Below are 72,089 nucleotides of genomic sequence, written 5' to 3' on the forward strand. Positions count from 1 at the left end.
GAAATAAGCTCCGAAATTTTACCAGGATGATCTACACTTATCAAGGAACATTTGATATGAAGAAGTCGAAGGCCAATTCCGAAGTCACAATGGAGATTCAATTGAAGGAAGCTTCAGGAGCAGAAAACATGGCAATTTGGCCTAGAACCTTCTTTGAACGGATTTCTTGTGCATTTTTGGAAGGCCTATGATGCTGAAATTATCAAGGAGAGCCCTAGAAGAATCCTACAAGATTATGGCAAGATTAGTCCATTATATTATCCTTTGGATAATAGGCATCCCTATGCACCTTCTCCCCTTTGGTTGCCAAATTGACTTTGGTGACCCAAAACCACCCATACCACTCCATAACATCTTTTTCTCTCTATATTCTCTACACAATCCACTATTATCTTCTCCACAAAACCTCCATCACCACTATCATCTCCTCCACAAAACCTCTATCACCACTACCATCAATTCATAACCTCCATTACCACCACCACAACCTTCATCATCTTTTCCATCTACCCATTCCATTTCATAGACAAAAAGCTTCACCACTCCACCATTTCACCACTTGATCATCTCTACGTCTCATATTCCATCATCAACCTTTGAAGAAGAATGAGAGGAGTCTAGCATCACTTGAGGAATCATTATCACCATCACCATTTTCACCATGTCAATGCCTTCATGAGTTCATCTACACCATCCTCAACTTGATTATCACTAGTCTCTTCTCTATTCCTACTTTTTAGTTTGATGTTTATAAACATGTTGAAGCTTATGTATTTGATTATGAGTGAGTAGTTAGTTTGTTGGGGCTAGGGTTGACAGCCCTAGCCAAACTTGTAATGAATTGATGTTTAAGTCTAATTTGATGCATTTTCCATGATCATCTTCACATGCTAATTTAAGAAGTGAATGCTTGTATTTGAATCCAGCTGATTTGAATACTTTGCATTTGTCATTACATGAACAATGTTTAGAGAATAGCTAGCTTTGGACATTGAAAGCATGATAGCACACTAGGTGTGTATGTGAGAGTAGTGAGTTAAAATCACTTAGATCTAGGATTGGTTTGCTTACTTGATGATCTAAACTCAAATCTTTATGCATCTAGGAGCAAAGAATTGATACTTATCCGATAATATAACTTGTTCTTGGGTAGTTAGTTTCGCACTTATCCGGTGGAAATTGATAAAATAAAAGGAGTTTAGGCCTTAGTAATCTTATCCAGATGCTAAGAGGGTAATTGGATATTTGGGATTGCATTACTTATAGTTTGAACATCAATGCATGCAAGGGAGGCTATGGTGAACAACCTAAAGCTCTAACTTCCATCCATTTTATCACATCTAGTTTAACATAGCCTAGTTTACATTTCAAGTTTCATTTTGTGTTAATTTGATTTGAAACCATTTTCAAATCCAAAAATCAAACCACTACACCATCTTTCATATATTCATCATGAACTTTGGTTCACTTGTGAGCTCTTGTTTATGACTTGTACATTTGCATATTCATTTAGCATCCTCTAGGTTTTCCTTAGCTAGAGTGGGATTTTCCAATCCCTTGGGTACAATATCCCCTACTCATAATCCTTATACTATAACTTGGCCCTTATACTTGAGGGTGACTATTTGGCTAACACCATGACCGACTTGTCGTTCATCATTGCTTATGGTTCGGATTGATTGAGTGGTGGGGAACGACATAGGTCATGTACCGGAGAAGAAAGCAGGGGTCATGGGTGCCCAAAGAAGATTCTGGGTGCTTACGGCGGCGGCTCGTGGGTTACTTTCGGCCATCGCCCGACGACGGAGAGGCTGCTAGTGGATCGTCGGAGGTTGCTGAGCACAATGGTGGTGGAGATGATGCGGGGTTATGCCTGGATACCCACTGGTGGAGGAGAGAGAGAATCCCAGATCTAGTTTCTCTCTCCTCGAGTTCTCTCTGAATAGAAACCTAAAAGCTATAAAAATAGAAAGGAAAAAAAAACTTGATTCAGATGTTGGAAATTTTCCCTGGCCATCGTTGATTTGAACGGACTCGAGGTCAGAGATGTTGCTGATGGCGGACTTGGATCCAACGGTGGAAAGGCGGTCCATGACGTAGGAGAGGATGGGGAAGCTGGACGGGATCAGGTCCATTATTGTGTGCGTGGGGAGGATGGGAAGGTTGCGGTTAAGAAACACAGCGATGAATCGCTGAGGAAGATGGGAATTAGGCTGCTTGTCTGGAAAAGGGGAGGGAGATATATTGCAGGGGTAGCTTAGGAATTTTGCATGTGGAAAGGTCCCACAAATCTGACAGATCAGACGGCGTCCGGGCACGTCAGCACCTAAACAAAGGAAATTGACGGAATGATGAGGAAATGGATCGATTTGATAAAATTAGAGAGTGCGAGGACTTTTCTGATTAAATTAGAAGTGCAGAGACTGAACTAACGAACCCTTGAAAGTACAGGATAGTAAGCAGAATTTTTTCCTAAAATAAATTATGCATGCAGTACTTTCGAGCATATATTTATTTATGAGCTTTGATTTATGAGATTTATTTGTGATTTACGAGATTAGTATTAATTTTCTTTTCCGAGAGCTTTTATTAATTATCAAGTTATTTAAGTTATGGATTTATTGAGATTTGATTTTTGGACAGTGGTTGATTAAGAAAATAGTATGAGGATTACTGATTTTTCAAGTATATGAGTACGGTTGCATTATTGAGATATCTTTTCGGAAAGGAAATGAGTTTATGAGAAATTATGAGTATGATAGTGAAGTATTTGAGTATAAACGAGTTATCGAAATTTCATGAGTTTAATATTTTAAAGAGATTGAGTTCAGTTTATGAATTGAGGAGGTAAATATGATAGCGCATGCATGCATTACTTGGTCGGCAGTACCTTCCGATTCGTCATTTGGTCGGAAGACCCCTCCAGATAGCATGAGATAGTTAGTAGGCAATACCCTCTAACTATATGGTTAGTCGGTTGTACCTTCTAACCATCACCTCTTCTTCTGATCGGCAGTACTCTCCGATGTGTCCCTGGTCTGCAGTCCCCTCCAGGTGGCATGAGACGACTAGTTGGCAGTTCCCTCTAGTCATCGCCTATTTTCTTATATGATTTATTGAGATTTCAAGAGTTTTGAGACAGGATTTTTAAGGGATCTTGAGAAGGTTTTGAAAGGATTTTGATATGATTTATAGAGGATTTGATTTCAATTTGAGATTTCAATAAAAAGGAGGATTAAGAGTATTCCATGAGATCTTACTGCATGCTTAGTTTTTAAGATAATAAAAATTGGGAAAGCATTAAATCTTCTTTTATTTCCTTTGAAATAGTTATTTTTTCGTCCACTCACTCTAGTTAACGGTTTTCAATGCTTTTCGCTGGGCCCTTCGATTTTTCAACTGCCCAGATTTCAGATTGCTGAGGTAGTGCATTCAGGAATTCGAGGCTTAGGATCCACCGCTTAAGTTTTTTATTGTAGGTTATTACTTAACCTACTTATGTAATATATCGGCTTAATTTTTTAGAATTGCTCTGATTACTAAACTGTTAAGTATGTTTATAAGTGGTGTACTTGGAATGTATATATATAGAATGTAAAGTAGTTGGTGGGACGATGATTTAAGTTCTTTGTCCAAGTTTGTTTATTTGGGTAGTCCACTTTAAGGGGAAACTCAGCCAAATTTTTGATAAAATTTCTTCTAAGGTGGACCCCACATGGCCTGTTTCAGGTTTAAGAGTGAAATTCGGTTTGGGTCCTGTCACTTAGTCCCACAAACAAAGGGACTAGCTCTGACATTTATATTTAAATGTGACTACCATAACCTATATGATTATCACTAGTGTTGCGATATCCAACATTAAAACTTTGTCATTCTTTTCATTTTATTCATGATAGGTAACAAATAACAAGTGATTCAGATTGAGAGACCACAAGGACATAATTCAAATTAGTGTATAATTGAAAATATTTCATTTATTGTGTTATTGTTACTTTATCGTTTAAGATTTAGAATCAAATTTAACATCAATTTGATACTATATCTTTTTTATTTAATTTCTAGTGCTCAAACTCATCTCTCTTTAAATTATATTCATTTTCATCATAAATTATTTGATTTTATTTTATAATTTAAAAAGTAATATCATATTTAATTGTATAATACATTAGAATAGAAAAGCAATTGAAGATACGATAGAAAAATTATAGGGATTTTAACTTTCAAAGCCCTAAATAGAGAATTATTGGAGAAGTCGTTGAAGTTCTCTAATATGGTAATCCACTTGGCTATCTAAAATCGTTATTCACCTTAATTGTGTTTTGTTTTGTTTTTTTTCTTTTACACTCCCTCCTTTCAGATTGATTGCGGTATTCTCAAGGCTTTCTAGGCCCAATGACTAATCTGCTGGGGACCCGAACGGCCAATAAGGCATTGCAGCCTCTCCTCTGGCCACGTTATAATTCAGTAAATAACACTAAACCAACCCAGCGTTTGAACACAGAATGTGGAGGTTCCACATTTTGAACGTTCTTATGGGGGGACTAAAGTACATCCACTAAACCACTTGTCGTGGTTATATTCACCTTAGCTATTGCATTTCTTATATAGCATAACATTGATTGGTCCATCAATTTATTGGATTGTGACCTAGTGCATTCATTGAACCACTTAGCGTGGTTATATTCACCTTATCTATGTTGCGTGACATTAATTGGCCCATTCATTAATTGAATTTGGATTATGTCATAAAGTTGTTTTCTACCTTTCCTATCTAAAGTAATACGTATGAATTAACTAATCTACTGTTACATTAGATTTGAAAGTTTTTCCTTTTTCTTATAGATACCTCTTTATTAATTACCAAAACATGTTTTCTACGTAAGAGAATGAAAAGGAAAAAAATGAAAAATAAATATATTTTTTCTAAATATATATATTAGAAAATTCAAAACAGAGTTTAAAAAAAGTTATACAAGGAAATGAATTAAACGCAAATTTACCATGAATCCTCGAATTTTATAATAGCCACATGTTATTATCTAATAACAAGTTTAGGTGGGTTAGGTGAAAATCCGGATCCCTATTCATTGGTTGTATAGCAACTCCAACAGCTTCCTCATATTTTGTTTTTTTCTCTATTTTAGGGAAAAATTAGTCTCTTTAGCTCCAACAGATTCTCTATAACTATCCATATTTTAGGGATTGTGAAGAAAGAGAAAACAAAATTCTCTAAATTTACAGCAATCTCTAAAACTTTAAGGAACAATTATGGAGATTCTAGAGATTGCTGTAAAATAGGAAATTTGTTGGAGTTTGAGAAGAAAAATTGCTTAAAGTTTTTACTTTTGCTTCCCTATAATACAGAAATTATAGGGAAGCTGTTGGAGTTGCTATAAGGTTGTATGTGATTGACTATATGGTGAAGTTCAAAATTAGGGTAGATCACATTATAAATCTTTCATGTAAACTTGAAGTTATATTCTAATTTCATCTCGACCATTGAACCATAATTTGGCCACTTGATCCCTATTGGTTACCACAAACGACATAGATGATCCATTATCCTCGATTTGCTATTAATATCTTAGTAGTCTCGTGTTGGTTGATTATTTTGTTAATATTTTTTACTAAATAAGACAAAGATGATTAATCCCTTATTCGATATAGCTGTTAAGTTCGTTATGTTGCCTCTCAGTGGTTGGCTTCTTTGTTAATATTTGTTACCAAAAACGAGAAAGACAGTTCGTTAAGTTCGTAATGTTGTCGCGCGTAGGTTTCCCGCCCCTTGCATATTTATTACCAAAAGCGTAAAAGATAACGCATAGATTTTTTCCCTCCAAATAATGCTTGATACGCACGTCAAGTAATCGTGCTTAGGCCTAGCCTGGGCACTTATGGTGTTCGACATGCTTGACATGATTGCTTTTGTTATTGATCATATCTCGACAATCAGCCCAATCCTTTTATCTATCAAACGATTTCAGTGGAGAAGAACTCCAAAACATGCGTCGTATAGTTAAGGACAGAAGCTATCAATCACATGAACTGCAAGTTTTTTTACATCTACTGTATGGTTTGTGTAAGTATATTGGCCCATTGCCATTCAACAAATGATTTCCCATTACGACAAGGAAACCGGAGCTTCAAGAAAAGAGAAAGATTACAAGATCGGATCTTGAAGAAAAGATCAAGCCAAATCGAGTCACTGATCTTGAGTTTAATGTGTATTCATTCCATATCAGTTGGTATAAATTGATATGCATATCGGTTGTTTTGAGTCAATAATCTCTTTGCATTAAAGTGGTTTTTAACATGCATATCAATTTGAGATCTTGTTTAGGAAAATGTCGATTGCATATTCAAAAACTGTTTTAAACCTTTCCATGTTTATCTTAATTAATTATTAAGAAAAGATTTGATTGAGGGGGAGTTCTTCTCCCTTATAAAAAGGTTTCAAAACTAAAGTTTGAGTGGTTTTTTGACGGCATAAATTGTTTTCTATTGAACTACTTGGTTTGTTCAAATCGTTTTCTAAAAACCCTCTTTACTTGTTTCATGTGTGATATTGCATAATCATTCATACTCACTCTCAAGATCAGTGATTCATTTGAGAGAAAGGAAGGTTGAAGATTGATTGCCTAGAATGTTGAATTAAGAGTTAGAACAATTATAAATCAAGTTAGCATTTGTTGCTAAGTGATAGTGATTGTTATGAACAACACTACTTGTATATTGTAAACTCCTTTGATTAATATTGGATTGGTTTTCGTGTTGGCTACGTTAAAAGCCACGCAGTGAAGTTTCCTCAGTGGAGAGGTTTACACTGCGTTAGCAAATCTTCGTGTCGTGTATCGTATTTTCTTTGGTTAATTTCATTGAGATAAAATATTTTATCAATACCTGTTCCATCTAGTATTTTCACTTGGCATCAGAGCGGGTTCTAGAACTCTCTAGAGATCCCAGGAAAGATGGAACATTCACGTGATAGGGCTGCTGGGGGATCTATAAATAGTCCTCCATGGTTCGAAGGTGGATGTGAAAAATATACTCAATGGAAGATTTACATGAAGTCATACCTCTATGCTCAAGATGAACACGTGTGGAACATCGTAGAAAATGGCTGGAATGTACCTATGGCAAAAGCAAAAGAAGAAGGCTCTTCCACTGCCACTCCCAAACCAAGGAAGGACTGGACTGAGGAAGAAGTTCGTGACTTGCAAGCAGATTTCAAGGCTAAGAACAGCATCTTCACAGCCCTATCGGAGCGAAAAAAACTGAGGATAAGTCATTGTGATACTGCCAAGCAGGCATGGGATCTCCTACAGACTACCTACGAAGGAAATAAAAAGGTACGTGCACAGAAACTGCAAGCACTGATTTTTGAATTCGAAACCATGACCATGGCAGATGATGAAACCGTGGATGACTTCCATGGTAGAATTCTTAAGATTTCCGGTCAGTGTCGCAGTCTAGGAGCACCTTTTGATGAAGATAAAATAGTCAAAAAGATACTCAGGGCTCTGCCAGAAAAATTTCACTCAAAAGTCACTAGCATAGAGGACTCTTTTGATATAGATGATTATCCACTTGATGAGCTCATCGGAAATTTGAAAACCTATGAGATGAGGTTAAAACCTGAGAAGAAAAACAAGGGTGTAGCTTTCAAAGCTGTGAAAGAAATTGAAGAGGAAGAAGGATCGCTGGACCTAGCTCTACTGACAAAGGAATTCAAAAAATTTCTCAAAAGCAAGAACTCCTCTAAAAACGCAAATGCTCCCAGAAGGAATAACTATACTGGCAGTGGTAGCAATAATGACTACAATGGTAAGAGTGGAAGAGGAAGCTTCAAAGGAAATCCATCAGGAAAACCAAAGTGCTATGAATGTGGTGGTTTTGGTCATATATCTACTGACTGTGGAAATAGGAAGCTTGGAAACAGCAACAACAAGTCTCTCCTTTCAACTTGGAGTGATGATGAATCTCAAGAAATTGAAAATGTGGCCCTTGTATCATCACTGTTGCCTGATTCTGAAAGTGACGAGTATTTCTCTAATGATGATGAAACAAATGTCCGCTGCAAACAACTCTACAAAGCTTCAAAGGCTACTCTGATTAGAAACTTGAGCTTGGAAAAAGAAGTAGACTTCCTGAAAACTGAAAAAGAAAAGGTGGAGCATCTATTCGAATCCTCACAATTTGCATGGAAGTTGGAGAAAAGCAAATTCTTGAGTGAATCAGCAGATCCACAAAGTGACCAAGAGATACTGACGTGGAAGACTGAAAAGAATGAGTTTCTCAACAGGATCAAACTACTAGAGCTGGATGTTAAAGGACAAAGTGCCTTGAACTTGGAATTGTTGGCGAAAAATGAGTCTCTTCAACACGAGTTAAAATTAACTCAAGAAAGATACATCAAGTTCGATATCAGTTCCACTTCCATGTCCAAGTTGCTCGGATCAGGAAAAGCTCCTCATGATACATGTGGGCTAGGATACACTGGAGAAAATTCCAAAAGCACCAAGTTCGTACGAGCCTCAAAACCATCTGTAGAGCAGAAAGATGTCTCCATTGATGATCATGTCAATAATATAAAGGAAGGTAATTCAAACCAACACCTTCAGGTAAAACTTGACCAAGAATCCCCCACTGGTCAACCCAGGTACGCAAACCCTAGAACCTTTATTCCTACTTGTCATCACTGTGGTAAGATTGGCCATATCAGACCTAGATGTAATGAATGGTTTTCAAACTTAAAATTCTCTCAAGAAAAATGTACTGTTGAAACCTTACAGGTTGAGCTTAAAGAACAAAAGGAACTTATTAACAAATTAACTGAAATTGTTTCTAAGAAGAATCCTCAAGCTGAAAGAAGAAAAGATGTCTGGACCAGAAAAATTGAAAGCAAAAATCATAGGTCCCTTGTTAATGAAACTGATGATACATGTCTTTTTGTTTGTGCTAGCCAAACTCATCAACGCTCTCACATTGAGGCAACTTGTTTAGTAGCTTTAACTGCATTAGCAGACAAGCGACGAGATTTTTGGTATGTAGACAGTGGTTGCTCAAGACACATGACTGGAGACAAAACCTGGTTTACTTCATTTGAGGATGAAAATACCACTGGATCAGTCACGTTTGGAGATGGGAGGAAAGCTAACATTCTAGCTCGAGGTACAGTAAACACTCCAGGAATACCTAACCTTAAAAATGTGTTATTCGTTGAAGGATTAACTGCAAATCTGATTAGTGTCAGCCATTTGGCTGACGACTATGAAGATGTCTGGTTTAACAAACAGAGATGTTTGGTCCTAAATCAGAAAGGAGAAAGTATCATGGGAGGTAAGAGATCTGTCGATAACTGTTACCACATTCAAGCTAATGAATCTTCTAGTTTGCAGTCTTGTTTGTCTGTTAAATCCACAGAGGAAACCTTTGAAATTTGGCACAGAAAGATGGGACATGTCAACTATCAGGACTTGCTGAAATTATCTTCCAAACAATGTGTCCGAGGCTTGCCAAATTTAAAAGGTAAAACTGACAAGATGTGTGGAGACTGCAAGGTGGGAAGGCAAACTAAGGCACCTCACAGAGTGATAAATTCTGCAACAACCACACAAGTATTGGACCTATTACACATGGATCTCATGGGACCAGCTCAATCTGAAAGTCTTGGAGGTAAGAGCTACATACTAGTGGTTGTGGATGATTTCTCAAGATACATCTGGGTAAACTTCTTAAAAGACAAAACTGAAACGTTTGAGTCCTTTAAGAATTTGAGTCAAAAATTAATCATTGAGAAACAGTCATCTAATAACTGCTTGGTGAGAATAAGATCAGATAATGGAACTGAATTTAAAAATGCCTCTTTTTCTAACTACTGTCATGAGCTTGGTGTGTCACATGAGTTCTCAGCTCCAATCACTCCTCAACAAAATGGGATAGTGGAAAGGAAAAATAGGGTATTGCTAGACATGGCTCGAGTAATGCTACATGCTACAGGTTTAAGCACAAACTTTTGGGCTGAGGCGATTAGCACTGCTTGCTATACAATAAATAGAGTATTCCTCATACCAGGTACTGATCAAACTGCCTACGAGCTGTGGAAAGGTAAGAAGCCAAATGTTGGACACTTTCATGTGTTTGGCAGTCCTTGCTACATTCTACGAGATAGAGAGCACCTCGGTAAGTTTGATGCTAGAAGTGATGATGGGGTGTTCTTGGGGTATTCTCTGAACAGTAGAGCGTATAGGGTTTACAATAAAAGAACTCGTGTTGTGATGGAATCCATTAATGTTTCTATTGATGATCAATGTGTGAAACAGGACGTAACATTTGCAGATACCTCACCCTTCTCGGTCACACCATCACAGAATACTGAAACATCATCTGAGGAAGAGGAAGAGGAAATCCATGACAACATTTTTGAACCAGCTCCCACCCAAAGAAGAGGGTTCAAGCAAGTTCAAAAAGACCACTCCACTCAAGATATCATCGGCAATCTAACAGATGGTCCGATAACAAGGAGAAAGGCTGCAGTTCAGGTAAGTTCCTCCGAGGTAAGTGAAGAAAATGTATTACTGTGTTTTATTACCGAAAATTTGGTAAGCATGAACATTATATCTCATTTTGGTTTTGTGTCCATCGTTGAACCAAAAAATATTAAAGCAGCTTTGTTGGATGATAACTGGATTAGCGCTATGCAGGATGAACTGAATCAGTTTACTAGGAATGATGTATGGTACCTAGTACCACGACCTAGTAAGTGCAATGTTATAGGAACTAAGTGGATTTTCAGAAATAAAAGTGATGAAAAAGGAAACGTGATTAGGAATAAAGCCAGACTAGTTGCTCAGGGATATTCACAGGTTGAAGGACTTGACTTTGACGAGACATTTGCTCCTGTAGCTAGGTTGGAATCTGTTAGATTACTCCTATCCATTGCTTGTCATCTCCGGTTCAAATTGTTTCAAATGGATGTCAAAACTGCCTTTCTGAATGGATTTCTTCAAGAGGAAGTTTATGTAGAACAGCCCCCCGGTTTCCAAGATCCACACAACTTAGATCATGTCTACCGGCTCAAGAAAGCCTTGTATGGGCTAAAGCAGGCTCCTCGAGCCTGGTATGAGAGGCTATCCACTCATCTTGTGGGAAAAGGGTATACTAGAGGATCCATAGATAAAACATTGTTTGTGAAACGAACCAAAAATGACATTATCATTGCCCAAGTGTATGTTGATGACATTGTGTTTGGTTCCACCTCTAAATATCTTGTCAAAGAATTTCAATCTGTCATGGAAAGTGAATTTGAAATGAGCATGTGTGGTGAACTAACATTTTTTCTTGGATTGCAAGTAAAGCAGATAGACACAGGTTTGTTTCTCTCTCAATCAAAATACGCTGAGAACCTGATCAAGAAATTCGGTCTTGCTTCCAAGAAGACAGTGACCAATCCCATGAGTACAACTGCCAAGTTGAGCGAAGATCATGAAGGAAAATCAGTTGATCCTACTCTCTATCGAAGTATGATCGGGAGTTTGCTCTATCTCACTGCCAGCAGACCTGACATCTCTTACAGTGTGGGAGTGTGTGCTCGCTTTCAAGCTAACCCTAAAGATTCACACATGGAAGCTGTCAAAAGAATCATCAGATATATCTCGGGTACAATTGACTGTGGCATTTTCTATACCTTTGACACTAACGTAGAAATTGCAGGATATTCTGACGCTGACTGGGGAGGAAACTTAAAGGACAGAAAAAGCACTTCAGGGGGATGTTTCTTCATAGGCAACAATCTGGTTGCCTGGCACAGCAAGAAACAAAATTGCATCTCTCTTTCTACTGCAGAAGCTGAGTATGTTGCAGCTGGGAGTTGTTGCACGCAAATGCTTTGGATGAAGCAAATGCTTCATGATTATGGCATCCCTCAAGGTAAGTTGTCTATCTTTTGTGACAACACTAGTGCTATCAACATCACCAAGAATCCTGTTCAACACTCTCGAACAAAGCACATTGATCTTCGATATCATTTTATTAGGGATTTGGTTGAACAAAACATACTTGGGTTAAGCTTTGTACCCACTGAGAATCAACTTGCTGATTTGTTTACTAAGCCTCTTGACACTGCTAGGTTTGAGATGTTGAGAAATGCACTAGGGATATGTTCTAAACATTGATGCACAAGAATGACTGTCCACTATTGATTGAGAAAATTTTGATCCTAGTATCCCTTGACCACAATCACTAGTGAATTGTACATATTTTCAGCTATACTTTGTTGTCATGCCTTATTCTGGACAAATAAAATTGTGTACTCATGTTTAGTCACTGAATCACGTAACCTTACTATGCACCTTCACTTATAGCCTATGTGGGGGCATGCTTTGTGTTTCCTGTCAAAAGAGATTCGGTGAAGTAGAGGAACTGCTTAAAATGCTCAAATGATTCATTCCCTCTTCTCAAAGTAATCAGGTCCTAGTTGTGGTGAACTTTCTAGGGTTTGTAAGAAACGAGAATGGATAACTATATCCTATCTCTCCGAGTAATCAGGCCTTAGTTGTGGTGAACTTTCTAAGGTTTGCAAGAAACGAGTCGGTGAGTGATCTTTGCACGTAAAATAAAATATTGCTGACAACTACTCGAGACTCTCTCCATGGAGCATCCTTGTTATGTTTAGTACCCTAAGAACATCTGTTCTGGGAGTTGCTGAGAAGATTCTTGTTACATGAGTTCAAATTGTCACAAAATAAAAGCAATAAATGACTCAAATCAAATCCGTGCTTGGGAACAATGTTTCCTACTCCTTCTCAAGGAAATATCATGAGCTTGGTGTACATGGTTAGTTTTCCTACTTCACTCCTTCTCTCTGTCATTAAACTTATTTCTAAGCCCCACATACTGGTTATACTCACTTTTCTCACAGCGTTATTCCCTATGGTCTGAATATGAGTCCCAATTCTTTTTGTTGATAGAATACATCATGCTTCGTGCTCTGAACTAGGTTCCTTTCACTACGTGATTTGTGCTTTCTGTGATTGAACTATGCTATATTTTCTCTCTTCAATATGACAAATGCATTCATTGCCTTGATACTTAGCAAAGGAAACGATCATGTGATATAATTGCAGATTATGGGAATATTTTTGCCTCTTCGTTTCCTTTCCTTGCTTGCCCTCTGGCTGCTCTTAATTTCCATAATGATTATGCCTAAGTTGAGGGGGAGGCGTTCTCTGCATGCGTATATCTAGGAAAAATAAATTGTCATAACTTCTCTCTTCAATTGAGACGCTATCCCAATCGGTGTGTTCCTTGGTTTTCCCTAAACTTAACTCTTCAATATATATAGCCTCTCTTGTCTCCCTCGGATTTTATTCTTGGTTGTCTCTGTGTGCAGGTTCATTCACTACCTGGTTTCTCTCACCATGGTTCGCACAAAACAAACCACTCGACTTGGAGGACATCGCCGCCTGCCTCCTCCAGAAGAAGGCCGTCAGGCCGCTGTCAGAGCCGGGATTCTCCATCCTGGCATGCACCGTGTACGCAGTCGGAGTCCTCCTCCTCGCCCATCCTCTTCACATACATCTTCTGCTGCTCCTCCTCCTGTCTCTCTGGAGACTCTCCGTGACCAGATCTTGGTGACTGACTGGCGACTTGCTTGTCTCACGACGGACATGGACGACATGCATTCTCTTCTGGTTCATACTCGTCATGCTCTGACCACCCTCACACAGGAGATCCGGAACATGCAGCGCCACCCTCCCGGGTTTGACGCTCCCCGTCCTTCCAACGCCATGCAGGAGCCTGTTGCACCGGAGGAGAGCTCGGATTCCATTGATGAAGAGGAGTTTCTAGACAACGTCACCAGGCTTTGTGAGGAATTTGACGTGCCTTCCCATTCAAAGGGGGAGAAGTAACAACTCTTTTAATTTTTCTGCTATTTATGTTTTCTGCAGTTTAATTTCTATCAAACAATGTTTATTTTTTTCTTGTTGGGTTGTAAGTGCATAAGCACAGACTATTTGTTGTTGGATGCTTGCTATTATTAGATAATATTGTTTTGTTTTGGCAACTTGGATCTGGAAAAGGATGGAAACTGATTCCTTAATCCAAGTAGCACCCTTTGTTTAGTAATTAGTGTTTATCTGTGAAAACTAACATGCAGGACAAAAGGATGGAAAAATCATGTGTTGAATGGGAATGCCCAAAGGGGAGATTGTAAGTATATTGGCCAATTGCCATTCAACAAATGATTTCCCATTACGACAAGGAAACCGGAGCTTCAAGAAAAGAGAAAGATTACAAGATCGGATCTTGAAGAAAAGATCAAGCCAAATCGAGTCACTGATCTTGAGTTTAATGTGTATTCATTCCATATCAGTTGGTATAAATTGATATGCATATCGGTTGTTTTGAGTCAATAATCTCTTTGCATTAAAGTGGTTTTTAACATGCATATCAATTTGAGATCTTGTTTAGGAAAATGTCGATTGCATATTCAAAAACTGTTTTAAACCTTTCCATGTTTATCTTAATTAATTATTAAGAAAAGATTTGATTGAGGGGGAGTTCTTCTCCCTTATAAAAAGGTTTCAAAACTAAAGTTTGAGTGGTTTTTTGACGGCATAAATTGTTTTCTATTGAACTACTTGGTTTGTTCAAATCGTTTTCTAAAAACCCTCTTTACTTGTTTCATGTGTGATATTGCATAATCATTCATACTCACTCTCAAGATCAGTGATTCATTTGAGAGAAAGGAAGGTTGAAGATTGATTGCCTAGAATGTTGAATTAAGAGTTAGAACAATTATAAATCAAGTTAGCATTTGTTGCTAAGTGATAGTGATTGTTATGAACAACACTACTTGTATATTGTAAACTCCTTTGATTAATATTGGATTGGTTTTCGTGTTGGCTACGTTAAAAGCCACGCAGTGAAGTTTCCTCAGTGGAGAGGTTTACACTGCGTTAGCAAATCTTCGTGTCATGTATCGTATTTTCTTTGGTTAATTTCATTGAGATAAAATATTTTATCAATACCTGTTCCATCTAGTATTTTCAGTTTGACCTAACATGAACACGATCTGGTGTCCTTCGTGATGACCCGATTCAAGACATGGGACTCTATTTTATTCGTATCGGTCCGGTCCGGTCCAGCCCGGCCCATTATACAGGTGTATAAAAGCATTGTTACCCCAAATTCTATGCAGCCACACACATCTCCTTGAACCACCCACAGTCTTTGTGAAATTTCTCAACTTGCCCACCCCACCTTTTGTTTTACCCCAGCACCCCCAAGTTTGCTGATATTTGCCGTTTCCCTTTCCTCTCCGCCTCTCACCGTTGACCCCCTTCGCCTTTTAACGGTAACGACTTCCGATCCATACGCCCACAGTCACCCTCTTTCTCTGTTCTCAGGGTTTTCCTTAGGGTTTTGCTGTTTTTTTTTTTCTTCTTGATTTTCTTTTTGCTAGTGAAACACATTGTCTGGTTCTGAATTCTCATTTTTTCTTTCCCAAAATCGAAACTGAATCTCTATGAATTTGAGTCTCTCTCACAGGGTTTTTGCTGGAATCCGAAACCCTAATCTCTCTCCAAGTTGTCAATGCAAATTGTTCTTTGAGGTATGTGTTTTTTCTTGTGAATTCGTATAAATATTTGTTCTTTTTGGTGAATTTTATTTTGAAATGGAGGACCTGAATGATATTTTGATAAAGGATGTTGAACCATTCAAAGCTAATTGTGAGTGTAATTGTAGATAAAACCAGAAAATTTGAAAACTTGAGAAAATTTGAAACTTGACATTCTCAAGAATTCATGATATTCAGAGATTAATGTGGATTATCACTTTTATTTGTATTCTTAGCTGAGTTATTGATTGCTGCACATTAATGATGATGCTAGGAGAAGCAAAAATGAAATTAATATAAAAAGTAGTTGATGAATCAGTTAAACAATGTGTGATATTATTTCAATTTAGGCTCGATCTGTTATGTTGGGAAAATTGTTCTTGGAAAAACTTTGTATGGAGCTCTGATTTTTTAATTTTTTTTTAACGGATTTTAATCTCTGCTGTGACCATGATTGTAGCGATCTAAGGTCTCATTGAAAAGATGGCAGTTGGTTAACTCTTGGCTTAGTTTAGAACTTCCTGAATGCACTACTGAGGTGTGTTTTTTGCTTAGTACAATTTTTTCTTCTAGATCTTGGTGTCCTCGCCAAGAGAGGAATCATGTATATCAATGTTATAAAAATGAACTAGACATCCCGATGTGGGAGGCAACCATTTACCTCCCTACAAGTTCACCTTACCTTCTAGCGCAGGGGCTGTGCCTCTCCCAGAGACCATGGCTCTTTGACCTATATGGGCTTTGGTTGGTCCCAGATACCATCTCTAACAACCAGAGGCAAGCTGAAGTTGGCTTTTAGATTCCCTTGCCTTACTTGACACCCTATGTCGCCCTAACACATAACAGATGTGGAATTTGGAGCATCACAATTCTTATGTTCTTTTTTCTTTTCTTTTTTTCAAGGAAAAATTGTCATATTTTAGTCTTTATGTTCATTTGAAGCCTTGACTAAAATCCAATTTAGAAAATTTTCCTATATTTTTTCCTCAAAGAGTTTTTCATTTTCTGTTGAAATAAATGGAGTTTTTCCTAGATATCATCTCTTATACTTATATTCATGCTGATACTCTAAACTTTGGTTTATGCATGTTGCTGGTATAATAATTGGGGTCTTGATGGATTCCATTAAGTACTTCTCCAATATCAAGCAGATCATTTTTCAGAATAGTATGAATGATTGGCGTATGCTTTTATCACTGTACTTCCATTGTGAAGTTACTTTGTAATCAGAATGAATCATCTTGTTTGTAGGTACAATTTGAAAATAGTCAAAATACACTACCTTCTCCAATCGTCTGCTGAAAAATCAATAATGGAGATTGATAATCACGAGGAAAGCGATGGAAGCACACCTAGGACAAACGAAAATGATGTTTCTATTAGGCGAGTTGCACCTGATGAATCTGGTGAAGGTTTGCCTTTTGCTCCTATTAATTGGCCTAATCCTGGTGATACTTGGCGGTGGAAAGTGGGAAAGCGAGTTTCTGGATCTGGATACTTTCTCGATAGGTACCTCTATCTTCCAAAAAGTCTTTGCCATGGTGGTGGGAATCCAACGCGTAGGAAATATGGTTTTGCAAGCAAGCTTGCAGTTGAACGATACATCCAAACATCATTTCCTGGTACAAACCTCGATGCATTTTTTGAATCATTCTCCTGGAAGATCCCAGCCGAAATGTCACTGTTAGCAAATGGTCAGCCATGTCTTTTCTTTCTCAAGTTTTTTGCTTTTACATCTTTAGTTCTTATTCATAATTCTTTGGCATTTTTGTATAGATAAAGCAGTCACACCTCCTAGTCTGTCTTTGAAATGATCTATTAATAGATACCTTTGTTTTACTGTTCTTTCTTTTTGTTTTCTTTTGCTGGTGTGTTCTTGAACCTAGACACTTATCCTGTGTTCTTCAACATGACGAATCACAATGCTGTTACTTATGGCCTTATTTAGACAAGACACGTGTGTTTGACTATTTTTGTTTTATCGAGTATGAACTCCTGTAGAACATTCCTGTAGTAAAGAGGCTTATCTGTTGGTGTCAGTTTTGGAAAAACTAATGGGTATAGGTACTCAGGTTCTTCCTAATTCCTATAAGGTAGATCCTTGAGATTTTTATGCACTTACTGAGCATCACAGGATGCTTATGCACAGAAATTTCAACTGTCATAATGAATTGATAATCTTAAAAATGCATTTTTTTTCTCATAGAAAAAAAAAATTGTTCAAAAATTTAATAATCAGTTTATTTTGTTTTCCGATAGACATCTAGTATGGTTCTCTGTGTCATGATGATTATTGTACTTCTCATTTTCTTTGAGAGTCAACAGCCAACTGCATATCTAAAATGACCTTACATAATAGTTTGTTATTGGAATGGTTTTAGTCATCTAACTATGTTCTTTGTTTCTGTGGGTTTCTGTGGGGTATATACAGGTGCTGTAAAGCTGAAGCATGTTCCAGTTGTTCCACCAATTCCACCTTGTGCAGAGATTGAAGAGTCTGATTCTCAGTCTGACGCCTTGTGCTGTAAAGCCAGAAATAAGTTGTGCATTAGTTTGTTGGGAGAAGCAGAAAACCCACCTTTAGCATTCATGAAGTGTGATATTTGCTGCACTGAAGCTAAGTTCTGTCGAGATTGCTGCTGCATTCTTTGTTCGAAGACTGTAAACTTCTCCTATGGAGGCTATGATTACATCAGATGTGAAGCAATGACAGGCGAGGGTACTATATGTGGGCATGCTGCCCACATTGATTGTGCTCTCCGATGCTACATGGCTGGCACTGTAGGAGGAAGCATCGGATTGGATTCTGAGTACTATTGCCGGCGCTGTGATGCAAGGACAGATCTGGTTCCACATGTGACGAGGCTTTTACAGACATGTGAATCCCTTGATTCTCGGGACAACATTGAGAAGATTTTAAATATTGGTATCTGCATCTTGCGCAGTTCCGAGAAAACCAGTGCAAAGGAGTTGCTCAAACGTATTGAAGTGGCTGTTGCAAAGGTAAAAATCATAGCTTTAAGTTGTTTAGACTCGTCCACATTTATCCTTACCAACCAGGTATAACCATTTCCTACATTTACCAGCTCAAATATGGGACTTATCTTGAAGATATTTGGAAGCAGGAAGGTAATTCAGCTAATTCAACCGGTAAACTCTCCCCCCGATAAAATGAAGTAATTATATATGGTATGATGAGAACTACGGTTTGGAATTGGATGCAGCAGGAAACTATGTTAAATATGCACCAAGGATCTCTCTCTCTCTCTCTCTCTCTCTCTCTCTCTCTCTCTCTCTCTTTCTCTCTCTGTGATTTGTATCCTTTTATTACAATTCATTGAACCATAATCTAAGTATCTGAACTGAAAATGTATTTTTCATGCGATATGGATTTGGTAAACAATTACAAATTTACAATATACATATATGCACCAAGGATCTCTCTCTCTCTCTCTCTCTCTCTCTCTCTCTCTGATTTGTATCCTTTTATCACAATTCATTGAACCATAAGCTAAGTATCTGAACCGAAAATGTATTTTTCATGGAATATAATTTTGGTAAATAATTACAAATTTACAATATACATATATAGAATCTGGTATGAAACTTATTAGGTAAATTTTGTTGGTCCGAAGAATATAGACAACACCAGTATAGTATGGCGACTCATAGGTGTTCAAGACAATGCTATAAATAGGGACCCAGAGCTACATTCCCACTACATTAGTCGTTCTTCACACGTGTCCTATAGCAAGCATACAATATTATCTTCTGTTCTTTCTCTTTTCTTCAATCCGTTTTTCTTGATTTCTAGGGCATCCTATCTCCTAGTTGATCGATATTCAGATTGGATTGACCTAGCAGAGAATTTCTAAAGTATTTCGTTGCGGGTGTAACTTGTTTCTGGTACAAAAGAAACTATATAGATGGTCTAATATTAGCTTGTCCTTAAATTCTTCATATTTCTTTTTATTTTCCTCCTGGATATCAACCAATCTAGATAGCCTCGCTAGAGTCATGTCCAAAAAAAGAAAAGAAAGAGATAGCCTATAGAGAAATGGAGGAAGGTTACATCACCATTGAGTTCTCAAGTCACTTTAGACACAAACACAAATACGTATACCTTTTGCTTCCCATCATGAATGAGTTAAGAGTCGCATATCGAATCAATGATTTACCAAAGTTGATGTAAGTCTCTTTATAAATTAGTATTATTTTGGCCCATATGATCTGTATATAGTGTCTACAACATGGTTATAATATCTGTAATCTGTTTATAGTCTCCATCCCATCGAGGTTTGGTCATGGACTTTCCTTGTGGAATTTTATCGTCAATAGTCCTTGGGAACTCTCTCTCAGTGATTTATCCCAAAGTCATGAATATGTATCCTTATTCACTATAATTGTTTCTTACTGATTTATCTTAAAGTAATGAATGTGTATCCTTTTTCACTTTAACTGTGTTTGTAGACAAATGTTGACTTCTCTCCCTCTGACTTTTTCTTTTTTCCCTCTTCATGGACTGCTTTCACATAATATACAGATGTTTGTCATCATCAAAGTACTGACATGGAAGTCACAACTTACCAAGAGCCCTCGAATGGTAAAACATGCTCAGATTTGATGTCTGCATCTTTCGATTATCGCTCTGAATCTCAAAGACTCGCAGAAGACATTGATCAGGTTCTGCATGCACTAAAGACATCACAAGAGTCTGAATTTAAGATGGCGGAGGAAAAGCTTCTTGCACAGAAGAACTATATTTGTAATCTGTATCAGCAACTTGAGAAAGAGAAGTCTGATTTGGCACGTCGCACATCAACCGACCCTGATGCTTTACTCAGTATTGTATTGAGCAGGGTGAAGCAGATTAAAAGAGAAGTCACGAATCTCAAGGAGATGGAGGAAATAGCCTCTGGATTTGGAAAGACTTCTAGAGCTACCCTGAAGAAGCACTTCAATTTGGAAATTGAGGAATGAAGTGAATACTTGTCCCGATTATGAAATTCATCACTTTTTCAGTAACTTTTGGCCCTTAACCTTCATCATTTGAACTGAAATCTTATAATTCTCTTGCAATTGTACTGTCACCCTACTGTGTATGGTAGAATGAGCCACTGTGTGGTGGTGATATTTCATGCCCAGCAGCAGGACAAAGGGATAAAGTTCCTGTTGAAGAAACAGAAGTCGTTGGTGGTTTGTAAATTGTGAGCTCCTAAGTGGTTTGCATCCTTAGTTGTCAACTCAAGAACTGCGAGAGAATAGACCGAGGGCATTCAAGGAGTGCGTAAGAATTTTGTGATTTCTTGCTTCAAACATCATTGGGTCTTTCATGGAAAGTATGCATGAGTAATCATCTCGTAAATGCTTCTCTGTTCAAAGCATCTGTCAGCTGCGTTCTTGTATGCAACTTCCCAGTTTGTTGAGCAGTTGTGTAACTGAAAGAAAAGTGTGTTTTATTTGTTCTTTGTTTCTAGTCTGTTTTTTTTTTTTTTTCATCAAGGTGAGTTGTTGCCCGACTGGGAAGTTAGGAATTTTGTCAATTAGAGTGAAATTTGGAACAGGAATTTGTATTTCCCTTTTGTATCTCGCTAATCTTTAGTTAGTTCTTTTATTTGGTTAGAAGGTAGATACATGTATGTTTCCTGTACATATATACAAAAATGCAGGAACAGTTCCTTGAGATAGAAATGCATTGATTTCTATCTTCTTCAGTAATTGTGTTCTGTTTATTTATTTAGTTCATTTATACTTGAATATTGCAATAAGGTGGCACTGCATCATGTGTGATAACTTGTCAAGAAGCTTAGTCGAGTAAATGCAGTTGGGATTAGCTCAAGTGGAGCATTGAGTTATGATAATACTAGGTCAGAGGTTGAATCCTCTCCAATATAACCAACAGAAAAGTAGTTGGAGCAAGCAATCCACATTGACACTAGGCAATTAGGGAGGGAAAGTCTTTCTATTTGTAACTCGGATTCCAGAGGGTCTTGATAATTATACAAATTAAGACAGGAACTCAACTTTACGATTTCACGGCTGGTATTTTCCAATTCACATAGGCAATGTCCCTTTCAGCCTTTCTTTGAAGGTCTCAAAATAATATCCATCTTAAAATGGCTTGCCATACCTGTGATATACAATAACTAGTCTGTCTTAAAGGCATGCGAGATTGTATGGGTGCAATAAACACTCGCGTCATTCTAAGGTGAGATGGGAAATGGTGAGTAAATGTGAAATTATTTCTACTCTCACGTACTAACCAGCTGCGCATTTGCTTGAGAAAATAAAAAATTGGCAAGACTTAGATCAAAGCCTCATGAGAAACATGTAAACCTGCACAAACCAATTTTCAGAAGCTAGAGAGTAGAAACTAATTCAATGCACTCTTCAAGCTCCATGAGAACCATTACTTCAGCACAACATCTCTACAAAAGAATCGGTCCTCCACAATCACATTCAGGAAAATTCGAGCTTTTTATATTAAATCCATTTTTGAGCTCCCATTCCCCAATTAAGTCAGTCTGGCAGCAATCTGTCCATCTGAAAACTTCAAATTGTAGATACGTATCATAGAGAGTAGCACATCTTCAAACGATTTTCTCTGAGCAAGTGACACGGTCAAGGACACAATTATACGTCAAGGACGAATTGGAAGTAGCAACTGAAGCAGGAGAATCAGATGCAACAAGAATGATCAGCAGGGAAACTCACAGTACCAGTCCCCCATATATATATATATATATATATATATATCACACGGAAGGATGGTAGAGAAATCCTCACATAAGAATGATCAGCAAACCACATAGGAAAGTGTAAAGAGGTGAATTGTTACATATTAGACTCCTGAAGTGCTAAGAGAAGGCCATTATCTTGCTAAAAGTGGAAAGGAAAAAAAATCACTGCATTGTATATGGATCATAAGGTTGAAAGAAAACCATATTGAGATCCACCAATTGGATCATCCATAAGCCCAGTAGGAACAGAAGCTTGGTCATCGAAAATCATATTTTCGTAACTATGTAATAATGGAATTGGTTCTTGGCATTGGAAAAAGCTCGGAAAATTTTTACTTCCACCAAATATTCTAAAATTGGTTTTGATTAGGGGTTGAAAGCAAGACATACAGTCAACTGAATGGCAGAATGTCAATCACTGGATAAAAGAACTAAACTGCTACAGAAAGTTGCATCATAAGAACTCAGGCAATGCTAGAATGATTACTAGGAATATCCTGATAGATAATTAAGTTTTAGACTATGTGGGCTGAAGATGACTAAATGTACGGTGCAGCATTCTGAAGGAACATGTAAGCTCTACAAGTAGGTGAATGCATAACCTACTTGTAGAGCTTACACAAAGAAATCAGATTATAACACTCACAAATTTGTTTTTTGTGTATTGCACTCAGCATTCACATATGGGGGCAAGAAATTCCTAAGCACAAAGCACTAATGGCCTAAAACAAACTATACTCATCTGATCTCACGCGGTGGCTATCGAAATTCAAAAACCATCCTAAACCGAGTATGAATATGATCACAACATGCAAAACCAGCACACAATCAGCTAAATCTAAACAAAAAGACCATCTCAATAACACCATTGCACCATGATTATCAAAGCCAACATTCCTTGATTGAACAAAAGCAGAATACAACAACTAGTTCCAAGAGCCTCGAAAGCTAATTTGAGTACTAGATCCAGCTCCATCAGAACAACTAAAACTTTTTAACCCGAAAAAGAAAAGGAAGAAGTAAATAAAAATCGGAGTAGTACCACAGAAATAACTTATTACTGTACAAGCACAAGCCGATTTCCCATACCTCCTCTGAACCCCCCATTCCCACCGCCGCCGCCGCCGCCCTCCGAATTCTCCATCCCCTCCATCTTCGGCACCGTCACAATGAGCTCCCCGTCGACGAAAACGGCCCTGGCCAGCTCCGGCCGGGTCGACTCCGGGAGCCGGAACCTCCACATGTCGAGCTCCAGCTCGTCCAACGTCAGCTCCGCCGCGGACCCTCTTTCCCTGACGACAATCTTGGTCACCCCGGGGTGGATTTCGACGGTGTGGGCCCTGACGTCGTGGCCGAAGCTCTCGGTTTCGGCGACGAAGCGGAAGCAGTCGGGGTTCTCCTCGATGAGGACGTCGGCGTCGGAGCGGAAAGGGAGCTCGAGGACGCGGCTGAAGACGTGGGGGAGGCGGCGGAGCTTCTTGTGGGTGAGGCCGAGGAGGGCCTGGGCTTCAGAGAGCGGGCTTCTGGAATGGTACTGGATGGAGATGTTGCGCCTCTTGGGGATTGGATGGACCTTCATGGCTTCAGTGGGGAAGAAGGAAGATAGAGCCAAGAAGATTAATAATAGGAGGAAAAACAAAGATGCCCTGTGGGTGAAAAGTGAAGGCCAATCTTGGGTGGGAATCAAAATCCTGATTGGGTTGTGCTTGTTTTTATGAAAAGGAAGAATCATAAAGGATTGGTGGTGGTGGTGGTGGTGGTGGGAAAGAATTGGGTTTTCTTGTTTTGGGAACCCTAGAGAAATTGGATGGAATTCTTGTTCCCCTCCTGGGTGTGAAAGAATTGATCCGCAGAGAAAGGAGAGATTGTTTTTAATGTAGAGAGATTTGGGAAGAATGGGAAAATTGTCGTTGGTGCGGAAAGCAGCAGAGCTGTTTTTATGAAAAATCTCCTTTTCTGGTAGTAATTCAGTGGCTAGAGCCCGTATGGGGTATCACTACATATTCAAAGACAATACGGTTAGGATGCACACCCCCTTGATATTTCACACCATTTATAGTTTTTTTTTTTTGTATTTTTTGTTTTTTATGAGGCTGTCTCTCGCTGCGTTAGAGTTAGGTTTCGCAAGCATCTTGTCAGCGATGATTATAGGATTTTCGATAATGTACAGGGTATTTTCTAGGGTCCTTGGCGTGTTTTTTGGGAAGGTAGAAGTTTGGTTTCAACTCTGTCAAGACTTTCCTGTGTTTGATTTCGACATTGGCTATTGGGGTTTGATCTATGGCCCCATGGTCTTGGCGGTTTGAGTCTTTTTTTTGTGGATGGTCTTAGTGGTTTAGGCGGTCAAGGTATGTTAGGATTAGAACACCCTCCTTATGGCTTTTCGGGTTGGAGTGGGCTTCACAAAATAAGATTAACAAGATGCTAGAATTTTCAATTTGAATATGAAACACATAGCCAAGGTACTTTGATAGTAGATTTTTTAGAGCTAAAATCATTCTGCTACCTCCTTGAATTTTGTAGCTAAAATCATTGGGCTATCGAACTTCTCACAAGTGGTCTTGTACTTTCCAATTTGATCGATTATAGCCAATCCTTAACTAATCTATCAATTTCTTCTTATAGTGTTGTCTATTCAAATAATGCAAAAACACACCATTTACATGACCAAGGTACGAAGTGGTGTTAGCTCAGTGGTTAGAGCACCCACTACCTATGTACGAAGTCATGGGTTCGAGTCACCATGGGGGCAGGAGTGAAACCCTTTGATCCTCTTTTAAAAAAAAATAAATAAATAAATAAAAAAAAAAAAAAAAACCTAAAAATTGATCCTTAGCAGACTCAATCACTGACTCCATACAAGCTATGATCTTGAAGGTCATGAAGCTGCTGTGATCTTGGAAAGAGAAGTTGTCAGTGAAGCAGTGATGCTAACATTGCTAAAGGTTGAAGAGGTGAATAATATTTATGTTTCTTTGATTTAGGGGTAACATTGAATTTCTAAAATATCAAAAAAGTTTAGAGGTCCAAATGCTAATATTAGAGGTATGAATAGAAGCCGTCTATGATTAAACACTAATCTGAAGACCACGATTTTGCAATAAAAATAGAGTTGCATTTAGAAATGCATATAGAAGGGACAATAAATAAACAACTTTTTTATTTCAAAATAAACAATGTCTGCCAAGTATCATTTGGTCTAGTGGAATTAGTCTCTCATTTGTAAGTGGGAGGTTGTGAGTTCGATCACGAAATACTAGTTATTAGCAACCAAACACGCAAAGCACTCTCAATTTTGGAGCCCTAATACAACATCGTCAAAGAAATTCCTTGTGATGTGTAGATATTGGAATTTTACTTTTTTAGGTCTATAGAAGATTGTTCAAATATTTTTTGTATTTAATTACAAATCTCCTTTTGTGTTATATGTGGATATTGTAGTAGTGTTCACACGATCTACCCATGTTTAGATTCAATTTTAATTTTAAGATTAAAACACTTAAATTCATCTTTTAATCTCAATCGTTAAAACTAAATTCAAGGGATTATTGTTGCTTCTCCTTAAAGAAAAACGAAAACTTGGGTACCAATCACAATTTCTCTGTCATTGGATTTGGAATTGCTTCGATTTTTGTCAAACATTAGGGTTTTGATATGTACAAAATATTTTCTCTGAAATAATGTGTTTATAAATTGAAAATAAATAAATCCATGTCATTGAAATTTCTAGAATGATATTGATGAGGATATGCCACATCATTTGGTAATCAATTTTGGTAGAAATATTTAGGGGGGTGTATTGTATATGGAATTAGTGAAACTTTTAAAGAAATCTATGGAATTTAAAAGTCTGGGTGTATTCAATATAGACTTTTAACAGTCCATGAAAGTCTTGAGGTATTCAATTAGGATTTTTAAAGACTTCATGAATTCCACCAAAATCTAGGGGTATTCAATTAGGACTTTTAAAAATGAATAAAAGTACAGAGGTATTCAAAATATCATTCATACTTATGGAATTAGAAAATCATGGATAATCATGGACTTTGTAGTGTTAACTATACATACCAAACTCTAATAATTTTCCAGCCTCCAGACCAAAGATTTCAAAAAGTCTATCAAAGTTTCCTCTTCAAAAAAAAAAAAAAAAGTCTATCAAAGTTCTTCTCTCTACGCACGAAGAAGTCTGTCCTTCATCATCTCTCTTTCTTTAATTTTTTGTCTTTTCTCTAATCTTTTATGATATCAACCTTTTTTGATACCCAACATGTTCATTGTAGTTGTTGAATGTGATTTTGTTTTTTTTTGTTTTTGAATTGTGATACTTCGAACCTCTAATAGCAATAAAAATGATTTATGAAACCCTAAAACTCAAATATTGTGGTCTAACCCTAAGACCTTAAACCATATTAAATTTTATCTTATTAATTAATTATTCTCATTAATTTGAATTTATATTATGGTTCAAAAACAGGTTGAACAATTGAATTTCAATTGATTGATTATAGATCAAGACATTGACCAATATTGCTACAATATATGTTAATCGGCGAAAACAAAATTGATGAGAATAATTAAGCATAAACATCAAGTGATCTATATTGTATATTTATGTTGTTGGGAGATTAGGAATGAGAACAAACTCGCTAGACAGACTAACAATAATTTATTTGAGTCAATTTCTATTAGAAGATACTGGAGCATTGAAGAGACAACAAGTTATTATTTTGTTTTGTGTTTGGGCTGCATTTGTTTTATTTATTTTTGTTTTTTGTTTTCGTTTTATTTTTTATTTTTTTTATTTTGTATATCCTAGCTAGGAAATCTGTAGAAGTCATTCATAATAAAGTATATAGATTTTCATGAATCAATAAAAGTCTGTTGCTAAAATCAATGATTTTAAGAAATCCATATTAGTGTCTTAAGCATTTTTCAATTTTCAATAGATAATAAAGAATACGCTCATCAACACCAACATCAAGTTGCAAAAGGCAAAAAAAAAAAAAAAAAAAAAAACCTCTTAGATTTGGTTTCCATCTTGCTGCATCTGTGGTGAGTGTGGTTGGACGGGCAACCATTTTTTCTTTTTTACTTTTTCTTTTAACGGTTTGAGCTATTATGAGAATTTTTTTTCCCTACTTTTTGATGAGACACCAGCAGTACATGTGAGGTTGGCGCCAGATTCTTAGAGGTTAGAAACTGATCATACCATTCAGTTACTTTGTTTTTTGAAGTTTTTATGGCTTTGCTTTTTGTTTGTTTGTCGGTTTACATAAGTCCCTACTGGGTCGAGTGAGAGTTTAGTTTTGATGCAGAGCCACGATCATGGTATGGTTCCTAGAGATTAATTGTATTGGCATTGGTATGTTGTTGATGTCAATCATATCCTTACACTTGATCTGTAGTTTTGTGACACAAAATGGAAGAAGAGGCAGTCTTTCTTGTAGTTGATTGTAATGATTTGTGGAGACTTTTGGGATTTCTTAGTAGTCTATGAAAATGGACAGTTTTTGTTGTTAGGATTGGGATGTTTTGGCTGATGGTGTCAATAATTATTGATTTTTCAGGTTTGGTTCTTGTGCCCCCCTTGATGTATACTTTCTAATCGGTTGAATGAGAATTTTATTTTTCTATAAGGGTGCGTTTGGATGAGAAAATTATGAAATCCATAGAAATTTATAAATGATGGAATCTTTAACTCCATCAATCTAAAATTCCATTAATTGCAATTTCTGTTGTTTGGTTGTATCTATTTAGGATTTAAAATGTGTAATAAATTAAGAAAGTTTTTAAAAAATTGGAAATGAAAATTGAATACTGCAAATGAATTCGTAAATGACACCTATTTTGGTGGAAATTGAAGTGGAGAATTTAATTAATGAATTCCTTCGTTTTCTTCCACAAAGAAATTCAAAATTTCCGATCAGATAATGCCAAACAAGGGAATTGGCTATTAGGAATTACGAAATCCTCACTTTTAATTAAATTCCATCGTTTTTTCTCTCATCCAAACACACTTTAAATTTTTTTTTTTTTAAAAAGAGAACTGGGTAGAAGATTAAGTTCAGAGATAACTACAAAAGCGAAAATTCTTTAACAACCTATCACTTATTAGGTGATCTCAAGTCTTGATATTTGTTGTTTTTTTTTTTTTAATAAACAAAAAGTGTCCTTGATGTTATTAGGCCATCCGTTCCTGTTGGTGCAAATGCACGTTGAATTCCTTCCCCTATAAAAGATATAATTACTAGTAAGCTAAAGAATGACCTATAAGATGTAATCAACATGAACATGTATATATTGCACTCAATTTAAGAACACACCAAGACAAGTAATGTCTAAAGATCAATAACTAACCTGAAAGAGACATGTTTGATCTTCTCCTCTGAGCAATCTGATAAATGCAATCCTAGTGATGGGGCAGAGGACTTAAATTCTTGTATATGATTGCTAGAGTAGGGATCAAGGTCTATAAATAGGCATGGACGACTAGGTGCCTCCCATAAAAGTACCTTAATCATATTACATTTAGGCCAATTATATTCTTGTTCCATATGCAAGTAGGGATACTCATTAGCCAAGTAACCCTTTAATCAGTACTGATATCAATAAGAAAAAAACATGGTTCTAATGAACACTAGGAATGTCATACTTGCTTATTTTGTAAGAAGGCAACTTAGTTGTCGTGACTCTTAATAAACATTGATAAGTCCATATAAAGTCTTAGAATCTCCTATTTGGACTATCAATGTTCAAACAGTAAGAAAAGCTGTTGTACCAAATATAGCTAAAATGAAGTGTGCACATAGACATCCTTAGTGTCACGCCACAATTTTCAAGCACAAATAATAAACAAGTTAAACAATCACAATATACCGGGCGTGAAGGTCCAAACATCAACACAAGTACCAGAAATTTTTTTATTCTATAAAGCAAGCATACGACAATGTTCTGAACCCAAAATATCAATACAGACTCGTTCTTTAAAATCACATATTATATTACACCAAATTTACAAAATAAGTTGAAATAACAATTTAATAAGCAACGTTCCCTTAGAGCATACTATTAAGAAGAAGTCTAAATAAGTAAAAACTACAATAAGCTTCATAAACCTACAACAGCGACAACAAGGAACCCTCAACCTCAACCATATGTACTCTAACCTGTAGGATTAACCGACCATTGAATGGTGCACCGGGTTGCAACAAACAAATCTGGTAAGCTTTCAAAGCTCGTGTGAGTAAATTCAAACAAACATAACAAAAATGCATACTTAAGGTATCTCAACCTAATAAAACCAATAAGCATATAATACAACCATCATCAAGTTCACATCATTCAATATCAAGCTTAAGTAAGTCAAGGCAAGAGCAAAGAATACGTTAAGGCCTTTGTAGAAGTGTTTGATTTCATCGTACCACAATTACATTTTTTTTTTTTGGTCAATATTTGATAACTTAGGAATATCATTACATATAAATGAGAGTAATAAATTCTGACTCCTATAATTCAAATTTATGACTAACTTTTTTCAATATTTGAGGGTAAATTAAAAAAAAAAAAAAAAAACACTATTGAAAATGTTCAATTCGTTGTGTGCAATTATTGGTAAAAAGAACAAACTCATAACTAACTAAAAAATAAGTGGTTCACCAAGGTATGGTTGATGTCGACATTGAGACTGATTGTGCTGCGGTGATTACTGCCCTAAATGGGAGCATGGAGGACTTCTCTGAGGTAGGGTGTATAGTTGAAGATTGCAAGACATATAGCACTTAAATTACTTCTTTTTCTTTACAACCTATTTTTCGTGAAGCAACTGGTGTGGCCCATAGATTGGCACATCTTGCTAGTGTCTCTTACCTAGATGATTATTGGTTAGATGAGACTCTTGTGATTATCCAGGATGTACTCTATGAGGATTCTTGTACTAGTACTCGAGGCGTAGGTAACATGTCCCCCTCGCTGTACAATCATCCCTCTTATTATTAATAACGGGCGTGGGGCTGAGCCTCTCAGTTAGGCTGGGTTCCAAACCCCTTTTCAAAAAAAAAAAAAAAGTGGTTCACTTATTTATCATTGCCTCATATTATTTTTCAAAATATAATCCATTTATCTATTCACCTTGAAACACAAGTGATTCATTATGGTCATGATGGTCTTTAAATTTCAAATATACAGTAGAATATCATTCTAAAAAAAAAAGAAAAAAAAGATATACAATAGAATATCAGTCTCCCATCATTGTCTCTAATATGCACCAGCCTGAGACGTAAGAGTGAGCTCCCACATCCTTATTCCTTAATCAGGAACTAGAATCTAACAACTTCTAAACATTTTCCAAGTTAAGAAAAGCATGACTAAAAAGCAAAACGTGTACGTTGAGGGTTTTCCTAGCAAGCAGCGCAAGAGCAAAGAATACGTGTTGGGGGCTTGGGGCTAGTGTATGGATAGCTAGATATGACCACCCAATATACAATAAACCCAATTCTGAAAATGGCTTTGTAAAGAGAATAAATCCTCACGTAACATCATATTAGGCTAATTGATAGAAAGATTTTTTTATCTCAATCGATTTCTATATTACTTTTCTATCGGTCAAAATGGGTACATCATCTATATTTTTGTTAAATTAAACAAGTGAATATTTTGCTTTTATAGAGTCAAAGCATCTATAATAGTAAAAAGTATTCAAGTCAAAATAGCCTCTAAAAAATGAAACGTCTACTTTTTTTTTTTTGAGAATATATGTCTACTCGTTTAATTATTCTATTCATGTGGTGTTTGTTATCTTAGCTAAAATATTTAAAGAATCATATGTGGTGTACGTTTCAAAAACATAAAAAGAATTTCAGCAGACTCTCTAACTAATGCAGAAATATTTTGAAAATGCTCGGCTAAAATAATTTTTTTTATAATTATTTTAGCTAAAATTTGACTTAAAAATAGCTACAATTGCTATACATGCTCTAATAACGCTCAAATTATATCTATAGTTCTCATCAATCGGCTGGAGACTACCAAAGGCTCCCCCTCCTCCCCAAATGGTGCTTATAAAATATTTAGACCTGTAAATGGATCGGATAGACCTAAATCCAAATCCGTTTACTTAAAAAAAAATTCGATCCAAACCCGCTCCGTTAACCCGATGGATCGTTGATAGCTCGATCCAAATCCGTATCCGCCGGATTAACGGATACCCGATCCGCTAATCCGACCCGTTATAATTTCAAATATTTTAAAAATTTTAAATAGTAATATTAAATTTATATCATGATACCTCATAAGATATTAATAAATTAAGTATCACCAAAAGTAGAATTATATCATCAAAATTCTTAATGCTTCTTAGAATCTTGGGTGATAGACTGTCCCTTAGATTTCTGCAAAAAAATTGTATTAGAAATTCTTCATATTTTATATTTTTTAAAAATAATAATATATTAATAAAAAATAATATTTTATTATTACAAAAACGGGTCAGATCATTAACGGATCGGATCGACCTAGATCCGTATTTGATCCGTTAAATAAACGGGTTAACGGATTCGGATCATTAACGGATCAACGGATCAAAACTTTCGATCCAAACCCGTCCAATAGTCACGGATTTGGAACGGGTCCGGATCAAAATCCGGTCAATTTACAGGTCTAAAAATATTGCGCATCACATGTTTACATTTAACGAAAGCATAGACGGACGTACCGATTTAACCAATGAGGCAACGGCATATATCATCGAATTTATCCAATTTGACGTATTGATATTGCATACTTTTGGTAGGGAGTAGGGACATTTATCTTCTGCACAACTACATAAAAAGACAGAAGATGAAGTTTCCGTGACTCTTCTGGGAAGGGGAGAGTTACATCGTTAACTACTAAAGCAACAATCAGATAATGATATATATACGAAATTTGGCTTAAAACTTTTGTCTGGTTTTTAAGATTGTGGCCAAACGCGTGAGGTCCTGACGCAGACACTACTTGCTGCTCTTTCATTGCAAATGCTTGGTAGTGTGTGACAAGACAAACCAACACAATTACTCACCACTGACCATGTTTGGATTTGTTCCTCTTTTCCAACACAATTACGCAACCACTGAACATGTTTGGATTTGTTCCTCTTTTCCCTCTTCCGAAAAAAGAAAAAAAGAAAAAGAAATTAATTTAACACAACTTAGAGAAAGACTATCACACTAACCAAAAAAAAAAAAGCGAATGATAGTCTCATATTGGGGATTTGGTGACCCAGAAATAGGCAATAGCTTTTGCACCAATCTCTGCAAAATAATCACTACTAGCTTTCCACTAATCTTATTGAAGTCTGAAGAGCTTGAATGTAAATCAACCATTGATTCATCAATAACTTCACGGCAGCAGAAAAGAACTGATTTAGCTTGCCTGATACTATTGCAATTCAAGCAGATACCCTTCATTGTAAAGGTTTTCAAGCTCATAAAACATTAGATAAAAAGTACTTCAGAATTCTCGGCGGTGATCTTCTCCAATGGTCAATCATATTCAACTCAAAGCTACACATGTTGGAGGCTTGATACATCTTCCTGATGATGCGTACGACGCTTGCGGTGAGATCGTCTACGGTTACGAGCCTGCGCTTTCGGGGAAAGACTCGAGGTGTCTGGAAGATGAAGCTCCTCCTTTGGTGCTGGATAACCGAAGATATATTCAAAAGGGTCTGCCGTTGCACCAATGCTGGAGTTCATCTATAATAAGAACAAGATGAGTTAGGACATTATCATCATATGCTATAAAAAGTAGAAGCCACCTCAAAGAAGTCTTTCCAAACATGCAAGTACAAATAATTTCTACTCTTATACTGTTGACAGCTGATTTCAGCTAATCAACAAAGACGTGCAGACAGACATGAGCGCACACACTTTGGGAGTCTGGGGTCATTATTTCATGGAAATTCAAATTGTATGTATAAATCAAATGTTCTACCATATGAATAGTAATCCATACAAACTATTTTAAGCACACATAATTTCTTGATAATGACGAGACATGAAACACAAGTTTCTGCAAAATCAGAATCCTTCTTCTTAGCTCCTATCATGATTTTAAAAGTTAATTTCAACAAAGTAGTTTATTAGACTTACAGGAACTCGTCTAGGGTCAAAATTGATCCGTCTTTTGTTAGAGTCATTCTGGGTGTCACTTTGGGTGTCTTGGGAATCACCATCAAAGGAATTGTGATAGTCACCATGGGGGACACTGTCTGAATCAGCTGGAGAGTTGCTGTAGGAGTCGCTGTCATGTGTTCTTTGACCATGAGCAATATTATCACTAAAGTAATTCCGATAACGCCACCTTATTTTTGGGCGTTCCGAGGTTGAATCATCAAAAACCTCCTCACAATAGAACTGCTTAGAGATAAGCTGCATCCTCTGACGATCATTCTGATGTTTTGTCACCATTCTGTAATTTGAATCACAATTAGTTTAATAATTTAATGGGACCCAGGGGATGATGTAATGTAGGAGCAGATATTGGTCATTAAAAAAAAAAAAAAAGGTCCACTTCTTCATGCTTGGAGAGATATACAGAAGATGACCATGCTATTGAAGAGGCAGAAATTTTGAAGTGGTGGACTGTATTGCGTTTACAACATAAGGTACTTGTGGGAAAATGTGATGTTGTCAGGCAATATAAGGGACGATGCATGAAAAAATGAGTGCAGTGTATTAGGCATCTTTCTATTTCGTACTAATTTCATAACTGAAGGGTTTAACTCTAACATTACTTCGTAAGTTCAGTAACAACGTAGCTTGACGTCTCAAAGTAGACAAAATAAAGTTATTTGGAATCTCAGATTAGGATACCCTTCTGCACTACTTAACAAATTGAATTTGAACTGCTAGATTATAATTGGTCGCAAGCTAGAATGACTTTTGATACTAGTAAATACCCAAGCAACTGCTCCTACCAACCATGCTAACAGGCTATTTCTGGACCACTACCCTCTTTAAACTCATTGACTTGCAACAATTTCTTTTGAACACCTTAGCTTGTTGCAACTCCAACTTATGTGTTGCTTCCTCTTAGACTTGGGGCTGATACTTACATTGATGTAGTAAGTGTAAGAAACAACTGAAATTTCTTAAATTATCTAAACTAATAGCTCCTTCTAATTACAACTAATAGAACCTTGGCTAACTTAGATCAGCAGAATGACTGAGATTTCAAGAAATGGCAGATATATTCACTATTCATAATTTCCAGAAGACAATCAGTTTATGTCACAATATTGCTCAAAGTGAAGATTCATCACAGATTATAAAAGGAAGTAACGTGTCTTACATAGTTGCCAACTCTGCCTGCATCCGACTCCCATCCAGTGCAAGAATATGTTCCACACATGAATCTAAGGCTCTAGAAAATCTCCACAGTCCAAACATCGCAGCAGCTCCTACAGATGGGTCAAACTTGATGCAAATGTGGAAAATGATGGATAGCTAAGATCAAGACAAAGAAACCAGCAGCACTTGCCCTTTCATATCAGAGACCTGGGATAAAATCCCATACAATAGAACAAATTGGGGATGGTGTATAGATATGCACAATACAATTGATCTGAAAACACAACAATTGTAGCTTGATAGATTTGCAGGGTAGGGTGTGATGAGAGAGTTTATTTTACCTCCCGAAAGGTTAAGTCGGATCATCTTACTCAGCTTTGATGATGCTGCCACAAAAGAATTGGGATTGAGATAAAGGAAAGGATAGATAAATGATTAACAAAAACTCATACAAATAAACAGCTCGCTCACTCAACCGAGTGAAAAATGAGTCGCTATGAAACTAATATGCAGACAGTAATTGAGTTTTTAAACCAGGAAATTTGAAAGCAATTAATCTCTTTAAACCATGTAATTTGAATTGCAGAACTGCCATATTCAACTTGGACTTGTCAAAGAAAAGTCCGAAAGAGAAAAAGAAGATAAGTTAACAGCAAACCAGAATGTGGATCAACATTCATTGAGTAATTTGTTCTTCTATAACTAGTGTAGTACACATGATATGCTTCAGTTTAGTGCTGTCAGCTGTAAACTTTTCCTGATAACTGCTTTAAACTACGAAACGATCACTAGTCAAAATACTTTAGAACCCATGTTTCTGTATGCAAAACCAAAGGATATTGTTGCAAGTAACTGAAAATGACCCAAACTAACTTCTGTTTGCGTTGACCATTACAACCTTAGTAGGAACCAAACCAATGCCATTGCAAAGCTTTAATCTCAAGAAAATCTTTAATATCTCAACATTCACAGTAAATAAGAGAGACCTGTCCAGGCTACAACACCAGCTGCAAGCCCTCCGAATGTGAACTCCCTCATAGCCTTAGACTTGCAAGCTGAAAGAACCCTTACTTCTTCAGGCGTCAAATTCGCCTGCGAACATTACAAACACAAACATCAGATTTCCCGCCTCAATTGAGCAAAATGTGAATTGGGTTTAAGGGATTTTGGTGAAAGATGAAAACTTTGTTGAAATTTTAGTGAGGGTTTTACCTGTTTGGACCTGAGATTGTTCTCCAGCTCAAACAAAGCGTCACCCATTTCTCTTTGGAGCTTTCAGATCATACAGTCTGCTTGTGCTGATGGTTTGTTTTCAAATTCCTTTTCAATTAGCTCAAATCCACCGATCCAGAATTCATGATCACCACCCGTACACGTTTTATCGAGATTGGCCCGAAAAGTTGCCACTGCCCCAAAATGGTTTTGACTTTTGAGCCTTGGCCCAACACTAATCCAGAATATTGCTCTACTGTGATTACAGTGGCGGAACCGGGATCTAAAAATGGGTTGGGCTAATTTTAAGTACATAAAAATTTTGCGAACTTCTTTGGAACTCAGTGGAAGGCTCATCCTCACGCCTTTATTTTTATCATTTATATATGTACCAATATTAGAATAATATGCACATTTCACTAAAAACACAAATATATATATACACACACACATATACACACTAACACACATTTCATTATATACATTCCAAGCACAAGTGCAAAACAACAGATGATTAGATGAAGAAAGCAATTTCATTGGACTAAACATAATTATCCAATTACCATTGACCAAACATAGTCATCCAATTTAGTGATTGACCAAAACACAATTCCCTTTGACAGTTTGACCATTTCTATCTTTTGACTCTTTCATATAATTGATAATCAAACAAGCTGCAAGCCCAAACATATAAATGAAGACTCACAGACGCATAATCAAACAATGAAGACTCAACAAGCCACATAACCAAACAGCAAAGCAATTTCATTCCAAAGGAAGACTCACAGACACACGCAGCATGTCCACACGACCACACCTCCAGTCTGAAATCTGAAAGCAGTCACCAAGACACCGACTCACCGCGTCGACCTCCGGACTCCGAGTCTCCGATCTGCTTGTCTTCTTGAGCGGCTGCTGGCTGAGCTCCTCAATTTTAAGCAAAAACACAGAGGTAAGATACTCAATTTCAAGCAAAACCCATCAATTTTGATATGAAATTCAAAGTGGTTAACTGCTTGTTTGAAGAATTCGTACTTGTACTGAGTTGAACGAAGTGGGTTCATGAAATTTCAGATTGGTTCATGAAATTTCATATGAGACTTGAGAGAGAGAGACTGAGGACTGAGGAGTGAAGAACGAAGGCTTGTTGAGGAGTGAATGACTGAAAGACGAAGTCGAGGGAGTCTGAGGACTGAGGACTGAGGACTGAAGACTGAAGAACGAGGGCTTGGCTAAGGAGGACGAAGTCGCACAGTGTTTGCCTCAAAATCGTCTCTGCTCAAATTAGTAGCCGAGGGATTTGAAGTCCAATCGTCCTTCTTGATACGCAGGCGTGCCAACTCGCGGCCAATTGGCCAAGCGAGGTTTTGATAAGATTTGCGCTTGATCTGACTTCTTTCAAGTGACTGTGGGCCGAGGAAGGAACCGTCTCGGCCGCTGGGTTCTCTTGCCTTTGTTGTAAGGACTTTCGGCGTCTTCACCAATGTTGCTTCTAAAAAGATATTTTTGATATAGGTTGCAGAAAGTAAAGTGCGAAAAGTGAAAGAACAAGAATCTAAATGCGAATTAATTAAATTGCATAAAATTTAAAGAGACTGAAGAGTAAATTGCAGGAAAGATAAAGTGCGGAAGGTAAAGAAAGCGATAAAAATTAAAGTAGGCTAGAGCAAGAATGAAAAGATTGATATTGTAGAGAATTTGATGTATTGATTTTGAGTTGTGTTGGTCGGGGGCCTTTACAATGAGCTAAATGCCTCATATTTATATTACAAACATAACATTTAGGAAAGAAAATACAATTAGGCGTAATAAATTCCTTAATCGCACCATAATTGCATTCTTCTTGCGGCGCCATTATATTGATTTGTTCTTAAATATGCAATATTCTCTCTAATGCCTTCAAACTCAATAAAGTCTCGGCATTAATTATTCCAAAGAATAATTATCGCCGTTATTTCATTCCCTTCTCATTTATTCTCCAAAAGTTAATATCTAATAAAATCTCATAAATATGAAATTTATTGAGATATAATCTGTAAAAGCACCATATTTTCCTCACCTATTGGCCAAATATTTTATGGGCCGATTGACCAAAATTGGGTACAAACATAGCCCCCCCATTTCCTTGAGCATCGGCGAATGTTGCCTAGTGGTTAAGGAAATGTTTGCAAATTAAACTTGAAAATCTTCTCAACCCATGTCATGCATAATGAATTATGATAGAAAGATCATCGTTTGTAGCATCTACATAAGCCCCAGCCCATTTAAAGCTTCTAACCAAAAATATAAATTTGGTCTTCATGGCCTTAAATCTTCACTGATGATATGGTGAGGAAATTGGTATATTTAGAATCTGAAAATGCATCTTTTTCTGGTCATTTAAATTAAATGGCCCTTTAATTACTAGACCACATAATCCACCCAAACTTACATCTCATGACCACCGGTAAATACTTAGCAACTTTAATGAAGCTCCTTGAACAATTAGGCACTCGGCCAAAATGAAGCCGATAACGAATATTGTTTGTATATATGGGTTAAAACACAAGCTTTCTTTCCAAGCACACTTTCTTGCCTCTTTCCTGTGTCGTCTTCTTCTTTTTTTTTTTTTTTTTTTTTTTTTTCTTTTGCAGATTCTAAAGAAAAAAAGAAAATTATTATGGCCGTTATGGAGGTGGCCAACGATGCTTTATTGCAAACTTGGAAACTTCTTTGTTTTCGGCCTTTGGTTCAAGCCTTTAGAGGCTGTGAAGCATTAAACTTAAACCCCATGTAGTAGGTTCTTGTTCTCTGGCTATTATGTAGGCCAAATTTTCAAGCTCTGCATATGTACTTGAATTACCAACTTCGGCTTCTACTTCAAATTTAGCCGATTGTGATTTTTCTAAGTCGGCTTTATTACTGACAACCATGTCAAAGTGTACAACCTCCTCAGTTAAATAATCAAACTCTCACTATAGGAGAAAGTGAATCAGACGACACAGAACAGACGACATATTGAATTTATATGTCGTCTGAGTACGTCAGACGACATACGAGTTAAACTGGTCGTCTCTATTTCCCTCAGCCAACACAGGCTCAAAATTGAAATTTACAAAATTTGGGACAACACATACAATGATATATGTTGTCTGAAAACCCCCTAAAAAAAAATTCAATTAATTTGGTGCGTTGAAAATCCTCGAAACCCTAATCTAAAGTATTCCCTCCCTCAGCTAAAAAACAAAACCGAGCTTTCCCTCTCGTTTTGCTAGAGAACAAATTAACCTTTTCCCTTAGCTGAAAAAAAAACAAACCCTAGATCCACAAAAAAAAATATTGCCTCTCACTCTCAGTCACTGTCACCCTCGCATGCTCTCACTCTCATGAACCTCAATCTCTCAATCCACCCTCAATCCCTTTCACCCTCTCAAGCTCACCCTCTCTCTCGCTCATCCTTCGACGATTCTAGCGAAGCAAGCTTGACGTATAGAAGTTTGGGTAAGCGATTCCGGTGAATTAAGTTTGGGTATTCAAGTTTTATGAAAGCCGTCTCCCAGCAAGAACACAGTGTGACCAAATTTGCTTCACTTGCCCAGTTTTAAGGTTTGAATCATATGAACTCTTATCCCCAATTTCACTATTTGATTGTTGATGTTCTGGAGAGACAAAACACCTACCCTTTCATTGTGGCCTGGTAATCATTGCCTTTGAACTCCGATGTTGTTTTCAATTTTGATGCTTTTGTACTGAACGCAAAACTTCTTCTTTTAATTTACAAAGAAACAAAGCTTGCTTTCATTAATTTTGTTTCTTTTGTTTTGTTCCAACACTCCAGACCACAAGGTTGAACCTTTTGTCTTGTTCACCTTGATTAGCCTTGATTAAGACAAGAAAGCCACCGCCAAATTTATTTCTTTAATCTTCCAAGACTTTGAACTTGTTCTGTTAGCCTCCGCCAACACTTTAATTTTTTTATGTTTTTTGACAAAAGCATGAACTGACAGAGCTTTCATGTAACACAGACACCATCTCGAAGCACCTCTTGAGTATACAAGTTCGGGTTCTCGCTTCGTCGGTCGCACTCTTAGCCTCCGCCAACACTTTAATTTTTTTATGTTTTTTGACAAAAGCATGAACTGACAGAGCTTTCATGTAACACAGACACCATCTCGAAGCACCTCTTGAGTATACAAGTTCGGGTTCTCGCTTCGTCGGTCGCACTCTTCAATTTTCAGCTTATCTCTTTCTCTCTCTTGCCCTGTAAGTTCTTCTTCATTTTTAGTTTCATCGAGTCTTGATGGGTTGTCTGATATGATTGGGTTTATTGATTATATATTATGGTATTGTTGTTTCTGATTGATTGAAATAGTTCATTCTTAGGTTAAATGAACATAGGTTTGTTGTACTATGCTGCAGGTGCTGTACGTCATAGCTTGAAATATAGATTTTATTGTCTTTTTATGTCTTTTGGTAAACAAAGTGGTGAAATTTTTAGGGGAAACCATTTGGGTGTGTAATTATACTATTTGTTTCTACTTGAGGTAACTATAGAAGTATCGAATTGAAGTATGTAGTATATGAAACATTGAATTATGGTATGCAGTCTCTGTTAGGATTATCAGTTTAATTAGTATCTCTGTGCGTTTTAGTTTTGCTAACCTAATAAACATTGCAGAATTGTGTTTTAGGTTTTTTTTTTCAATTATGGTATAGACCCTAAACTTAAACTGGAAGTACTTTTCAAATTTCATTGGTTACTTTAGGAAATGAGTTTCTCTTGAAGTGATAAGACATTGTATGTGATTATTCAATTGGTTTCTTTCTTGCACAATAGTATCAAAAGCATAGTTCTTAGACTTAAATTTTTACAATGGTCTAGCAAGCTGCACATTAAAGAACTTCAATTCACACATCTAGAAAGTTGATTGGCACTAGAAGTATACCAGGTCATGTGATTAGATATAGAGGAATACACTTGCAGATTTTGTGGGCATGTCTAATCGATCTTATTCATAGAATCTTGTTGGTGTACAGAGATCTATCTTGATTCTTTGCTTATGTTTGTGATTTTTCCATGTACTTACGCACTATTTATACCCACAAATATGTAGGGTCTGTATTTGGTGTGTAAAGATCTATGAGTTGAAGAAGGTCATATAGTATCGCTGGTCATACAGCATCACTGGACAAAATTAAGCTTGCCCTTGCTATCCTTAAGGTATACCTCTTAGTTTCTTCTTTGAACATGAACTTACAAATATGTCTCATGCCTTCTAACATACTGCTTGTGGTTGTGAGTTATGTGAGTATATATGCCTTGCAATATTGCTTAATTATCCTAGGTGTGTAGCAATGGTTTATATTTGGATATGTTAGACAATATGTTATATTCTGCTAATGCAAGGTCTTTATATTTTTGTGGAATATGGAAACATACTTACAATAAGTTACACCTGAATTGAATTGGCTTATTCTGTTTTCTGGTTTTCTTCTTCTTTTAAAGTAGTTGTGTTATGTTGGTACATATGAGAATGCTTTTCTAAGTTGTCTGAAGTTAAGTTTGTTTTATTTTTAAAGATGGATAAGTCTTGGATGCATGCTGATAGAAGATCACACACATATGAACTAGGTGTTGAGGAATTTCTAAAGTTTGCTTTTGAGAATCCTAGCGATGTAGATAATATTTGCTGTCCCTGCGCTAAATGTGGGGGCACAGATGAGACATTTTCAATTAGGATGATAAAAGATCATCTATATTGGAATGGTATAGATGAGAGTTACAAAGATTGGGTATGGCATGGGGAACCTTCTAGGGCAACGATGAATGCCAATGAAGAGCCATCTGAAGCTACTGTAGATATGGTAGAAGAAGAAGATGGGGTAGACAATATAGGGTTGGGAGATCAGGGAGAAAAAAAGGCTGGTGAGGATGAGGTTTATTTCGATAATGGTGAGGATGAGCAGTTTTCAGTAGACTCAAATGACTTTATGAAGTTAGTCGACAATGGAGATAAAGCTTTATACCCTGGTTGTAAGAAGCACACCAAATTGAATGCGCTTATACAGACTTATAACCTGAAAGCAAAGCATGGAATGTCTGATGTGTGCTATTCTGACATGTTGATCATGATTGGAATGTTTCTTCCTGAAGGTAATGAGATACCAGGGTCAGAGTATGAGGCTAAAAAGACTTTAGTTTCATTAGGAATGGAATATAAAAAAATACATGCATGTCCTAATGACTGCATTTTGTATAGAGGAGAGCATGTTGATGCGACTAGTGGTCCTACTTGTGGGGAGTCAAGGTGGAAATTAGGCAACGGTAATATTGAGAAGCAAGGGGTACCCGCGAAAGTATTGTGGTACTTTCCCCCAATTCCACGGTTTAAGCGCATGTTTCAATCGACAAAAACTTCCAAAAACCTAACTTGGCATGCGTCTGAAAGACGAAAAGATGAGTTTATGCGTCATCCAGCAGATGCCCCCACTTGGAAGTTAGTGGACCAAAAATGGCCAGAATTTGGTAATGATCCTAGGAACCTTAGACTTGCACTCTCATCTGATGGCTTCAATCCCCACAGCTCTTTAAGTAGCAGATATTCTTGCTGGCCAGTTATACTTGTTACTTATAACCTCCCGCCATGGCTATGCATGAAAAGGAAGTTCATGATTAGCCTTATTGATTTCCGGAACTAAACAACCCGGAAATGATATTGATGTATATTTGCAGCCCTTAATTGACGATTTAAAAGAGCTGTGGGATGGGATAGATGGAGTGTATGATGCATTTAAGGGAGAATACTTTAAACTGAAAGCTGTTCTGTTTTGGACAATAAATGATTTTTCCGCTTATGGGAACTTATCAGGTAGTGTTACGAAGGGTTATAATGGTTGTCCTATATGTTGTGAGACAGTGATGTTCCCCTGGTCAGCTGCTGACCAGGGGAACGGGACCGTGTTGTGAGAATACAAAACCTTATCGGTTGTCTAATGGACAGAAAATGAGCCATATTGGTCACCGGAGATGGTTACCGCGCCATCATCCTTATCGAAGGCAGACCAAATAGTTCAATAACCTACCAGAGTTTGAACTTGCACCTGAACCTTTAAGTGGAGAAGAAGTCTTCAAAAGGGTTGAGGGCATGAACTGGCCATTCGGTAAAAAATATCCTCCTCCAAGTTATAAGGGTGTAGAAGATGAAACCATACCATGTTGGAAGAAGAAGTCCATATTCTTTGAACTTGAATATTGGAAATTTCTTCCGGTTCGACATATTCTCAATGTTATGCACATTGAGAAAAATGTTTGTGATAGTATTATCGGTACATTATTCAACATTCCTGGAAAAACAAAAGATGGAGTTGCTGCTAGGATGGATATGGTGGACATGGGTATACGGACTGGTTTAGGACCAAAACCTGGGCCAAAAAAGGACAAGTTGCCACTTGCTAGTTGGAATCTACTTCTAGAAGAGAAGAGAGCAATGTGCATGTCTTTTTTCAACATGAAGGGTCCTTATGGCATTTCCTCAAATATACGAAATCTTGTTTCCTTAGATGACTTAAGGCTGGTTGGTCTCAAGTCACATGATTGTCATATGGTGATGCAACAGCTACTACCTATTGCTATACGTTCAAGTTTAGATAAACCAGTCCGGTTTGCAATAATTCAATTCTGTCTCTTCTTCAAGGCTATATGCAGTAAAGTGATAGATGTAAGAGAGCTGAACAAAATGCAAGAAGATCTAGTTTTGACAGTTTGTGAGCTGGAGAAGTACTTCCCACCTTCCTTCTTTGATATCATGATCCATCTCACAGTTCATCTTGTTAGAGAAGTTGAGCTTTGTGGACCCGTATTCTTTAGGTGGATGTACCCTTTTGAAAGGTACATGAAAACCCTGAAAAGTTATGTTAGAAGTCGACACCATCCAGAAAGTTGCATTGCCGAGTCATATATTGTTGAAGAAGCAGTGGAATTTATCTCAGAACGTGTACTTTGTGGTGAAGATACAATTGGCATCCCATCAGTAGGTATATTTGACGAAAGCTGCACCAAACCCTTATCCGGTGTAAGTATTGTATCTGTTTATGGAAGGGAATTGGAGCTAGCACATCTCAATGTATTACAGAATCTCGATGATGCCCGACCATACTTTGAGTAAGTATTTATTTCAATTTTGAGCTACTGTTTAATTTCTATATGTATGTTAACTTTAAAATCTTAGTACTAATCAGTGGACTGGTTTGCAGAGAACACATGGATTTTGAAGCAACAATATCCTAAGTACAAAAAAGATGAAAGGTGGCTGACCGATAAGAAAAATTCAACTTTTCCAAATTGGATAAAGGAAAGGGTAAGTGTTCTATATAGAGAGAAGTACCAAATTTTGTTTGAAATGTATTTGGTGGTTATATTTGGAATAAATGGCTGTAACATAAGTCGTTTATAACTTTTTGCAGGTTGTTGAAGCATTGGGGGATCCTAATAATGACATCTCTGATTCTTTGAGATGGATTGCAGATGGAGTAAACTCAGATGTACCAACATTTTCTAGTTACATGGTTAATGGGGTTCGTTTCAATACTAAGGAACGTGACGATGTTACGAAAGTGCAGAACAGCGGTGTTTTCCTACATGCTCGTGCCTTACAAGTAGCTGGTGCAAAGGACAGAAACCCCAAAATTGATGACATGGATTTTTATGGAGTTATTGTAGCTATATGGGAGATGGATTATAATAAGTTCAGAATTCCTGTCTTCAAGTGAGATTGGGTTGAAAATGCCAAGGGCATTAAAGTCGATGAGTTTGGGTTTACAATGGTAAACTTGAATAGGATAGGTCATGTATCTGATCCTTTTGTGTTAGGGAAGGATGTGAAACAAGTATGGTATGTAGAGGACCCAAGCAAAGAGAATTGGTCAGTAGTTATAACATGTCCTGAGAGGGATTATGCTCATGATCATGATGGAGAAGAAGAGATTGGGAATCTGGAAATGGAGCAGCAGCCCTTCATAGCAACAATGCCATCCATCGAAACCTATGACAATACAGTCAGTGATCAGCAGAACCCCTACATGCGACAAGGAAATGAAGGGATATGGGTTAATAAATGATAACTATCAAAGTTATCAAACTAACCAAGTTAGGGGATTCAGGGACATGTATTATAGATGTTTTTTGTTGATTTTGACAGTTAATCTGAATGCATTTGTAGTATAGGTAGTTAACTTGTTTATCATGTGTATTGATATGTTTTTGTTGATTAATTATGAAGCAAACTGGTTGAATTCTTATTTACTTGTTGTAACACTTAAAATGTTATGAGGTTTGGCTGTATTTGGTTTTGTATCGCAACACTTAAATATTAGAATTGAAAAGCTAATTGTTTGTGGTTTTGTGTTTGCACTTTGCAGATAATGGCACCTTCGACACGAAAACCTTCTTCTCAAGCACTAGCAATGGCCAAAAGAATGAGGGAAATCCAGCTAAGGACAAGGTCTACTACCAAGCGATCCAATGGAGCAACATCAATTGGAACATGGGGTTCAGTACATGCTGCATCAAAGTTGTCATCGAAACGAAAAACTAGATCAAAGGGTTCAACAGCTACAAAAAAGGAAGGTCTGAAATTGCTGAAACGAGGTTGTGTAACAATGAGTCGCATTGTTAGACGAAAAATTATTGGAAAGAAGATGACAGTTAAGTTTAACGAGAAAGGACAACCCATAGGGAAAGCTGGTAAAGAAATGCAGTCATATATTGGGGTGTTAGCTCGCAAGAAGATTGCAATCACGATTCCTACTTGGAAGGATGTTCTTATGGAACAGAAAAAATAAAATCTGGGAAGGCGTAAAGGTATGAGAACTGTCCTGTTTTTTGTTCTTTTGGTATCTATAAAGTGTTGAATATAATATGTGCTTACTTGTTTAACTACTGAGATGTTGCTTACTGCAATTTTCATGTATGCAGTTGGCATTTGTGTTGCGTCCGGAGCACAAAAGAATGGTTTTAATCTCAACAGGACAGAAATGGAGAGAATTTAAGAGCCATTTGACGACCCGCTACATTCTCCCTTATAGAGATAACCCCGAACTTATCGAGTCTCGTCCAGAAGACTATCTTTTCATTAATCAACTGGATTGGGAGATTTTTGTAAAGGAAAGGTTATCTAACGCATTCCTGGTAAGGGTTCAACTATTATAAGTTAATGTTTTGGTTTTGCAGTTAGTATTAACATGTTAAGCATGCATTGACTGGACATTGTTTTGTAGGAAGTGCATGAAAAACAGAAAAAAAAAAAAAAAAAAAAAAAGGGCTTTAAATAAGTATCCTCATCGGCTGTCACGTAAAGGATACGCTGGATTGGAGGAAGAACTGGTAAGTGGCATTTTGATGGTTTCATGGTTTGTGGCATTTTGATTTATTTGATGTATACGATGGTATAGATATTGACATAATCAATTGATGTAGTCTGCAACTATGGCTGATGGTGAACTTGATCGTGCAACAATGTGGATCAAAGCACGTCAAGATAAGAATGGTGGGTTTAAAGATCCTTCAATAGAGGAGAAGGCCAAAAAAATTGTAAGCCGTTCCTATTTTGGTTTGTCAAAAGACATTTTCAATGTAATGTTGCAACATAACCTGACCACTTATATTTTTCAGGCTGTTTTGAAGAAAAAGGAGGCTGAGGGAGAGTTAAGAACTTTTGGAGCAGATGATGTGTTGACCTTAGCATTGGGAAATCCTGAAAATACTGGAATAGTAAGAGGAGTAGGAGGAAATGTGAGGAAAGCTGCATACTTTAACCTCCCAAAGCACCGAAAGCAAAGTGTTGAACAGACTGTTAGGTTGAGTATTCAGAAAATAATGGAACAAGAGAGGGAGAAGATACTGGCAGAAGAACGAGCAATTTGGGAAGAGAGGCTTAAGAGGTTGGAAGATAAATTCAATGGGAAGGTTGTGCAAACTGAGTCCCCCAAAGTTTCCACCATTGACAGGCAAATGGGTTCTGGACAAGGAAGTTGTTCAAATCAGCATGAGAAAGCTGCCCAGGCAACTGAAATGCGGATTCCAACCACAGTCAGAAAGTCCTTGGAGTTAGAACTTCATGAGGAGCTTGTGGACATTGTCAGTCCCATTAATGAAAAGAAATTGGATGCTATGGCAAAGGCTGAGCAAAATGGTCCCATTCTTGTTGATCTGGAAAAACAGAAGGCTGAAGTTCAGGTAACTATAAACAGAAGGCTGAATGATTATATTGTTAAGTTAGATGATGCATGTGCTGCCATGTTATACATTCAGCTATCTTGTTTAGTGTCTCACCATATAACACTTTGTAATTTTTATCCACAGACAATTGGAAAAGAATGCCAATTGGCTTCTGGTTCAATCGATAATGTTGTGGCTATTGCAACAATTATAGAAGTCAATGACGAAAGCAACAGCCAGCTTATTCATGGTGTTCCATTGGGCGAAGGAAATAAGCGTGTCTCGATTGTACGCTCTCTAGTGGATGAAGCTAAGCTTCCATTCCCAATCAAGGATGAAATAGTGACTGTTCGTGATGCGCTCAGGACTTATGTGGCCTGGCCTGAAAACATGAAAATTTTTTCAGCAGAGTGTAAGGTAATAAATACTACTTCTCACTTGATTTAAATGTACCAGAAGTTAATTCTTGTAAAGGAATTGTCCCTACTGATTTGTACAACTTTTATTTACAGAAAGAGTTGCCACCAAAGAGTAAAGGACTGAAGAAGAGAAAAAGGACTAAAGAAAATGATGATGATGATGAGGAAGATCTGGACATGACATCATTGCCACCAACTATTCCTCCATCCCTTAAAGCTGTATGCAGTTGGGCCAAAGAAACATTGAGAAATGGGAACACCATTGTCTGCAACTACGATGAAAAGATTTTTGGACATGCGTCCAAAATTTTTGTGAGTAAACACGATATTAATAACTTTGTTACCATGAAGGAAGTATCGGGCAGCTGTATATGCATCTATATGAGGTACTCTACTAGCTTTAGTTGGAATTTTGACAGAAAAATGTCCTGAAAATTATGATTTAATGAAGCATTCTTTGATTTGTAGCTATCTTTATGGTGTGTTGAAAAAATCGAAGATGGTGGACATGGTCGGATTTATGGACACTACTGATATTGGTTCCATTGGGTGTGGTAATCCAATTGAGCGTTCCCCTGCAATAGCTGATAGGTTGAAACGAGCAAAGCGTGGCCAGATTATTTTGTTGCCATATAACTCTGGGTAAGTAATCTTCCTATATTGTGAGGATTGCTTTCTGAAATTGTTATGCTGCTGAATATTGTAATCTCAATGTCTATTGTCTTCAAAAAATGTGTTTTTTTTTTTTTTTTGGTTTGAAGATGTCATTGGATGCTGACTGTAATAAATGCTGAAGAAGACACTGTCTACTTCATGGATCCATTAAAGAGGAGACTTGTTACAGGAGAATGGAAGGACATTGTCGATAAGTAAGTGGATGGTTTTTTTAGTTATTCTTATATTTCAAACTAATGTTTCTAGCTGCATATATTTTGTTCTTTAACACAAATTTTATGTTAATATTAAAGCGGCATCAAAATACATAATGCTCAAGTCAAAAGGCAAGGCAGAAAAGCAACTACCTGGAAAAACTGTGCGGTATGATTTATGAAACAGTTTTCAAAATCTTAGTAGTAAGAAGTTTCTTATTTCGAATTTAACTGGCCATAGTTGGTATTTAATATACTGTTTTCAGGGTATCTCGGAGCAAAAGACCGACAAAGATTGTGGATACTTTATAATGAGATACATGAAGGAAATAGTGGAAGATATGAATTTGGACTTTTTCAGCAAGGTAATTAAAACTAGTTTATATTGCTTGGATTGTGGTTATTGAAATTTTGGTCACTGTTATTTTGCATCTTGTTCGATCTAGCTGGTGGATATGAATTATGTCTTGGTTGTCCACAATGCATGATAAACCTTTGATCCAGCAATAATTTTGGTAGTCTACTAGTCCATTGTGTTTGGCAAAAGGATGTACGTACACATGATGGTTTGGAGTAATAAAGCACCTCTGTTTTTAGGGTTGCATAGAGTTCTATACTACTCACTCTAGATTCATTCTTGTATTATATCATTGTGAACAATTGAGTTGCATGTATGATATGTTTTCTGGTTGTCAATTTACCAATTGTAAACCATTTTGTTTCAGTGGGAGAGAAGAGGCGAAGCAGCATATGCCCAGCAAGATATTGATGTGGTCAGAAATGAATGGGCAAAGTTTGTGGTTAAGACTTATAGGTAAGAATTGGCTTGGTACTTGGGGGTATTTCAGCTCAAACTTTGTATTCAAGATTTGGATGGACATGAATTACTATTTAGTACTTGAGGACCAGTATTTGTAGTTTCAATGTGCTTTATAATTTGGCGATGTATGCGAATGATATATGCTAGTAAATGACATTAATTAGAACAAATTTGTATTTCATATTTTTGTTCATTCCATATATCAATTATGAGCCAACACAAGTGCACAATAACTGTAGTAGTACAAAGTATCAGATAACACAAGCGCATAATACCAATTGTTTGAGGTACATTCACACAACTTTGGCATCCAGCAACTTGTCATCTAAAAGCAATTCAAACAACATTGGCATCCAACAACTTGTCATCATAAAGAAATTCAGACAACAGGAAGGAAAACATATGTCGTGTGATGCTTATAGGAGACAACAAATGCATCAAAAAAGATGTAATCTAAAACAATTTCAGACAACAAATGCATCTTAAAACTTGTCTTCTTAAATGAAATTCAGACAACATATTCACGCTGAAATTTGTTATCCTAAATAAATTCAGACAACATAAAGGGAAAGTCTGTGTAGTCTTAAGTTCAATCAATACGACAAATTAGTCCAACAAATGTTATCTCAAGTCACTTCAGACAACAGATTCACACTTAAACTTGTTATCCTAAGTATAATTCAGACAACATAAACAGAAAGAATGTGTACTCTGAGATTTATTCCAGACGACATGTTATCCAACACATGTTATCTTAGATTAATTTCAGACAACAAAGTCATTCTCAAACTTGTTATTCAAAATAATATTCAGACAACATAAAGGGAAAACATGTGTAGTTTGAGGTTCATTCAAGATGACAACTAGTCCCACACATGTCATCTTAAGCTTATTTCAGACAACAGGGCCATCAAACAAATTGTTATCTAAGGGTGAATTCAGACAATAGAAGGAAATAGTAATTATAGTACGAGGTTTACTTCAGACAGCATATTTATCATTGCCAAATGAACTCTTGTTTGAGGTTCACTCCAAACAACATATTTATCATATCTTTGTTGTTGGATGAATCACACAACCACACAGGCATGGAAAAATTGTTGTGCTAAGATCATTTCACACAATACTTGGGTAATAAACTGTTGTGTGATTCTATACTCTACGACAGTTTAGCCAAATTAATAGAAATTGAATAAATTCAGACAACACATATTTACATATACATGTTGTATGAATGAGGAAGAAGACGACATAAAAAGCCTGTCATCTGATTGAACGCAATCAGACGACAGGCTACTAGACAACAGCCTCATTTTCAATCAGACAACAGGCTTTAGCCCGTCGTCTGATTCACTTTGTCCTATAGTGTCTTGATGGTGCTTTAGCCCTATGAGTAGATCAAAGCCATGAATTGGCTTGTCTTCTTCATATATATCATCAATAGGCTCAATGTCGAGATCAAATTTGGGCTTACCATCTAGAGAAAAATCAACCTCCTTGTCAAAACTGCAACCATATTGGGATTGTGCTTTTGGTGTTTGTAAATTCCATGCGGCGTGGCTATTGAAGTCAACAAAACTTTTGTACGCAACATAACTGTATCTCCCATTAACACCATATATTGAACTTGAGCCGTTTAGATTCGGCTCGCACAAACTCATTTGTGAAAACACCTAATACATTAGCGTCCCACTGGGCGTGCCAAAAGATGTTTGCCTCAAAATCGTCTCGGCTCAAATTAGTAGCCGAGGGATTTGAAGTCCAATCGTCCTTCTTGATACGCAGGCGTACCAACTCGCGGCCAATTGGCCAAGCGAGGTTTTGATAAGATTTGCGCTTGATCTGACTTCTTTCAAGTGACTGTGGGCCGAGGAAGGAACTGTCTTGGCCGCTGGGTTCTCTTGCCTTTGTTGCAAGGACGTTCGGCGTCTTCACCGATGTTGCTTCTAAAAAGATTTTTTTGATATAGGTTGCAGAAAGTAAAGTGCAAAAAGTGAAAGAACAAGAATCTAAATGCGAATTAATTAAATTGCATAAAATTTAAAGAGACTGAAGAGTAAATTGCAGGAAAGATAAAGTGCGGAAGGTAAAGAAAGCGATAAAAATTAAAGTAGGCTAGAGAAAGAATAAAAAGATTGATATTGTAGAGAATTTGATGTATTGATTTTGAGTTGTGTTGGTCGGGGGCCTTTACAATGAGCTAAATGCCTCCTATTTATATTACAAACATAACATTTAGGAAAGAAAATACAATTAGGCGTAATAAATTCCTTAATCGCACCTGTACACACTAGGGAAGTCTCAACTAAGTTTGGCACTATCGGCTGGGCCCCATCGGTACCCCCAGGTACTATGCCATGGGCCGGGTTCACAACCTACCATGGTGGGACTCATATGGGATACCAGCCTGGGCACCCAGGGCCCGGGACAGGCCAGCACAGCCCAACGATTTGCACAGCAGGGGGGCTGATATGGCATCAGAGGAGCAACCTGTGTCCCACATCGAAGATTGGGGAGACTCCTTTCCCATGCTCGAGTATAAAGGCATTAGCACAACCACCTTTTACGGGTAATAACTCCTTTGTCCACTATTTACTTACTATACATCTATATTAGCTTCTCACTCAGGCATCGGAGAGGTGTAAACCGTCCGGTACGGTTTACCCCTCTAAGCGTGTATTCTTGGTACAGGATTTAGGAGGTGCATCGGTACCCCAGAAGGTATAGCATTCTGTGTGAGGTACCCGGAGAAAGCCACCAGAAACATTGGCGCGCCAGATAGGGGAGATATCATGACTGAGCCGGAAGGAGCGGCAGGAGAGGGTAGAAGTGTCGCTCGGGCACTGATATTCTCTCCGGGTACTTCATCAGCAGAAGCGCCAGGTGTTGAAGAACTTCATGGTCTCGGATCCTTGGACCCGCATGTCCCGGGCCAAGTGTCTCCGGTATCGGAATTGGAATCCATGCGGGCGGAGATAGCAGCCTTCAGGGAACAATCCAGGATCGATCGGGAACAACAGAATACCGATAGGGAAACAAACCGCCTTACGCAACAGAAGATGCAGGATCTGGAAGATGAAAACACAGCGCTGGCCCGAGCATTGGACCGGAGGCACCAGCACAACGAGGCGCTCACCCAGGCCCTGGCTAGAGCATCCCAACCAGCAACAGGCGTGAACGCTGCCCAGCGGGTAATCCAAGTACCGGTAGAATTATTCCCGGAAAGCTTGAGGCATCTACCACCACCACCGTTACCACAGCCAGTACCGAATATCCCCCCGGTAACCGACACAAACACGGCATTACTTGTGCAAATGAGCAACTCTTTGCATGCTCTGCAGGCAAGGGTGCAGGCCACAGAAAACAGGGACACCTGGAGGGCCATGGCCACCTACGAGGACCGCCCGGGTCCTTTCACCCAACAGGTTAGAGGAGCCATTCGAGCGGATATGTCGAAGCCACTAAAGATTGACTACACGGGGGTTGGAGACCCCTACCAGCATCTACAGGCCTTCCGCTCGCAAACAAGCGCCAAGGGATATACGGATGAGGTGTGTTGTAATATGTTCCAGGAAACCTTGTCAGGGGAAGCGTTGAGTTGGTTCTACGAACTGCCGGTCGGTTCTGTAGGGAATTTCAAGGAGTTAGCTGACAAGTTTGTAGCTCGATTCATCTTACGCACCGATGGGATACACACACCAAAGAGCCTGTTAAAAGTCCAGCAGGGAGAGAATGAAACTTTGAAGTCTTTTGTAAATCGGTGGCAGGCGGCTACCGCCAAGTGCTGGGACCTTAATAAGGAACTGGCCGAGCTGGCTTTCAGGAGAGGCTTAAGGCGCGGAGAATTTCTCTATGGGATTAACCATAATCCTCCAGCCAACTACGACGAGCTGATGGCCACTGCCATCAGACACGCCCAGGCCGAATTCGAAACCTACGGGGACACCCCCAGACCAGAGCTAAGGGTGCCAACCCCGGCCTCGACTGTCAAGGATGAGCCACGAAAGAGGGAGTGGGCCCATAGTCATGACAGGTCACCCCATACCTCGAGCAAAAGAAGCAAAGAGTCCTCATCCAGGACTAACAGTTATGGGACCACTCACCATCAGCGGGAGCCAAGGGTACAACAGGCCCCGCGAACACCACCACCCCCCCGGTATGAGGTGTTCACAATCCTTAACGCTTCATACGAGACTATTTGGAACGAAAATAAGGATGAGATACCGGGCCCACCCCCAAGGAAGTTCCCGAAGAGTAAAATTACGCAGCAAGATACCGGAAAGTTCTGCACTTATCATGAGGATGCCGGACACAATACCAATCTCTATGTTGCTTTAAAAAATACTATCGAGTCCCTTATCCAGAGGGGCAAGCTCCAACGGTACCTGCCTGCTAAGGAGATAGGAGCGGTGGACGTGTACGGCCAAATCTTCACGATCCACGGTGGGGGCCCGAAGGAATTACATCCCCAGAGGAAGAGGCGAAATTCTAGTTTCGGTCATCCGGAAGTTTTCAACTTCCACAAGGCCCCGCGGCAAGACGGTGGTACCGGATGGACATCGGTGACATTCCTGCAGGAGGAGGAAGCCGATCTGAAGATGCCCCATGATGATCCCTTCTTAATCACGCTCCAAATGGACCATTATATAATGTCCCGGGTGCTCGTGGACACCGGGGCCTCAGTTAGCGTATTATTTCGCGATGCGTACAAAGCTTTGAACAGAGGGAGAGCCAAGCTGTCGCAGGATAATGAACCCCTCATTAGCTTTTCAGGGGATATCGTCCAACCACTCGGATCAGATTACCTATCGATCACGGTAGGCGAAAGCCCAAATTGTTCAACCATCAAAACAGAGTTCATCGTGGTGGACTACGTCTCATCCTATAATGCTATCCTAGGCCGACCGGCACTTTGGCGTCTGAAAACCTTCATTGCAGGTCACATGCTGATGATGAAAGTGCCAACCCCGGTCGGCATTGCTACGATCCGGGGTGACCAGGCCGCAGCAAGGAAATGCTATTCATTGACCGTATCTCGCGGTAGGGGAAAGTCTGAGATGTTGCCCGTGGCTACTAACCCTCTGACGGACAGGTACGAGGATCCCAGGGATGATACCGATTCAGACGAAGAACGGCCCGGTGCTGTAGAGGACATTGAGGAGGTGGTGCTATCAGAGCAGTTCCCGGACAGGACTGTTAAGATAGGTACTAAGCTGTCTCCGGTTATCAGGGAAAGGTTGATCTCGTTCCTCCGCTCAAACTCATCTGCATTCGCCTGATCATATGAGGACATGCCCAGTATACCAATGGAATTAGCCACGCACAATCTTAGTATTATCCCTTATTCAGCACCGGTAAGACAAAAGAGGAGGGCCTTCACACACGATAAGTACCGGGCTATCCAGGCTGAAGTAAAGAAGTTGATGGCCATCAACTTTGTCAGGGAAGTCACGTATCCCCGGTGGTTAGCCAACGTGGTTATGGTGCCAAAGAAATCTCAGGGATCATGGCGCATGTGTGTGGACTACACAAACCTCAACCGGGTGTTCATACCTACACTAGCAAGCTAGTTCTCTACATCACCAAGCATAAGTAACACCCTCTTTGGGACATCCACAAGCCATGGTGAGGCCCAACCGAGACTTGCATCTTGTAGCCCTATGTTCAAGCTACGCGGCGGTATCCGGAAGTCGCAAATCCGCCACCGGAAAGCCACGTTCCCGCCCTTGCCAAGATGCCTCCACAACATAGCTTTCTACATGCTTCTAGGCTTTCTAGACTAGAAATATGTGGAAACTTGTCCCACATCGAAGAATAAGTAGAGGAGATGGCTTCCTTGACTTATAAAAGGAATGCCTCCTCCCACAACTCAACGGATTCATTACATCTCTTGTAATCTCGTTGGGCCGCAAGGCTCGACACACTAGTACAACATTCAAGTGGACGTAGTCTCCCTCTAAAGCGGGAGGTGAACCACTATACATCTCGTGTCAATCTCTCTCTATCTCTCTTACTTATAGTTAACTAGAGTCCCCACGGATTCTAACATTAACACCGGGCATGCCCCAAGGATAGCTTCCCGCTCCCGCGAATTGACCAACTAATCGACTCCACTGCTGGGTACCGGTTACTCAGTTTCATGGATGCGTTCAGTGGGTACAACCAAATTCGAATGAACCCGGCAGATGAGGAGCACACTGCCTTTACCACAGACAAGGGTCTCTATTGTTACCAGGTCATCCCTTTCGGATTAAAGAACGCAGGTGCCACTTATCAGAGACTCGTCAACTCTATGTTTGAGGAGGTTATCGGTACTATCATGGAAGTTTACGTGGACGATATGCTGGTAAAAAGTTTAACTCCGGAGGACCACGTAACCAACTTGTCAATCGTCTTCACCATCATATTACGCAATGGTATGCGGCTTAACCCGCAGAAGTGCATCTTCGGGGTCGAGGTAGGAAAGTTTCTCGGGTACATCATTAGCCACAGGGGGATCGAGGCCAACCCGGAGAAGGTGCAGGCTATATTAGACATGGTATCCCCAACCTACCGGAACGAGGTCCAATCTCTTACAGGCAAGGTGGCCGCCCTGTCAAGGTTCATCTCCAGGCTGACGGACAAGTGTACTCCTTTCTTCAAACTGCTAAAGACCCAGCACGTCGAGGTAATAGCCTGGACAGCTGAGCACGAGACTGCTTTTATTGGCTTGAAGGCGTACTTATCAGCGGTACCTCTACTTTACAAACCTGTTCCAGGAGAAATGCTCTACATATATCTGGCGGCATCTTCAACGGCTGTAAGCTCAGCTCTGATTAGGAAGGACTCCGATTGCGAGTACCCGGTGTACTATGCTGGAAAGGGGTACACTGGTGCAGAATCCAGGTACCCGGACATTGAAAAAATAGCACTGGCCCTCCTGGTATCGGCCCGAAAGCTTAGGCATTACTTCCAAGCACATTCAATCACCGTTTTCACTAATCACCCGCTGAGGCAGGTTTTGCAGAAACCGGAGACATCGGGCAGGTTAATTAAATGGGCCATCGAGCTGGGAGAGTTCGATATCAAGTACCAACCCCGGACAGCTATCAAGGGACAGGCAGCGGCAGATTTTATTTCTGAGGCGATTCCCTCCCATAACCCTCCCCTGGAATCACCTGAACCACTAGCCCCGGATCCGCCTCCACCAAGCACTTGGCGATTATATGTTGATGGCGCATCCAACAAGAAAACAAGTGGAGCCGGTATCCTGCTAATTAGCCCGGACGATCAAGTCTACGAGTACGCTCTCAAATTTGCCTTCAAGGCATCCAACAACACCGCAGAGTACGAGGCACTCATAGCAGGTCTGCAGATCGCCCGGGAACTAGGGGTGCAGCACCTTAGTATTTTCAGTGATTCCCAGTTAGTCGTAAACCAGGTCAGCGGTAACTTCGAGGCAAAGCAGCCCCACATGTCCTCTTACCAGGCTCTGGCTCGGGCATTAGTTCAGAGGTTTACCTCCTACATTTTTACCCAGATACCGAGGGCAGAAAACGACAAGGCAGACGCCCTTGCTAAGCTTGCATCAACTTCTCCAAGTCCTACCTATGGGGCCACTAAGGTCGAAATACTCGAAAGACCTAGCACTTCCAAAGCGGTGTCAGAAATATTCGCGGTGGATCACACAGCTTCATGGATGGACCCAATTTTGAAATCCATGGTCGACGGCCTAGCACCGGACGATAAGATCGAGGCCAGAAGACTACAGTTAAGGTCAGCTCGATACACGATCATGAATGGTAAATTATACCGGAGAGGCCACTGCTTCCCGAATCTGAAGTGTGTAACACCGGAGGAAGGTCACAAAATAATGAAGGACATACATGCTGGTGTATGCGGTAACCATGCCGGAGCCCGATCTCTTGCACACAAGACCCTAAGGGCAGGATATTTCTGGCCAACCATGTCGGCCCTAGCCCAAACAATATCCAGTTCTTGCCACAAGTGCCAAATGTATGCAAATATCCCAAGGGCACCGCCCATTGCCCTCTCCATCCTCCTTGCACCGTGGCCGTTCTGTCAGTGGGGTTTGGACTTGATTGGTAAACTTCCCACAGCAGTGGGTCAATTCAAATACGCCATCGTCGCTGTGGACTATCAAACAAAGTGGGTTGAAGCAGAACCTCTTGTCGCCATCACCACGGAAAAGGTAAAAAATTTCCTGTGGAAGAACATCTACTGCAGGTTTGGGGTCCCGGACACCATAATCACGGACAATGGTACCCAGTTTGACAATGATGAGTTGAGGGCTTACACAGAGAACCTGGGCACCAGGATTCTATATGCATCCCCGGCCCACCCCCAGACCAACGGTCAGGTCGAGGCTGTCAACAAGATCATCAAGAAGATACTGAAAAAGAAGCTCGACGATGCCAAGGGTCTTTGGGCTGCTAAACTCCCGGAGGTGTTGTGGGCTATCAGGACCACGGCAACAGAGGCCACCGGAGAGACCCCATTCTGCATGGCTTTCGGGACAGAAGCGGTACTCCCTATTGAAACACAGGTCCAGAGTCCCCGGATCGAATACTTCGATGCGGGTACCAACTCGGAAGGCCTACAACTCGATGCCGATTTACTAGAGGAATGAAGGGATGTAGCACACATGCATAACTTGGCTAACAAGCGGAGGATAGCTCGCTACTACGATGCCAAGGTGCAATCCCGCACACTGAAGTTGGGGGACTGGGTCATGAAGCAGGTCTACCCAGAGCCCCGGGGACTGGATCCATCCTGGACAGGCCCTTACGAGATCATTGAAGAAGTAGGCCCCGCAACCTTTTTCATCCGGGACATGGACGGAGTCGTATCCCGGCATCCATGGAATACCCAGCGCCTACGGTACTATTACAAGTAGCTCCCGGAGCATCTTGTCCTAGCTTTTGCTTTTTGGCCATACAGCTATGGCAAGCTACCCATCGGGTACTCATTCTGTATTAACCACCATGTGGTACTTGAATGGAAAAATGAATTATTCAGACCATTTCTAGCATTTTTTTTTACCTACACCGGGCATTCCCGGACATAGCTATTGTCAATTACTCTATTCCGATAATAAGTGATGCAAGTAAACGCTTAAAGCAAGGTATAAAATCCTAGAAATTTTAATCCCTTTCCAATTCCCATTCAAGTTCAAAAAAATTCCATTCACAAAAGGCCTGGACTACCAAGCACCGGAATTACGCCATTGTTCAAGAAAAGGATAATTTCTACAAAAAAATAGGTAATAATGGTAATTTCCACTACTGCTTGCCACCGGTACTCTGGGATCCACCAGCACCGGACTTGGTTGCCACCTCCTTCTCTTTCTTCTTCTCGAGAAGGCCCCGCCTGAATTTGGCTTCATCCAAGTACCCGGCCGCCACCCACTCCTTGAACTTCATGATAACAGCCTTGTCTTGGGCAGCAGCTAGCATCGCAATAAGCTCTTCGGAAGCCTTGTACTCCTCCACGGCCTCGTGCTTCTCCACGGGAAGACGCTCCTCCAAGTAGTCTGCCTTCTCCTTCCATGATGTGGCAGACTCTGCAGCATCCTTCTCAGAGTCCCGAGCATTTTTTACCTCATCCCGCGCCTCAGTGAGTTCACCCTCAAGCTCCGCGATCCGCTGCTTTGCCAAGTCCATCTCGGCAACCATTGGAGTCAAGGACTCAATCTTTTGCCTCAAGGAGTCCCGCTCCTTCTCCAGCTTGGCCTTCTCACCATGCAGATACTTCACCTGCTCGGAGAGATTGCTAACCTCCTCCTTCAGTTGAGTATCTTCCTCGCTGGCATCAACCGCGTACACATTGAAGAGTGCCTGCAAACACACCGGTTAAAATATATATACAATAAATATCGGTCGCAAGAGTAAAGCAAACCCATACCCGCATCATAGATTCCCGGGCGAGACGACGATTCTCTTTGGGGGTATTGTCCTTGGCCCGCACCCGGTTGAGGTCAATATCCTTCAGGTCACTAAGCATGGACCGCACAAATTTTTCATCAGCAACCCCGTACTCACTCAGCAGCTGCTTAATGGGCTTCTTAGGGATTACCGGAATGACAGTAGGCTAAGTGAAAGCGACGCCTTGGGTACCGGAAGTTCTTTCTTCTGCCTCTTCGCACCGGATCCTTTAACATCCCGGCCGGTATAGGTAACCTCCTGCTTATCACCTCGGTGCCGGTGCTTATGTGACCTCTTCTTCTCCCCTGGAAGCAGGGCCTCGTCGCTCCCAGTGGACCGAGAAGAAATGGACACGGCGAGCGGTACCTTCTCCCTTCCGGGATCAGCTATGGTGATAATGTCAGCGGCAGAAGGCTGCTCGACTTGAGTCGCGGGAGCATTGGGATCAGGTTCCCCATATCCCGCGTCAGTGATCTCCAGAAGGGTCTCTTCAATGGACCGACCCGTAGCCTTCGACCCTAGGTCGACCTCAATATGCAGGGCGTCTTCTCCCTGGCTCATCAGCATATCCATCAACTGGTTATCGTCCATTCGGTCCTCCTCTTTGCCTTTCCGGGGTTTCCTCTTCGGCGCTTTCACTGCAATCAGTTCCAAAATTAGTAAAAAAAAAAAAAAAAAAAAAGCCAAAAGAAAAAATCTCTTTCTTTTAAAGCCTCACCAGGGAGCCATCCTAGCCCTAGCCTATAAAGTATAGAATGCCGGATAAATCTATAAGAGCTCCTCTCTTTCTCATTCCAAACAGAGTATACCCGGGCTATCCTCTTCCTTTCCACCTCAGATAAAGTGTAGGCCTGGTCCCCGATTGCTTGGAAAGTACCGGTCAGATGCCACTTCTTATTTTTAATCTGCCACTGCCCACCAGCTAGAAACACTTTATTCCTCCACCTTTTGCTCATCGACGAGGGCATGTCGGTAACTAATGGTTCGTAATCCCTAGCGGCAAATGTCACCGTACCCGCACAGGACAGCTTCCTTGAGTACAGGATCCTGTGTACCGCGCTGAATTCATTTACGGAAGGCCACCCTTGTTGGCACAAGTCCCACATGGCCATCATACTGTATATTTGGCGAATAGCATTCGGGGTCAACTGCCCCGGTGACAGGTTCAGCATCCGCAATAGATACTGTAGGCACCGGGGCAGCGGTAGCGATAACCCTTGGTGGAACTGGTTCTCGTGCAGCGCCACCCACCCCGGGGCAGGATTCGCGGCCATCTCTCCATCCTTGAGAGGCCTAAGCTCTACTGCGTCCGGTATTCCCCACTTCAGTCGCATGGCGATGATCTCCTTCATCGTCATACTTCTCCCGGGTTCGTCGCATACGGTCCCGTCCGTAAGTGTATACCTAGGCTTCGATATGCCCTCGAGGATTGCCACCGTGACTACGGGGGCCTCCGCAGATCCATCCTCGCTCTCACCCTCGTCGGACTCCTCACTGCTCTCCGAGAACACCCCCGTCGAGGACCCGGTATTCTCTGCTAATTGACCTACCGAAGCTAGGTACCGATCGATATCCACTTCAGCTTGCCTGGCAGACGACTGGTATGACGATCCCGTATCCCCACCCTTGGTTTCTGATTCCATCCTAACTACGATACCGGAAACCTCAAAACTCGCTATATCTGGAATCAGAAGCACAAGGGTTAGCCTAACCAGATCTAAGACCACGTTGAAGCGCGGAATCACTCCCCACTTCAAGCAAAACCCAGAAATTCAAAGCAAAACCCAGAAACACAAGCAAAATCGAAGAAACCCAAAACCCATGCAAAAAAAAAAAAACCAAAAAAAAAAAACCAAACCACATTCTCTTACCTCTTTTCCGGCAGTCGCTAATCTGGCCAAGGCTTTCGTCTTCACTCCTCACAGTGACAGCAACAGAAGCACAAGAGGAGAGAGGGCAAAACGCAAGTTCTCAGTTTTCAGAATTTCGGAAAAAGTGAGAAGGGAAACAGTCTGTTTCCCTCTTAAATTCAATCTCCAAAGCATCAGGGCCGTTGAAGCCGAAAAGCCCTCAACCACAGGATCACTACACGTGTCCCACGTCTCGAAAACCGTCAGTTGAGGGGACGGGCATTTATTGCACAACTCAGTTCGCCCCACGTGGCTGACATGCACCGCCTACCCCATCGGGTACCAAGAGGTTCCAACTCTCTCTACCCCATCGGGTATCAGAGCCAAGTCCTCTCTCTACCTCATTAGGTACCGGAGGCACACATCTTCCTACCCCATCGGGTATCAGTGCCAGTCCTCTCTCTACCTCATTAGGTACCGGAGGCACACATCTTCCTACCCCATCGGGTATCAGCGCCAGTTCCTCTCTCTACCCCATCGGGTACCGGAGGCTCACATTTTCCTACCCCATCGGGTATCAGAGCCAAGTCCTCTCCCTACCCCATCGGGTATCAGAGCCAAGTCCTCTCTCTACCTCATTAGGTACCGGAGGCACACATCTTCCTACCCCATCGGGTATCAGAGCCAGTTCCTCTCTCTACCCCATCGGGTACCGGAGGCTCACATTTTCCTACCCCATCGGGTATCAGAGCCAAGTCCTCTCCCTACCCCATCGGGTATCATAGCCAAGTCCTCTCTCTACCTCATTAGGTACCGGAGGCACACATCTTCCTACCCCATCGGGTATCAGTGCCAGTCCTCTCTCTACCTCATTAGGTACTGGAGGCACACATCTTCCTACCCCATCGGGTATCAGAGCCAGTTCCTCTCTCTACCCCATCGGGTACCGGAGGCACACATCTTCCTACCCCATCGGGTATCAGTGCCAGTCCTCTCTCTACCTCATTAGGTACCGGAGGCACACATCTTCCTACCCCATCGGGTATCAGCGCCAGTTCCTCTCTCTACCCCATCGGGTACCGGAGGCTCACATTTTCCTACCCCATCGGGTATCAGAGCCAAGTCCTCTCCCTACCCCATCGGGTATCAGAGCCAAGTCCTCTCTCTACCTCATTAGGTACCGGAGGCACACATCTTCCTACCCCATCGGGTATCAGAGCCAGTTCCTCTCTCTACCCCATCGGGTACCGGAGGCTCACATTTTCCTACCCCATCGGGTATCAGAGCCAAGTCCTCTCCCTACCCCATCGGGTATCAGAGCCAAGTCCTCTCTCTACCTCATTAGGTACTGGAGGCACACATCTTCCTACCCCATCGGGTATCAGAGCCAGTTCCTCTCTCTACCCCATCGGGTACCGGAGGCACACATCTTCCTACCCCATCGGGTATCAGTGCCAGTCCTCTCTCTACCTCATTAGGTACCGGAGGCACACATCTTCCTACCCCATCGGGTATCAGAGCCAGTTCCTCTCTCTACCCCATCGGGTACCGGAGGCTCACATTTTCCTACCCCATCGGGTATCAGAGCCAAGCCCTCTCTACCCCATCGGGTATCGGAGCCAGTTCCTCTCTCTACCCCATCGGGTACCGGAGGCACACATCTTCCTACCCCATCGGGTATCAGAGCCAAGTCCTCTCTCTACCCCATCGGGTACCGGAGGCACACATCCTCTACCCCATCGGGTACCGGAGACTCAACCCTCATCCTATCACAGTGCGCAGATTAACTACCTACAGCGTAACCCGCTCAAGATGCCCCTTGAACGGGAACTTGGGGGACTCCCTATAGGAACACTAGTGCCAAACCTTGAAGACAAAATAATAATAAGTCCCCACCCAAGAAACATCTTGAACGGGAACTTGGGGGACTTGTACACACTAGGGAAGTCTCAACTAAGTTTGGCACTATCGGCTGGGCCCCATCGGTACCCCCAGGTACTATGCCATGGGCCGGGTTCACAACCCACCATGGCGGGACTCATATGGGATACCAGCCCGGGCACCCAGGGCCCGGGACAGGCCAGCACAGCCCAACGATTTGCACAGCAGGGGGGCTGATATGGCATCAGAGGAGCAACCTGTGTCCCACATCGAAGATTGGGGAGACTCCTTTCCCATGCTCGAGTATAAAGGCATTAGCACAACCCCCTTTTGCGGGTAATAACTCCTTTGTCCACTATTTACTTACTATACATCTATATTAGCTTCTCACTCAGGCATCGGAGAGGTGTAAACCGTCCGGTACGGTTTACCCCTCTAAGCGTGTGTTCTTGGTACAGGATTTAGGAGGTGCATCGGTACCCCAGAAGGTATAGCATTCTGTGTGAGGTACCCGGAGAAAGCCACCAGAAACAGCACCATAATTGCATTCTTCTTGTGGCGCCATTATATTGATTTGTTCTTAAATATGCAATATTCTCTCTAATGCCTTCAAACTCAATAAAGTCTCGGCATTAATTATTCCAAAGAATAATTATCGCCATTATTTCCTTCCATTCTCATCTCTTCTCCAAAAGTTAATATCTAATAAAATCTCATAAATATAAATTTATTGAGATATAATCTGTAAAAACACCATATTTTCCTCACCTATCGGCCAAATATTTTATGGGCCGATTGACCAACATTGGGTACAAACACACAGTGGTCAGCAAGTCACCAAGTATATCTTTTTTTTTTTTTTTCCTATGGGCTTAGGGGTAAGAATAGATATACCCATACTTGAGGCATTTTCAGCCCAAATCTCGGTTGGGCTATAGCCCAAGCAGCCTACTACACAGTTCCGCTCCTGTGTGATTATCCATTTTTTTTTGGGTTCTTTCCCGTATACCCAAAAAGCTCCGGTATTTTTCCCAACTACCCAACACTTTTGTATTACACTGTTCTTTTTAAGAAAAGACTAACAAGGATAAGTCTTTATCTAAATGCCATTTGTATCCTATAGTAACCCATGGTTTTGCTAATACTGTTTGACCAAACAAAATTCATTTTAAACGACAAAAGCAAAACAAAACTAGCCTTCAACATGCCTAAGTTTTTCTCCTAACAGCCTCTTGCCTAACGGATACTTTAACAGGCGGAATCACTGCTGTTTGTCTTAGTTTTGGTTTTAAAACTGTTTTTTTCAGTTGAATAGTACAATCAGAACCTTAAATTTCTACAAGATGCAGACATTTGGATAGTGACCTAGAAATAAAGATGAATAAAGATGAAGATAACTATATAATGACAACGTATTTGTTGATGTACATACTAGGGAAGTCTCAACTAAGTTTGGCACTGTCGGCTGGGCCCCATCGGTACTCCCATGTACTATGCCATGGGCCGGGTTCACGACCCACCATGGCGGGGCTCATTTGGGATGCCACCCCGGGCACCCAGGGCCCTGGGCAAGGCCAGCACAGCCCAACTATTTACACAACAGGAGGACTGAGATGGCATCAGAAGAACAACTAGTGTCCCACATCGAAGATGGGGGAGACTCCCTTCACATGCTCGAGTATAAAGGCATTAGCACAACCACCTTTTACGGGTAATAACTCCTTTTGTCCACTATTTACTTGATACACATCTATATTAGTTTCTCATTCAAGCATCGGAGAGGCGTAAACCGTCCGGTACGGTTTACCCCTCTAAGCGTGTGTTCTTGATACAAGATTTAGGAGTCGGATCGGTACCCCTGACGGTATAGCATTCTGTGTGAGGTACCCGGAGAAAGCCACCAGAAACATTGGCGCGCCAGATAGGGGAGAATCATGACCGAGCCGGAAGGAACGATAGGAGAGGATAGAAGTGTCGCCCGGGCACTGATATTCTCTCCGGGAACTTCGTCAGCGGAAACGCCATGTGTTGATGGAATGCATGGTCTGGGATCCTTGGACCCGCAAGTCCCGGACCAAGTGGCTCCGATATCGGAATTGGAGTCTATGCGAGCTGAGATAGCAGCCTTCAGGGAACAATCCAGAATCGATCGGGAACAACAGAATACCGATAGGGAAGCAAACCGCCTTTCGCAACAGAAAATACAGGATTTGGAAGATGAAAACACAGCGCTGGCCCGAGCACTGGACAGGAGGCACCAACACAACGAGGCACTCACCCAGGCCTTGGCTAGAGCATCCCAACTAGCAGCAAGCGTGAACGCTGCCCCGATAGCAGGAGACTCCAACGCCGCCCCAACACCTTCCACGGAAGGCGGTCAACGGATAATCCAGGTGCCGGTAGACTTGTTCCCGGAAAGCTTGAGGCATCTACCACCACCACCGTTACCACAGCCTGTTCTGAATATCCCCCCGGTAACCGATGCTAACACGGCATTACTTATGCAAATGAGCAACTCTTTGCATGCCCTGCAGGCAAGGGTGCAGGCCACAGAAAACAGGGACACCTGGAGAGCCATGACCACCTACGAGGACCGCCCGGGCCCTTTTACCCAACAGGTTAGAGGAGCCATCCGAGCGGATATATCGAAGCCACTGAAGATTGACTACACGGGAGTTGGAGACCCCTACCAACATCTACAGGCCTTCCGCTCGCAAACAAGCGCCAAGGGATATACGGATGAGGTGTGTTGTAACATGTTCCAGGAGACCTTGTCAGGGGAAGCTTTGAGTTGGTTCTACGAACTTCCGGTCGGTTCTGTAGGGAATTTCAAGGAGTTAGCTGACAAGTTTGTAGCTCGATTCATCTTACGCACCGATGGGATACACACACCAAAGGGCCTGTTAAAGGTCCAGCAGGGAAAGAATGAAACTTTGAAGTCTTTTGTAAATCGATGGCAGGCGGCTACCGCCAAGTGCCAAGACCTTAATAAGGAACTGGCCGAGCTGGCTTTCAGGAGAGGCTTAAGGCGCGGAGAATTTCTCTATGGGATCAACCATAATCCTCCAGCTAACTACGACGAGCTGATGGCCACTGCCATCAGACACGCCCAGGCCGAATTCGAAACCTACGGGGACACCCCCAGACCAGAGCTGAGGGTGCCAACCCCGGCCTCAACTGTCAGGGATGAGCCACGAAAGAGGGAGTGGGCCCATAGTCATGACAGGTCACCCCATACCTCGAGCAAAAGAAGCAAAGAGTCCTCGTCCAGGACTAACAGTTATGGGACCACTCACCCTCAACGGGAGCCAGGGGTACAGCAAGCCCCGCGAACACCACCACCACCCCGGTATGAGGTGTTCACAATCCTTAACGCTTCATACGAGACTATTTGGAACGAAAGCAAGGATGAGATACCGGGCCCACCCCCAAGGAAGTTCCCGAAGAGTAAACTTACCCAGCAAGATACCGGAAAGTTCTGCACTTATCATGGGGATGCCGGACACAATACCAATCTCTGTGTTGCTTTAAAAAATACTATCGAGTCCCTTATCCAGAGGGGCAAGCTTCAACGGTACCTGCCTGCTAAGGAGATAGGAGCGGTGGACGTGTACGGCCAAATCTTCACGATCCACGGTGGGGGCCCGAAGAAATTACATCCCCAGAGGAAGAAGCGAAATTCTAGTTTCGGTCATCCGGAAGTTTTCAACTTCCACAAGGCCCCGCGGCAAGACGGTGGTACCGGATGGACATCGGTGACATTCCTGCAGGAGGAGGAGGCTGATCTGAAGATGCCCCATGATGATCCTTTCTTAATCACGCTCCAAATGGACCATTATATAATGTCCCGGGTGCTCGTGGACACCGGGGCCTCAGTTAGCGTATTATTTCGCGATGCGTACAAAGCTTTGAACAGAGGGAGAGCCAAGCTGTCGCATGATAATGAGCCCCTCATTAGCTTTTCAGGGGATATCGTCCAACCACTCGGATCAGATTACCTATCGATCACGGTAGGCGAAAGTCCAAATTGTTCAACCATCAAAACAGAGTTCATCGTGGTGGACTGCGTCTCATCCTATAATGCTATCCTGGGCCGACCGGCACTTTGGCGTCTGAAAACCTTCATTGCAGGTCACATGCTGATGATGAAAGTGCCAACCCCGGTCGGCATTGCTACGATCCGGGGTGACCAGGCCGCGGCAAGGAAATGCTATTCTTTGACCGTATCTCGCGGTAGGGGAAAGTCTGAGATGTTGCCCGTGGCTACTAACCCTCTGACGGACAGGTACGAGGATCCCAGGGATGATACCGATTCAGACGAAGAACGGCCCGGTGCCGTAGAGGACATTGAGGAGGTGGTGCTATCAGAGCAGTTCCCGGACAGAACTGTTAAGATAGGTACTAAGCTATCTCCGGTTATCAGGGAAAGGTTGATCTCGTTCCTCCTCTCAAACTCATCTGCATTCGGCTGGTCATATGAGGACATGCCCGGTATACCTATGGAGATAGCCACACACAATCTTAGTATTGTCCCTTATTCAGCACCGGTAAGACAAAAGAGGAGGGCCTTCACACATGATAAGTACCGGGCTATCCAGGCTGAAGTCAAGAAGTTGATGGCCATCAACTTTGTCAGGGAAGTAACGTATCCCCGGTGGTTAGCCAACGTGGTCATGGTGCCAAAGAAACCTCAGGGATCATGGCTCATGTGTGTGGACTACACAAACCTCAATCGGGCATGCCCCAAGGATAACTTCCTGCTCCCGCGAATTGACCAACTAATCGACTCCACTGCTGGGTACCGGTTGCTCAGTTTCATGGATGCGTTCAGTGGGTACAACCAAATTCGAATGAACCCGGCAGACGAGGAGCACACTGCCTTTACCACAGACAAAGGTCTCTATTGTTACCAGGTCATGCCTTTCAGATTAAAGAATGCAGGTGCCACTTATCAGCGACTTGTTAACTCTATGTTTGAGGAGGTTATCGGTACTATCATGGAAGTTTACGTGGACGATATGCTGGTAAAAAGTTTAACTCCGGAGGACCACGTAACCAACTTGTCAATCATCTTCACCATCATATTACCCAATGGTATGCGGCTTAACCCGCAGAAGTGCATCTTCGGGGTTGAGGTAGGAAAGTTTCTCGGGTACATCATTAGCCACAGGGGAATCGAAGCCAACCCGGAGAAGGTGCAGGCTATATTAGACATGGTATCCCCAACATACCGGAACGAGGTTCAATCTCTTACAGGCAAGGTGGCCGCCCTGTCAAGATTCATCTCCAGGCTGACGGACAAGTGTACTCCTTTCTTCAAACTGCTAAAAACCCAGCACGTCGAGGTAATAGCCTGGACAGCTGAGCACGAGACTGCTTTTATTGGCTTGAAGGCGTACTTATCAGAGGTACCTCTACTTTACAAACCTGTTCCAGGAGAAATGCTCTACATATATCTGGCGGCATCTTGAACGGCTGTAAGCTCAGCTCTGATCAGGAAGGACTCCGATTGCGAGTACCCGGTGTACTATGCTGGAAAACGGTACACTGGTACAGAATCCAGGTACCCGGACATTGAAAAAATAGCACTGGCCCTCCTGGTATCGGCCCGGAAGCTTAGGCATTACTTCCAAGCACACTCAATCACCGTTTTCACTAATCACCCGCTGAGGCAGGTTTTACAGAAACCAGAGACATCGGGCAGGTTAATTAAATGGGCCATTGAGCTGGGAGAGTTCGATATCAAGTACCAACCCCGGACAACTATTAAGGGCCAGGCAGCGGCATATTTTATTTCTGAGGCGATTCCCTCCCATAACCCGTCTCTGGAATCACCTGAACCACTAGCCCCGGATCCACCTCCACCAAGCACTTGGCGATTATATGTTGACGGCGCATCCAACAAGAAAACAAGTGGAGCCGGTATCCTGCTAATTAGCCCGAACAATCAAGTCTACGAGTACGCCCTCAAATTTGCCTTCAAAGCATCCAACAACACCGCAGAGTACGAGGCACTCATAGCAGGTCTGCAGATCGCCCGGGAACTAGGGGTGCAGCACCTTAGTATATTCAGTGATTCCCAGTTAGTCGTAAACCAGGTCAGCGGTAACTTCGAGGCAAAGGAGCCCCACATGTCCTCTTACCAGGCTCTGGCTCGGGCATTAGTGCAGAGATTTACCTCCTACATTTTTACCCAAATACCGAGGACAGAAAACGACAAGGCAGACGCCCTTGCTAAGCTTGCATCAACTTCCCCAAGTCCTACCTATGGAGCCACTAAAGTCGAAATACTCGAGAGACCTAGCACTTCTAAAACGGTGTCAGAAATATTCGCTGTAGATCACACAGCTTCGTGGATGGACCCAATTTTGAAATACATGGTCGACGGCCTAGCACCGGATGATAAGGTCGAGGCCAGAAGACTGCAGTTAAGGTCAGCTCGATACACGATCATGAATGGCAAATTATACCGGAGAGGCCACTGCTTCCCCAGTCTGAAGTGTGTAACGCCGGAGGAGGATCACAAAGTAATGAAGGACATACATGCTGGTGTATGCGGTAACCATGCCGGAGCCCGATCCCTCGCACACAAGACCCTTAGGGCAGGATATTTCTGGCCAACCATGTCGGCCCTAGCCCAAACAATATCCAATTCTTGCCACAAGTGCCAAATGTATGCAAATATCCCAAGGGCACCGCCCATAGCCCTCTCCATCCTCCTTGCACCATGGCCGTTCTGTCAGTGGGGCTTGGACTTGATCGGTAAACTCCCCACAGCAGTGGGACAATTCAAATACGCAATCGTCGCTGTGGACTATCAAACAAAGTGGGTTGAAACAGAACCTCTTGTCGCCATCACCACGGAAAAGGTAAAAAATTTCCTGTGGAAGAACATCTACTGCAGGTTTGGAGTCCCGGACACTATAGTCACGGACAATGGTACCCAGTTTGACAATGATGAATTGAGGGCTTACACAGAAAACCTGGGCACCAAGATCCTCTATGCATCCCCGGCTCACCCCCAGACCAACGGTCAGGTCGAAGCTGTCAACAAGATAATCAAGAAAATACTGAAAAAGAAGCTCGACGAGGCCAAGGGCCTTTGGGCTGCTAAACTCCCGGAGGTGTTGTGGGCTATCCGGACCACGGCAACAGAGGCCACCGGAGAGACCCCTTTCTGCATGGCTTTCGGATCAGAAGCGGTACTCCCTATTGAAACACAAATCCAGAGTCCCCGGATCGAATACTTCGATGCGGGTACCAACTCAGAAGGCCTACAGCTCGATGCTGATTTACTCGAGGAACGAAGGGATGTGGCACACATGCATAATTTGGCTAACAAGCGGAGGATAGCCCGCTATTACGATGCCAAGGTACAATCCCGGACACTGAAGTTGGGGGACTGGGTCATGAAGCAGGTTTACCCAGAGCCCCGGGGACTGGATCCATCATGGACAGGCCCTTACGAGATCATTGAAGAGGTAGGCCCCGCAACCTTTTTCATCCGGGACATGAACGGGGTTGTTTCCAGGCATCCATGGAATACCCAGCGCCTGCGGTACTATTACAAGTAGCTCCGGGAGCATCTTGTCCTAGCTTTTGCTTTTTGACCATACAGCTATGGCAAGCTACCCATCGGGTACTCATTCTGTATTTAACCACCATGTGGTATTTGAATGGAAAAATGAATTATTCAGACCATTTCTAGCATTTTTTTTACCTACCCCGGACATTCCCGGACATAGCTATTGTCAGTTACTCTATTCCGGTAATAAGTGATGCAAGTAAATGCTCAAGGTACAAAATCCTAGAAATTTTAATTCCTTTCCAATTCCCATTCAAATTCAAAAATTTTAATCCACAAAAGCCTGGACTACCAAGCACAGGAATTACGCCATTGTTCAAGACAATGATAACTTCTACTAAAAAAAAAAACATATACAAAAAAAAAAGAACCCAAGTACTACTGCTCGCCACCGGTACTCTGGGATCCACCGGCACCAGACCTGGCTGCCGCCTCCTTGTCTTTCTTCTTCTTCTCAAGAAGGCCCCGCCTGAATTTGGCTTCGTCCAAGTACCCGGCCGCCACCCATTCCTCGAACTTCATGATAACAACTTTGTCTTGGGCAGCAGCCAGCATAGCAATGAGCTCTTCGGAGGCCTTGTACTCCTCTACGGCCTCGTGCTTCTCCGCGGGAAGGCGCTCCTCCAGGTAGTCTGCTCTCTCCTTCCAGGATGTGGCAGACTCCGCAGCCTCTTTTTCGGAGTCCCGAGCACTTTTCACCTCTTCCCGGGCCTCAGAGATTTCACCTTCAAGCTTCGCGATTCGCTGCTTGGCCGCGTCCATCTCGGCAACCAGGGGAGTCAAAGACTCAATCTTCTTCTTCAAGGAGTCTCGCTCCTTCTCCAGCTTGGCCTTCTCGCCATGAAGATACTTCACCTGCCCGGAGAGATTGCTAACCTCCTCCTTCAGTTGAGTATCTTCCTCGCTGGCATCCACCGCGTACACATTGAAGAGTGCCTGCAAACGCACCGATTAAAATGTATATATAGTAATAAACAGCTACAAGGGTAAAGCAAACCCATACCCGCATCATGGATTCCCGGGCAAGACGGTGATTCTCTTTGGGAGTATTGTCTTTGGCCCGCACCCGGTCGAGATCAATGTCCTTCAGGTCACTCAGCATGGACCGCACGAACTTCTCATCGGCAACCCCATACTCACTCAGCAGCTGCTTGATGGGCTTCTTGGGGATTACCGGAAGGGCAGGAGGCAACAGGGTAAGCGAAGGCGACGACTCAGGTCCCGGGTGATCCTTCTTCTGTCTCTTAGCACCGGATCCCTTAACGTCACGGCTGGTATACGTCACCTCATGCTTCTCGCTTCGGTGCCGATGCTTGTGAGATCTCTTCTTCTCACCTGGAAGCAAGGCCTCATCACTCCCAGTGGAGCGGGAAGAAATAGACACGGAGGCCGGTGCTTTTTCCTTTCCGGTATCAGCAATGGTAATGACGTCAGCAACCGACGGCTGCACGACTTGGGTCGCGGGAGCTTCAGGATCAGGTTCCCCATACCCCGCATCAGTAAGCTCCAGTAGGGTCTCTTCAACGGACCGACCCGTAGTTTTCAACCCTAGGTCGACTTCGATGTGAAGGGCGTCTTTTCCCTGGCCCATCAACATATCCATCAGTTGGTTATCATCCATTTTGTCCTCCTCTTTGCCTTTCCGGGG

The 72,089-nt window shown here is 40.9% G+C and overlaps 4 protein-coding genes across 6 annotated transcripts; 2 read left to right on the forward strand and 2 right to left on the reverse strand.

Annotated features, from left to right (window-relative positions):
* The first annotated feature begins 15,210 nt into the window (after window positions 1-15,210).
* Window positions 15,211-21,336, forward strand: LOC133709399 (protein OBERON 2). Of its 3 annotated transcripts, none has more exons than XM_062135129.1 (6): window positions 15,211-15,358; window positions 15,553-15,616; window positions 16,874-17,316; window positions 18,054-18,625; window positions 18,709-18,772; window positions 20,166-21,336. In XM_062135129.1, the coding sequence occupies exons 3-6, from the start codon at window positions 16,935-16,937 to the stop codon at window positions 20,600-20,602; spliced, it is 1,455 nt and encodes a 484-aa protein (XP_061991113.1). In that variant the 5' UTR covers window positions 15,211-15,358; window positions 15,553-15,616; window positions 16,874-16,934; the 3' UTR covers window positions 20,603-21,336. The 3 variants fall into 3 exon arrangements, with proteins under 3 accessions (XP_061991113.1, XP_061991115.1, XP_061991114.1); XM_062135131.1 differs by having other exon boundaries at window positions 18,709-18,751; XM_062135130.1 differs by having other exon boundaries at window positions 15,211-15,616.
* A 1,905-nt stretch (window positions 21,337-23,241) lies between these two features.
* Window positions 23,242-24,391, reverse strand: LOC133712042 (uncharacterized). The gene has a single exon (XM_062138119.1). It carries the CDS (start codon window positions 24,092-24,094, stop codon window positions 23,420-23,422), a length of 675 nt encoding a protein of 224 aa, XP_061994103.1. The 5' UTR covers window positions 24,095-24,391; the 3' UTR covers window positions 23,242-23,419.
* An 8,154-nt stretch (window positions 24,392-32,545) lies between these two features.
* Window positions 32,546-36,159, reverse strand: LOC133709671 (uncharacterized). Its single transcript, XM_062135485.1, has 6 exons — window positions 35,901-36,159; window positions 35,675-35,780; window positions 35,030-35,074; window positions 34,690-34,798; window positions 33,489-33,807; window positions 32,546-33,092 (listed from the first exon to the last, which is right to left on the reverse strand). The coding sequence occupies exons 1-6, from the start codon at window positions 35,946-35,948 to the stop codon at window positions 32,901-32,903; spliced, it is 819 nt and encodes a 272-aa protein (XP_061991469.1). The 5' UTR covers window positions 35,949-36,159; the 3' UTR covers window positions 32,546-32,900.
* A 5,300-nt stretch (window positions 36,160-41,459) lies between these two features.
* Window positions 41,460-42,846, forward strand: LOC133711378 (uncharacterized). Its single transcript, XM_062137509.1, has 2 exons — window positions 41,460-42,503; window positions 42,613-42,846. The coding sequence occupies exons 1-2, from the start codon at window positions 41,460-41,462 to the stop codon at window positions 42,844-42,846; spliced, it is 1,278 nt and encodes a 425-aa protein (XP_061993493.1).
* Window positions 42,847-72,089: the final 29,243 nt, after the last annotated feature.

This window comes from Rosa rugosa, chromosome 5 (genome assembly GCF_958449725.1).
Source record: "Rosa rugosa chromosome 5, drRosRugo1.1, whole genome shotgun sequence".
NCBI classification, from domain to species: Eukaryota; Viridiplantae; Streptophyta; class Magnoliopsida; order Rosales; family Rosaceae; genus Rosa; species Rosa rugosa.

Coding starts and splice junctions, on each gene's coding strand:
- LOC133709399 (XM_062135130.1), top strand. CDS start 16,935: ATGGAGATTGATAATCACGAGGAAAGCGATGGAAGCACACCTAGGACA. Junction 17,317..18,053: donor AATGTCACTGTTAGCAAATG/GTCAGCCATGTC, acceptor GGGTATATACAG/GTGCTGTAAAGCTGAAGCAT. Junction 18,773..20,165: donor TAATTCAGCTAATTCAACCG/GTAAACTCTCCC, acceptor CATAATATACAG/ATGTTTGTCATCATCAAAGT.
- LOC133709671 (XM_062135485.1), bottom strand. CDS start 35,948: ATGGGTGACGCTTTGTTTGAGCTGGAGAACAATCTCAGGTCCAAACAG. Junction 35,075..35,674: donor TGGTGTTGTAGCCTGGACAG/GTCTCTCTTATT, acceptor CTTTTGTGGCAG/CATCATCAAAGCTGAGTAAG. Junction 34,799..35,029: donor CCGACTTAACCTTTCGGGAG/GTAAAATAAACT, acceptor ACCCATCTGTAG/GAGCTGCTGCGATGTTTGGA.
- LOC133711378 (XM_062137509.1), top strand. CDS start 41,460: ATGGATAAGTCTTGGATGCATGCTGATAGAAGATCACACACATATGAA. Junction 42,504..42,612: donor CTTGCTGGCCAGTTATACTT/GTTACTTATAAC, acceptor GTATATTTGCAG/CCCTTAATTGACGATTTAAA.
- LOC133712042 (XM_062138119.1), bottom strand. CDS start 24,094: ATGATTCTTCCTTTTCATAAAAACAAGCACAACCCAATCAGGATTTTG.